General features: G+C 36.6%; 2 protein-coding genes across 2 annotated transcripts; one reads left to right on the forward strand and one right to left on the reverse strand.

Moving 5' to 3' along the window:
* The first annotated feature begins 22,551 nt into the window (after positions 1–22,551).
* On the forward strand, positions 22,552–25,124 carry LOC145031185 (S-adenosyl-L-methionine-dependent methyltransferases superfamily protein). The gene is made up of 4 exons (XM_078979701.1): positions 22,552–22,911; positions 23,270–23,498; positions 23,650–23,799; positions 24,429–25,124. Exons 1-4 carry the CDS (start codon positions 22,693–22,695, stop codon positions 25,085–25,087), a joined length of 1,257 nt encoding a protein of 418 aa, XP_078835827.1. The 5' UTR covers positions 22,552–22,692; the 3' UTR covers positions 25,088–25,124.
* Positions 25,125–51,516: 26,392 nt separating this feature from the next.
* On the reverse strand, positions 51,517–53,095 carry LOC145031186 (plasmodesmata-located protein 2-like). Its single transcript, XM_078979702.1, has 3 exons — positions 52,043–53,095; positions 51,827–51,940; positions 51,517–51,732 (listed from the first exon to the last, which is right to left on the reverse strand). Exons 1-3 carry the CDS (start codon positions 52,896–52,898, stop codon positions 51,725–51,727), a joined length of 978 nt encoding a protein of 325 aa, XP_078835828.1. The 5' UTR covers positions 52,899–53,095; the 3' UTR covers positions 51,517–51,724.
* Positions 53,096–72,089: the final 18,994 nt, after the last annotated feature.

Below are 72,089 nucleotides of genomic sequence, written 5' to 3' on the forward strand. Positions count from 1 at the left end.
CTCAACGAGTTGACCTCTTTGACTTAGGGTTTTCCATTCCATTCTTGGTCTTTCTGATTATGGATGTTACACCATGGTTTCTATAATTGTGGTGAGACTGGAGACTATAAAACGAATTGTCCAAAAAGGAAGAAAAACGAAAGCACCCACGTCCACATAACTCCGACCCGACACATCACTTCCACCACTGATGCTAGTACTAGCTAGACATGTCACCAATGCAGTGAAATAGAGTACCTCAAGAAGGATTGTCCAATAACAAAGAACTCCAGCGCAGACAGTTGACACTAAGGATCATTGCCGCATGAGAGACTACTCCGAACCCACGTTTAAGTAATTAAGGCGTTCGTTGTAACAGACCCATAAACTATATAAAACTAGTGCAACTCGAGTCTTATCTTTTGTGAGATCTCGTCAGTCATAAGGATCCTCGTGCTGCGTATAATTGCCTTTTGTAGTATACCTTGTTCGCAGCAATAGTCTTGTGGTAAATCTAAAGTACTGTAACTCTGTTAAAAGTTGAATTGTTCTGTTTTGTCTGTAACACCCTTATGATCAAATCTAATGCCTTTATTTCCAAGTAAGTCCGATATTATCATACAACTTGAGTTCATTCGATCCTCACAATACCAGTTTCGTGCATAAATCTCTTTCTCTGAAATCGCCTTTCTATCTAAGACATCATTCCAGAACTCCGAAGTACTCATGCATAGAGTACCTCATGTTTCGTAAACTTTCCGAAGAAACCACAGAAAACCTCCCGGGAATACCACTCGTACAGTACGTCAAGTTCAAACCAAGGACCCTGACGGTTGATCTATCGCTGAAGAATGTATACACAAGGGTGGTATATAATCAAGGCTCTACAGGTTTAGAATTGATGATTCGACTTTAATTTCTTTTCCTTGTTTGGATGTGAGCTTAAAGAAGAATCATTTATTCAACTACCTTTTCAATCTTAATTATATATGACTCGTATACACGAGACTGTGATTGATGAACCATGTATGACTTCTGATATCAACATCAAGACGGAGACTGCCCAAGACTATGAGTAATCGCATCATCATGCGAACAAACTTAGAATCCAATCAAAGGATACTCCTGTAACCAAATCGACCTACAGTCTAACACCTACTTAGATGCAAGAACCGTCCGAACAACTTAACAACTACTCAACAATGGAATTGGAACACCAAGCTCCTCACCCTGGAGAGCTCCGGTCTTATTCTTCAAGAAGGTAGACGGATTGTTTCGTAGGTGCTTCAACTAATGGAGATCTCGACAAGATTTCCATTAGAAATCATTACCCTATGCCTCGCATAGATGAATTGGTTGACCTCGACAAGATTTCATCAATGAACCTGAGATCGAAATATCACTAGTTGCAAGTGTTAGAGAGGGATGCCCTGAGGACAATCTTCCAAACTCGATGCAGACTCTATGAGTCCGTAGTGATACCCGTCGGATAAGAGCAATACACACGTAGTATTCATGAACTTAATGAATACGGTACGCCATCCTTACTTGGATCAGTTTGTCATTATCCTTGTAAATGACTTACTTATCTAATCTCATAGTAAAAAGGAAATCATAAAAAGCATCTACAACGAACCATGGAAACATTACGATCATAGAAGCTCTACGCGAAGTTCTCTAAATACGAGTTTTGGAATTGAAGAGTCAAATTCCTAAGGCACACTGTTAGTGATATGGGAATTCTTGAGGACCCCTCCAAAAAATCAAAACAGTCGAGAATTGGTCAGCACCGAACATGCCTATGGGAATTCGCCAAATTCTAGGTCTTGCTAAATCCTGTCGTAAGTTCATTCAAAACTCCTCTCGAATTATGGAACTTCTTATGACTTTGACCCAGAAGGGAGTAGCCCTTGGCTGGGAAGAGAAGCGAGAGGAAGAAACCTTTGGAATTCCAAGTGAGAGACCCAATTCTTTTGGAAGTCTTACCCTGGGAATGCTTAATACGCTTCGGAAAGCGTGGAAAGCTAAAGCCAAGATAGTTAGGACTCCGAGATTCTTGCCAGAATCAGCCCTATAACTCACAAATCCAAACAACCCTGCGAACTCAGTAACGTACATTTTACCCTCCACATCTTAAACATGAAAAAGTACCTTTCCGTCAGGACTCTTGTAATCCAACTCGACAAGATTGATATCAACAAGAACCTCACCTTCGTGGAAGTACTGTAGTGACCAAGGACCAAGAAGTCAAACAGAAAAAGCAAATCCGCTTCCCATTAGTGGAGATTCGCTAGAATGCCAAGCGAGGAACCTAATTCACTTAGGAGCGCGAGAATCAATCGATTAGGAAGTATCCCCACCCCTTTGCTCGAGTATTCATACATATTCCCTTACCTAAATTCTAATTTCGAGAAAAAATTCCCTCTAACGGGTGGATGATGTGACTACCCAAAACTTTCTATCCTGTACAGTCAAACTCTTCATTGAAAGTCAAACTCATTCCTGCTATCATTTAGCACAATTTGGAGTCTGTTTGAGTGTTCTGAGCCTTGTACACTTAAGGGATAAGTGTCGAGGTTTATCTTTTGAATTTATAGCTCAAAGAACAAGCCTATAACACCTTAATCAGGAGTTCACAGCCACCACAAGGGAGTTTATGGTCGTAAACTCCATGTGGGCCATAAACTCCCCCTATATGATGAAGTGTTGTCCATTTTGTTCATTCCCGTGGCTAATTTCCTCCCAAATCCTCTCAACTATCATCCCCGGTCATCAAAATTCGTAAGTTTCTTGCCCTAACTAGTTCATATCTTACTTGATTAGTGATCTTACATGATTTCATCCATGAAATCATTCCATTTGTGCAGATCTTCAAGTTTCACCAAGAACACACACTAGTGTTCTTGGCCAAAACCGACACTTCAAGCTCCTAGATCGTAAGTACTCTTGTTCTAACTTGTTGTACACTAGGTTTAACATGTTTAGGCCTTAGAAACATGATGAATCAAAGTATCAATTATATTTTACGCCCAAGGATCTCCCAAGGCCGTAAACTCCCTTTAAGGGTGCATTGATGCTCTCTTGTCCTCCCTAATGACTAGAACGTATCCTAGAACCAACCACCATTGAACTAGAGACCTCAAACATAGAGCTGCTACTTCAAACCATGACTTTACGGCCGTAAACTCATGGGGAAGTGTTCTCCAGGCCGTAAACACAAGTTGAGGTCAATTCTGGCACCTTAAACTCACCTTGCCTCTTGTTTAGCCTTGGAACACTTAACCACTTAAGAAATCTTACATTTAAGCCTCAAATTGAGACCCTTTAGAGAGTTTACAGCCAGGAGTAAATTCCCCATGGGCCGTAAACTCCATTAAGTATGGTCCATGGGATATAAACTCACTTACAATGCCTTATACTCTTTTGTTTCAACCCAATAGCCTCCTAACACTTTAACCAAAGTGTTTTCCACACATTAGGGTGTCTATACTTGTCTAATTAGTGTTATAATCACTAACTGTATATATATACATATGTATTTATATGTTATTAGGATCATTGTGTGTGTTTAAGTCTTCACTTGACACCAAGCACTTGTCCGACACTTCCATCTGATCCACTCACTACAGGTGATTTCATACCCCATAATTAAACCAGAGGGGAATACAAGTTGAATCATGCTTGTTATCATATATCAATCACATGTGATTAATAACTAGCATACAAATGGATTTACTACACTTTTAACTATTTTACCAAACGTATTACTTCAAATGACTTTCTCTAACGTTTTTACATGTTAAAACTCGTTATCAAACTATCTTACATACTATATGTTTCCTTTCAAACTCTATTACAATTGTGTTTCAAACAAAGGCTTCTTATACTTAAAACTATTCTTATCAAACAAACTACTTTTAAATCGTTTTATAAACTGACATCAAGTCATCACTTCTTATCTACCAAACTTTTCAAAGGTTTTACAAAACTTCTTTTATACTTTTATATTGTCAATTGCATGCATATATATGTATAGTTATATAAGTAATGTTTAATGGACTTAGGACTGCTAGCTTGCTTTAATTCCATTTCCTTGTTTGGATGTGGCCTTAGGGCATCGGTTATTTGTCCGAATGTCGTCTAAATATTAGTTATATATCATGTATACATATATAGACATAAAAGTTCTATCAGTCAGTTCAGTACCTTTGGGTAGCAAAGGTATACCTTTGATTATACGCGTACATTACTAGTAACTATAATAGGTATAGTTAGTAGATACTACTTACTATTCCAAGTACAAGGAATAACACAAGAGTCACTTCATTCATGAGTCTATACTAATACAATACATACTATATAAGATACAATTACAGACATGCTAATACATTACATCCTATATGAAGAGATACAATTACATACAATTACCAGACATACAATTACAAGAGAGACAATTACAGAGATACGACTACATAGATACTATTACATAGATTCTTCTACATACTTATGAACTGGACATCCTACACTTGGTTGCTCGCAACAGAAGGTGTGTTCATCTACGGACGTTTCTTGGTTGTACTTTTCGGAGAGTTCCACGTCGTGTTTATCCTATGAAAAAGGATACGATTTAAATAATTATATTATTTTCCTTATTACCTTTACTTTATGAGACATTCACATAAACGGTGAGGTAGATTATATTATTTTCCTTATTACCTTTACTTTGTGACACATTCACATAAACGATGAGGTAGAATATATTTGATATAGATATAATATTTTCCTTATTACCTTTATTTTCTGACACATGCATATAAACGATGAGGTAGACTATACTTTTATAATAATAGTTATACAGGGGAAAAACCATCATATTTACAGTGATGCATACTTTCAAAACAGTTGGGTCTTGGAAGAAGACTACTTTTTATACAAGTAGGAAATATGGGATTTTCTAGGGTTTCCAAACGTTTACAATTACTTACAATCATTTTCATCAATACAAACTTTTCTACAAACATTTACAAGTCTTTTCTTTACAATTTTACAAATCAAAGACACATAAATACTTATGAATTCACCAGCTTTATTGTTGATACTCGCTTTCAAAATAACTTGTATTCTCAGGTCACAAATAGACAGGTACGATGACTAGGTTTTGTGAAGACGGAGCAGTCAAGACTCGTCTTTTATTTTGAGTATTCATTATGTTGTTTTATACTATGAAAGAACACACTTGTAATTAAAATTATACTATTAATGCAATGGATGATGTTGTTGCCTATTTACTAATTTGCATTGTTGTGATACTTTACACGACGTCCTCTGCCCCAGAACGTTTCCACCGTTCTCTTTTTTGGGGTGTAATAGATTGGTATCAGAGCATTGTTTATAGTGAATTAAGTATATCAACCCATAAAAGATATACTAACTATAATTAGAATGGGAGTAAAAATACCCTGACCAAGAGTTTATATTTTTAAATAATAAAATATTTAACTAAGTATACATACATGCATTCATACTAAAATCTGTGTCACAATGACAAGAACAAAAGTATTACGATTGTTGAATATCACAAGTAAGCTCGGGGATGTATGGTCAGTCTTGGGAGTGGCATAGCCTGATCAACTATCTGGTCCGAAGAGTGATTATCATATGCCCAAGAATGGTTGTGATAGGGCATCAATTCTAAAAACTTACCAACACTACCACAATGAGAACATTAGAACAAAACATAAGTCTAAAATACTATAGGAGGATTTTGTGTTACTATAATTAATTACTTGAGAACTAAAAAGATCTTCATTACTAGGTCAATAGTTGCTAAGTGGATACACTAAGGTTATATGTAACTAGGATGTCATAGACTTAGAATCTGTGAAATTTTGCTTTACCCCTGTTCGTTGTGAATTTGGAGTTAAGGTCACTTATTCGAAGGCCTATCCTGTTTTGATTACATATAACTGGTATGTACTTTACAAATAGTGATGTAACTAATGAAGATTATTTAATAATTATCTAGTTAGTTCATCTAATAACTATTTCCTTACCCTAATGCTCGCGTAGATAACATGCTTGGACTCCATCCCCACGGCAACCCGTACCTTCCGAACGAAGGCAATGCTGGATGGTTTGGAGAAGACCCAGATAATGATCACCCAATCCCTTTGAATGATCACCATGCTAAAGAACTTTCAGATAATGATAACTCTAAGCCCGAGATTGAGAACCTACCCCGGTAGCTCCCATTCCATTCATAACCTTCGTCTGGCTTTTCATGGCCCGAAGCCTCCTTGGGTAAATTGCTTGGAAACATGGGGCGAAGAGAAAGATCAACCTATGTCGTTTAATGGAGACCGAAGCTTCTACAACTTAAGCGAAGGAGGATCAACAGATAGAGTTCTACCAATCCTAGTCCGTAGAGTTGCCCGAAACGAAATTCAGGGCAAGACGAATCTCCATCATATCGAAGAGGTTAACGCCAATGCAAGAATGCATACCACCCGCACCAATCGTCTTGAAAATACTAGTGAGAGATCTGAGAGAGACCATGAGACCCTTCTGCAAGCACTAGCTTAAACTCGAGCCGGAGTTATAGAGCTCCGAGTACGCTAGAGAGTGTACGAAAGACACCTGCTTGATATGGAACGACAACTAGCTAAACTAAGGGTTCACCATAGGGGTGACCGTCGCCAGTAGGAGATGCTTAGTTTTCCTTTGTTGTTTAAAGAATCGTTTTCCTGTCTATGCCCTATGAGGCACTTTTCTATGTAACTAACTTGTACTGTAAGTACTTTTTGTTAGACCTTTATGCTGTCAAAGACTTTTTTACTCCGAAAAGGATGTAAGACCTACTAAAAGGTCAATTTTCCCGAACTTATTACATCTTTAACATCGATGATATTGACAGTCGGCTAACTTCTACGTCACTCTTTTTTCAGATACTTTCATCATGCTTTCATTTGAGTCTATCTGAAACACCATCTTATCAAGTTATTGGACTATAGTAATTAATTCTGGGATCATTTCCAATTCTCCTTAAAAGGTTGGATCATGTTATCCACCAACCAATAATAGCCCGATTTGAACGACAAACGTCTTGAGACCATTCTACGAACTTACTTCTACTATATACTTGGACTGCATCATAGGGATGCAGGTCAAACCCTTGAGAACTCACTTCTTTACATGAATGATCAAAATACATCTAGGTTCAACCACAATAGCTCACGATCTCATTTTCTTTCCGTGTAACAGAATCATGTCGCCGAAGAAAATTAATCAACTCATCAACCAAACACCAACTCTTCGGATTGATGCAACTACCTTTCAAGCTGCAATCTCTACTTCCATGACAGCTGTTCTGACTCACCTTCACACTAACAAAGCAAATGTTAGTGGTATTGTTAGCAATAATTCCGATTGTCGTAACGATCCGAGAAATCAACAAATAGTAACAGTTTCAAACACCCTCACCTTCCTACTAGGCACATACATGCATCACACAGACAACAAGTATACTCTAACATGCAAACCATTCCTTGGGCACCCACCCATCATCGGACCTTGGTCTGGAATATAATACTAGCAAACACTACCTAGGGCTAACCCCCGGGTCCTCCTACTCATAACTACATGGGCCGACATTATGGCCGTAGACCCATTCACACAAAGGGAAACTCACTTGTACTGCTGAACTGGCTGATAACCCTCTGGCTGATGTTCGATAATTCTCTGAACTACTGCTCCACTACCTCCCCGAGCTATCAATATCAATATCAAATAATACTTAGTCCCAAACTGAACTCTTAGAATCCGTATAAGTCCACTCTTGCCAAAGTCAAATTCCTGGTCAAAGTCAACCTTCTTGACTGACTCTACTCGCCGAGTAGCCCCAAGACTCGTCGAGTCCATGCATTCAGAAACTCCCATAAAACGACTCAACTCGTAGAGTCACCCCAAGACTCGTCGAGTTCAACGATCTTTGAGTCCCATCTTGCCCAACTCATTGAGTCTCCACTCAACTCACCAATCTAAGTCTTAACCAGAAAGGGATAATGCTTCGCGACCTGACTCACTGAGACCAAGAACAAACTCACCGAGTCCATGAAAATCTTCAACAGACTCGCTAAGTTGTTCTTCCAACTCGTCTAGTCCATGCCCACCTTCATCCAACTCGCCAAGTCCACCCATGTGACTCGCCGAGTCACTTCATTTCTTAATCCATATAATGGATTTTCGAGCCATGCAGGGGCTCCAACTCATAGATCCACTCTTCTTAAGTCTATTCCTCACGTAAAGTTGCAAACTTTACGTGAAACCAAATAGATATGGGCTTAAAACACTCTAGGGCTAGGGTTTGGGGCAATCATGCTTAACCAACACACCAAAAGCTGATACTTTATGGATCTCTAGGCCAAGACACACCTACATCTGAAGTAGCAACCTCAGATTTGGACTTCTAACTCAAAAAGGCTCCTTATCATCCCAAAATGGCCCTAAAACATCATCCATGAGAAGATCTACAAGTAACAAAGGCAAAGTGACAGATTGTTACCTTCAAACTGATGCTCACAACAAAAGTTTTGGATCCTCCAGCTCCTTAGTGGTCAAATCCTCCAAACCTTCCTCTTGCAAAAGCCCCAAATTCACTTCCTTCCTTCTCTCACTCAACTAGGGTTTGGAATCGTGTATAGCAGCTTCTGGCCGACAAGGGGGACTAAGAGAGGGCTTAAGGTCCTTTAAATAGGGTTCAAACCTTCGGATTAGGGCTTTCCTTGATCAGACCAGACTCACCGAGTCGGTCACTTATTCGATAACCCGGATCCCGCTCCAAATCGTCGAGTTCCACCCTGGACTCGACGAGTTGACCCCTTTGACTTAGGGTTTTCCTTTCCTTTCTTGGTCTTTCTGATTATGGGTGTTACACCAGGGTTGCTATAATTATGGTAAGACTGGACACTATAAAAGGAATTATCCAATAAGGAAGAAAAACGAAAGCACCCACGTCCACATAACTCCAATCCGACACATCACTTCCACCACCGATGCTAGTACTAGTTACAGATGTCACCAATGCAGTGAGATAGAGCACCTCAAGAAGGATGGTCCAATAACAAAGAACCCCGGCGCAGACGGTTGACACTAAGGATGACTGTCGCATGAGGGACTGCTCCGAACCCACGTTTAAGTAATTAAGGTGTTCGTTGTAACAGACCCATAAACTATATAAAACTAGTGCAAATCGATTCTTATCTTTTGCGAGATCCCGTCAGTCAAAGGGACCCTCGTGCTGCATACACTTGCCTTTTTTAGTATACCTTGTTCGCAGCAACAGTCTTGTAGTAAATCTAAAGTAGTGTAACTCTGTTAAAAGTTGCATTGTTGTGTTTTGTCTGTAACACCATTATGATCAAATCTAATGCCTTTATTTCCAAGTAAGTCCAATATTATAATACAACTTGAGTCCATTTGATCCTCACAATACCAGTTTCGTGCATAAATCTCTTTCTCTGAAGTCGCCTTTCTAGCGAAGCCATCATTCCAAAACTGTGAAGTACTCATGCATAGAGTACCTCATCTTTCGTAACCTTTTCGAAGAAACCACAAAAAACCTCCCCGGAATACCACTCGTACAGTACGTCAAGTTCAAACCAAGGACCCTTACGGTTGATCTATCGCTGAAGAATGTATACACAAGGGTGATATACAATCAAGGTTCTACAGGTTTAGAATTGATGATTCCACTTTAACTTCTTTTCCTTGTTTGGATGTGAGCTTAAATAAGAATCATTTATTCAACTACCTGTTCAATCTTAATTATATACGAGTCGTATACACGAGACTGTGATTGATGAACCATGTATGACTTCTGATATGAACTTCTGGACGGAGACTGCCCAAGACTACGAGTAATCGCATCATCATGCGAACAAACCTAGAAGCCAATCAAAGGATACTCATGTAACCAAATCGACCTATAGTCTAACACCTACTGAGATGCAAGAACCGTTCGAACAAATTAACGACTACTCAACAATGGAACTAGAAGACCAAGCTCCTCACCCTGGAGTGCTCCGGTCTTATTCTTCAAGAAGGTAGACAGATTGTTTCGTAGGTGCTTCAACTAATGGAGACCTCGACAAGATTGCCATTAGAAATCATTACCCTCTGCCTCGCATAGATGAATTGGTTCACCAACCACAAGGAACGATTTCCCTTTTATAAATGCACCTAAGATCCGAATATCACCAGTTGCGAGTGTTAGAGAAGTATGTCCCGAGGACAGTCTTCCAAACTCGATGCGGACGCTACGAGTCCGTAGTGATACCCCTCAGATAAGACCAATACACCCGTAGTATTCATGAACTTAATGAATAGGGTACGCCATCCATACTTGGATCAGTTCGTCATTGTCCTTGTAAATGACTTACTTATCTACTCTCGTAGTAAGAAGGAAATCATAAAAAGCATCTACAACGAACCATGGAAACATTACGATCAGAGAAGCTCTACGCGAAGCTCTCTAAATACGAGTTTTGGAATTGAAGAGTCGAATTCCTAAGGCACACTATTAGTGATGTGGGAACTCTTGAGGACCCTTCCAAAAAAATCAAAACCGTGAAGAATTGGTCAGCACCTTAGATGCCTACGAGAATTCGCCAAATTCTAGGTCTCGCTGACTCCTGTTGTAAGTTCATTTAAAACTCCTCTCGAATTACGGAACCTCTTACGAATTTGACCCAGAAGGGAGTGGCCCTTGGCTGGGAAGAGAAGCTAGAGGAAGAAACCTTTGGAATTCCAAGTGAGAGACCAAATTCTTTTGGAAGTCTCACCCTGGGAAGGCTTGATACGCTTCGGAAAGCGTGGAAAGCTAAATCCAAGATAGTTAGGACCTCCGAGATTCTTCACAGATTTGGCCCTGTAACTCACAAATCCAACCTACCCCACGAACTCAGTAACATACATTTTACCCTCCACGTCTCGAACATGAAAAAGTACCTTTCCGTCAGGACTCTTATAATCCCACTCGACAAGATTAAGATCAACTAGAACCTCACCTTCGTGGAAGTACCGTAGTGACCAAGGACCGAGAAGTCAAACAGACGAAGCAAATCCGCTTCCCATTAGTGGAGATTCGTTGGAATGCCAAGTGAGGAACCTAATTCACTTGGAAGCGCGAGAATCAATCGATTAGGAAGTATCCCCACCCCTTTGCTTGATTATTCATACATATTCCCTTACCTAAATTCTAATTTCAGGATGAAATTCCCTCTAACGGGGGGATGATGTGATAACCCAAAATTTTCTATCCTGTACAGTCAAACTCTTCATTGAAAGTCAAACTCATTCCTGCTATCATTTAGCACAATTTGGAGTCTGTTTGAGCGTTCTGAGCCTTGTACACTTAAGGGATAAGTGTCGAGGTTTATCTTTTGAATTTATAGCTCAAAGAACAAGCCTATAACACCTTAATCAGGAGTTCACAGCCACCACAAGGGAGTTTACGGCCGTAAACTCCATGTGGGCCATAAACTCCCCCTATATGATGAAGTGTTGTCCATTTTGTTCATTCCCTTCTTTCCCTTGGCTGATTTCCTCCCAAATCCTCTCAACTATCATCCCAATCTTCATCCCCGATCATCAAAACTCGTAAGTTTCTTGCCCTAACTAGTTGATATCTTACTCGATCTAGTGATCTTACATGATTTTATCCACGAAATCATTCCATTTGTGTAGATCTTCAAGTTTCACCAAGAACACACACTAGTGTTCTTGGCCAAAACCGACCATCCAAGCTCCTAGATCGTAAGTACTCTTGTTCTAACTTGTTGTACACTAGGTTTAGCATGTTTAGGCCTTATAAACTTCAAGAATCAAAGGATGAAAGAGAGTTTACGGCCAAGGATTTCCCAAGTCCGTAAACTCCCTTTAAGGGTGCATTAATGCTCTCTTGTCCTCCCTAACAACTAGAACTTATCCTAGAACCAACCACCATTGAACTAGAGACCTCAAACATCGAAATGCTACTTCATACCATGATATTACGGCCGTAAACTCATGGGGAAGTGGTCTCCAGGCCATAAACACAAGTTGAGGTCAATCTTAGACCTTAAACTCACCTAGCCTCTTGTTTAGCCTTGGAACACTTAACCACTTAAGAAATCTTACCTTTAAGCCTCAAATTGAGACCCTTTAGAGAGTTTACAGCCAGGAGTAAATTCCCCTGGGCCGTAAACTCCATTAAGTATGGTCCATGGGACATCAACTCACTTACAATGCCTTATACTCTTTTGTTGCAACCCAATAGCCTCCTAACACTTTGACCAAAGTGTTTTCCACACATTAGGGTGTTTATACTTGTCTAATTAGTGTTATAATCACTAATTGTATATATATATATATATATACACATATGTCTTTATATGTTATTAGGATCATTGTGTGTGTTTAAGTCTTCACTTGACACCAAGCACTTGTCCGACACTTCCATCTGATCCACTCACTACAGGTGATTTCTTACCCCATAATTAACCTTTTAAATGTTCTTAAATGTTTATAAATGCTTTTACGGGGGGGGGGGGGGGGGGGGGGGGATACAAGTTGAATCATGCTTGTTATCATATATCAATCACATGTGATTAATAACTAGCATACAAATGGATTTACTATACTTTTAACTGTTTTACCAAACATATTACTTCAAAGGAGTTTCTCTAACGTTTTTACATGTTAAAAATCTTTATCAAACTGTCTTACATACTGTATGTTTCCTTTGAAACTCTGTTACAATTGTATTTCAAACAAAGGCTTCTTATACTTAAAACTATTCTTATCAAACAAACTACTTTTAAATCGTTTTATAAACTGACATCAAGTCATCACTTCTTATTTACCAAACTTTTCAAAGGTTTTACAAAACTTCATTTATACTTTTATATTGTCAATTGCATGCATATATATATATATATATATATATATATATATATATATATATGTATAGTTATATAAGTAATGTTTAATGGACTTAGGACTGCTAGCTTGCTTTAATTCCTTTTCCTTTTTTGGATGTGGCCTTAGGGCATCGGTTATTTGTCTGAATGTCATCTAAATATTAGTTATATATCATGTATACATATATAGACATAAAAGTTCTATCAGTCAGTTCAGTACCTTTGGGTATCAAAGGTGTACCTTCGATTATACACGTACATTACTAGTAACCATAATAGGTATAGTTAGCAGATACTACTTACTATTCCAAGTACAAGGAATCACACAAGAGTCAGTTCATTCATGAGTCTATACTAATACAATACATACTATATGAAGAGATACAATTACATACATACTAATACATTACATACTATATGAAGAGATACGATTATATACAATTACAAGATATACAATTACGAGAGAGACAATTACAAAGATACGACTACATAAATACTATTACGTAGATACTATTTCATAGATACTATTACATAAATACTTCTGCATACTTATGAACTGACCATCCTACACTTGGCTGCTCGCAACAGAAGGTGTGTTCATCTACGGATGTTTTTTGGTTGTACTTTCGGCGAGTTCCACGTCGTGTTTGTCCTAGTGCAAAAGGATACGATTTAAATAATTATATAATTTTCCTTATTACCTTTACTTTGTGACACACTCACATAAACGATGAGGTAGATTATATTATTTTCCTTATTACCTTTACTCTGTGACACATTCACATAAACGATGAGGTAGAATATATTTGATATAGATATAATATTTTCCTTATTACCTTTATTTTGTGACACATGCACATAAACGATGAGGTAGACTATACCTTTATAATAATAGTTATACAGGTGAAAAACCATCACATTTATAGTGATGCATACTTTCAAAATAGTTGGGTCTTGGTAGAAGACTACTTTTTATACTAGTAGGAAATATGGGATTTTCTAGGATTTCCAAACGTTTACAATTACTTACAAACATTTTCATCGATACAAACTTTTCTACAAACATTTACAAGTCTTTTCTTTACAAATTTAAAAATCAAAGACACATAAATACTTAATAATTCACCAGCTTTATTGCTGATAGTTTCTTTCAAAATAACTTGTATTCTCAGGTCACAAATAGACAGGTACGACGACTAGGTTTTGTAAAGGCGGAGCAGTCAAGACTCGTCTTTTATTTTGAGTATTCATTATGTTGTTTTATACTATGAAAGATCACACTTGTAATTAAAATTATACTATTAATGCAATGGATGATGTTGTTGCTTGTTTACTATTTTGCATTGTTGTGATACTTTACATGACGTCCTTCGCCCCAGAACGTTTCCGTCGTTCTCGGTTTTAGGGTGTGACATAAATCATCATTTTCTGAACCTGCAATAGAAAGATTATCATTTATTTTGTGAAATTCATCATTTTGATCAAGATTTATCGTATTATTTTCATTATCATTTTGTTGCTCCTCCTTAACTGGATGCTCCCCTCAACATATTCATTCATTCTCCTATTCTCCCCCTCAAAAGAATGCTCCCCCTCAAACAGAGTATTCGAATCCAGGTGCTCCCCCTCCACTAGATTATTGTGAATACTTTCGCCAATTCCTGGAGAATTCAATGTTGAATTACTATCAACAATAATTTTAGTGAGTTCCGAGTCATCAAAATGCTTCGAAGATTTAGATTGGTGATTATCATTTGCATGATCTTCAGAATTCACAGACTTGTCAGGAACAACAAAAATTAAATCTCACAATTTCAGACTCATCATTGGATTCATTAATAATCGAATTTTGTTCGAAAAGTTTGTCAACTTGTTTGACATAATAGTCATCAAAAGTAAAAATGAATGTCTCTTCGACTTATCGTGTGCGCTTATTTAACACTCTGTATGAAACCAATTGTGCGAATATCCCAAAAATATTCATTCTTCAGCCTTAGCTTGAAATTTCGAAAGACTATACTTGAGATTCATGATAAAGCACCTACAACCAAACACATGAAAGAATTTAACATTTGGTTTTAGGTTATTGATAATTTCATATGGAGTGATGTTGGATGTTGATGAATAAAAGAAGGATTTTGAGTAAAATATGTTGTTGACACCGCTTCGGCGCAAAAATATTGAGGAAGATTCGCATACGTCAACATTGTTCTGGCTGCTTCACAAAGTGACATATTCCTTCATTCAACTACACCATTTTGATGTGATGTATATGGTGACAGAAAATTATGCAAAATTCCTTTCTCAATTAAGTACAAATCTAGCATATTGTTTTTGAACTCAAAGCCATTATCATTTTGATTTTTTGAACATTCTTTTTCAAACTCTTCTTAGTTTTCTTGATAAAATCAATCATTGTTTGAGCGACTTCAGATTTTAACCTGAGAAAATATACCCACGTAAATCATGAAAATCATCAACAATAACCAAAATGTACTGTTTCTTGTTGATAATTTCATCATTTGATGGTCCACAAAGGTCAATATGAAGAAGTTCCAACGGTTCCACAATTTTCGAATTTATGACAATTAGATGGCCTTTCCTATGTTATTTCCCTTGTTTGCAAGCTGCACATAAGGTATCATTGTCAAATTTTAAAATCGGTAAACCTCGAACACGATCATCAATTACCAACTTATTTAAATTTCGAAAATTTAAATGTGATAAACACCGATGCCATAACCAGCTAACATCAGATGTAGCTTTCGACAGTAAACAAATTGAAGGTTTCCCAAAAATCGGTTTGATATCAAGAGTAAACATATCGCCATATCGTTTTGATTTTAACAACAATTTGTTCGTTTCAATCTTTGAGATAATACTTCCTGCTTCGTTAAGCACAACTTGATTGCCAGTGCCCACAACATGTTGTGAAATACTTATCAAATTATGTTTAAGACCTTCGACATAAGCAACACAAGTTACAGTGAAGTGTCTATTTGTTACTTTGTAGTATCCTTTGACCTGACATTTGTGATTGTTTCCGAACTTCACAATTCCAACATTTTCCAATTTTTGAAAATCTCTTAAAATTTCCTTTCGACCAGTCATGTGATGTGAGCAACCACTATTGATATACCATTTCTCATCATATTGCTCGTCACAGAGTACCTGCGATCAATGAAAGAATTTAGGTACCCAAGGCTGTTTGGGTCCTTGGAAATTAGTTTTAAAAATAGAATTAAATGCAGAACATTTAACCCAATCACAAACTTTAGTTTTGAGACTATCAATTAAGTCTACATCACTAGGTAAAGGAACCGAAACATAAGTTTTTGTTAGTTTGGGATTGTCACTGACATATGCGTTCGTCTTCTTAGGTTGTGTTTCAACATTCTTTTCTTTCAAAACCGGTTTCCAAGACTTGAGTGAAACATTCGAATCTTTTGAAGATGAGCTTTCAGTTGACAAAGTATTCACATACTTCTCATATTCTTGGATTTTTTGTTGAGAGTAGTTCATTGATTGATACATTCGTCCTTTTCCTTCAAGCGAGTGATCAATGTTTTTCTCTCGAGACAACCCTTTTGTGTAAGAAATTTTTAAGGTTTGTTTCACCGAAGGATTTAGAAAATTCGGTTTTTGTGGAATGAAATCAACATTGGTATTTGGACTAACTGTTTGAGCATATTTTTCATGAACCTTGTTTTCATTATTTGTATTAGGAGAAAATCCAATTTGAAAATGTGTTGATTGATGTGGAAATGATTCTGGTTTTAAGTTCTGAGTTTGAGAAAATCTTTTGTTGTGGATGATACGAAAAACGATTTCCAACATTTTGATTTTGAAATTTCTTTGAAGAATTATTAGCACTTGAAGAAAGTGATGTTTTCTAAACTTTTGAAAACTTGTTTTGTGGATTGAATTCAGACGTTGATTTATTTCTTTGAGCGGGATTTTTCTTTTTGTCTGAATAAGATGATGAATACGAAGACTTGTTCTTAACAAATTCAGTCTTTGTATTTTTAGATGTTTTCGTTGTCAAAACATTTTGTTTCTTTCGAGACTCAACAGTTTGCTAGCAAATCTTCTTTCGTGCTTGTCTTTTTGAAATTTTATTTTCTTTTGAAAAGTTGTCAATTTGTTCTTTATATTCTTTTGAATTTAATTTGACAACTGGTTCAGTCTCCACAATAACCTTTTTTGTAACTTCTTTCACAACTTTTTGTTTCTCAACTCACTTTCGTTGAGGTTTTAGTTTTTGAAAAACATACGAATTCTTTGTTAATGTGTTTTCGATAGTGTTTTGATTGGCAAAGAATCCTTCGTCTGTTGTTTTCTTGTTGTCTTCTTCAACTAATTTCTTGAACTCTGATTATACATTCTAAACATTCCTTGTAGTAACAAAGATTTGATTCGGGAATATGACATCATCAGTGCATTTGAAATTTTGATACACCACAATGTTTGTTTCCAGAAAATGAGCACCTTTTTCTGACAACACTTTGTCGAATTTTTATGTATCCCCATACACTTGATCAACAACTATTCATCGAATTGCAGTTTCTTTCAAATCTTTGTTTGATGAGACCTCTTTGTACGACTCATCTTCATCATTTTCATCATCACTGCTATTCGTTTGACTATCTCGGATATCCACAAAATCAGGAACACAAACTTTCGAAGTTGAAGGTTTGTCAGCATCAATCTTAACACTCGAATCTTGCATATTCCTTTTCCTTTAGATTTTGATGCAACATTAATGACATACAAATGAGAACAATCGACATCATCAATATCACTAATTTCACTAATATTGTCAGAGTTATCTTCAATATCAACAAAATTAGATTGAGAAACATATGTTGAATTCTCAGTCTTTTTCAAAATTTTGATTTGTTCAGATTTAGTCAAAGTATCATTCACAATGTTAACTAATTCAGTTATATCAAGACATTCATCAATTTTGACAATTCCATATGCATTACTATCATTAGGAACTTTGTCAAACTCAGTAATATTTTTCTCACAATCATATGAAATATTATCAACCTTCTCTCTTTCAAATGTTAGAAAAGGCAATAATTTTCTATGTTGCTCCTTGCTAATTTCACATGAATGATGCAATACAGTCAATTCACCGTAAAGTCGTTTAGCAGCATTATAGTAAATATTTCATTGAGCTAACAAAAGTTTTACATCACTAGTAAGAAAATCTCTATCACATATGATATTTGTAACCAACAATTCTAAACTCTCTATTTTGTTTATTTTCGAATCTGACATCTTCTGAATCTCTAACAACTGTGTGCTTAATTTCTTAGCTTCGTTACTAGCAGACACCACAAGTGAATCAAAGTAAGTAACAGTATCATCAAAAACAACAATTTCTGAATTATATGCACTCAAAGGAATATTGAAAGATTCAAGAATAGAACGTACCTTAGTTGTCATTGGAGACATATCAACAGATTTAGACACGAAGCATCGACCCATCACCTCTTTGTCCGAATCTTCCTCCAACTTCGCATACATGGAACCATGCGTAAGATTACACATTTCTTCATCATCTGAGCCTGAAGACCAGATTTGATAAGTTCCGTCATCCTCATGTTCACCTCTATCCACTAAAGACATTCTTCGCCTTAGCTCTCACTTCCTCTAGCCTCTTAGTATAGTACGCAACATCCTTCACTTTGTTCTTTCTTTCATCCTTCTTACGAAGCATGCAATCATTTGCTCCGTTGCAATAATGACAATCCACACCCGAATCTCCTTTCAACTTCCTCTTATTCTTATCCTCAACTACCTTCCCATCCTTCTTCTCAAGCTTCTTTTTCTCCTATCCAGCAGCCTTATTTAGGAAACTTCCTTTTCCCTCACTTTGCTTCACTTTTGGATTGAACGGTTTCTTAAAAAACTTTTTGACTCTGTTGTTCGAATAAAAAGCTATTGCCTCATCATCCGAATTCATCTTCTTCATCATCAAAATCACCTTTTTCGACTACTTCCTTTTCATACATTTTAGAGACAAGTGCTAATGGACCTCCTAGAATGAGCTTCGACTCTTCTACCATTTCATTCACCTCACTTTCATTGTTTTCAGTTGATTGTACAAATCATTTAGAGAAGATGTGTCGAAACTCTGTTAATTTCTCACCATCATGCTAACACTCCTCCACTCCTTACGAAGTCCCATCACAAATGTGAGATTGAACTCCATAGTAGACCTTGTGATTCCATATCAATTGCACCGATAAATCAGCTCATTCAGGAGATCATAGTAAACTTTAATTGTTTCACTCTCCTTTTGTTTGAATTTTTTTAGTTCCACAAGACATTGCTTAACTAAATTAATTTTAGTCTTCTCGTTTTCCCTGATATTTCTCCTTTAAAGTATTTCATATTTCCTTTGCACTCTTACAACCACACATGTAATTGTAAACCATAGGAGGCAGTACACCTCTCAATTCTCTCATTAATGCTTTTCGTTTTTCTTCAACCTTGTGGATTGTTCATCAACAGTAGAAGTAGAATTTGAAGATCCGATGTTTTGAACATTCATTGGAGGTTGAGCAGTTCCTGAGATGCAATTCTAGAGTTCTTCATCCAAACCAATTAGATAATCCTCCATGCGATCAACCCATTGGTCATAATACTCCGAAATCAACATAGGAATCTTAGTGGAAGATCCTCACAAATGAGGGAAATAAGTCATCATGTTCATGTTGAAGTTTGTCATTATCGTAAGGATAAGAATTTTCCAGAAAACTTGAAGAAATTTGAATATGATTGAATGAATTGATCAGAAACTCAAAATCAAACACTTGATTATGCAAATCAAATGCAGAATCAAACCAAAACTGATGATCAAAGATGATTTTCTGAATCTAACAGTGTGGAAACTTTTGAATCAAATTTTACGACTCAAAAACGAAAGATACAACTGAAAATCAGATCGCAGTAATGATTCATGCTCTAATACCAATTGATGAAGTGATAATCAAGTATGAAACAAACCAGAGTAACAAAAATGTAATATGAACACGAGAAGTAATATAATCTGGTTTCGATTCAATTATGCTTTCAACAGTTTTAAAGAGAGAAGAATAGACAAGTTTTGTAAAGACCCTTCTCTAACTCTAAGTAATGTCTCTATTTATAGAAGATGTGAAAGCATACAAAAAATACTAAGGCATAAACATTAGGCTTCGTACAAAAGACAGCTTAGTAAATACATACGAAATTACAATACAAACATTTCGACTCTTTACAATATTTCGAACCTAACACTTTTACCGGGTTCTTCCTGTTAAACCTGTTACATAGTGCATACGTTGTTATTAGGCCATTTCGTGGATGATTAGATGGCATTATTTAGGTGTTGCATGTATATTTATCTCCATAAATTAGGGCAAGACAAATCCTCCATCTCTATCTCTTCACTCTCACTCAATCGTCCAGACTGTTCTTTCTTTGAGCAACCCCAATCAGATGGTTGAAGATGATACATTGGTCGTTGAAGTCCAATACAACGGGAACTTCTTTCGGAGACCATTTACGTATTTTGATCTAGATAAAAAGGAGATAAGGTATGACGATTTATGGGACAAAGGGTATTCTGAATTCATTGCTCACCTAGAGCTGATTACTGGAAGGATGTGCAAAGATGTACTATTGTCCAGACGGCCAAACATTATGTCAAGGATTGGCCACATTGCAAAATGATTGTTATTATCATAAATTTCTTGAGTATCTTCATGACAAAAAGAAAGTAGTTGTTATGTGGACCATATGCATGAACCCTTGTTTGACTGGATTAAAATAGAAGAGCCTGAAGTTGAAGATGATACCAACTCCAGCGAAGATGAAGTTAATGTAATAGATAAATTGAGTTGGGAACACGAGGTGGATGATGAGGAGTTTTCTATGAAAAGGGCAAGAGCAAGTATTCAGAAGAAATACATGTTTTTGAACAAACTTTGCCCAAATGATGAAGAGGAAGAAGATCCTAATGTTAAGCAACTACCTCCTATGTACCCTATGCACAATTATGAGCAACAATGGGATCAAATGGCTCCTGAGTTAGGTATGAAATTCACCAATCCTAGTGAACTCAAACATTGTCTTACCAACTATGCTGTTGAGCATGGTTATGATTTGTGGTATGAAAATAATGATAAAAACAGACTTCTAGTGAAGTGTTGTGGGCTTCTTGGATGCAAGAGGAAAGGACTTTTCAGATTAAGTCACTTAAATCAACTCATAATTGTGGTAGAGTTTTTAAAATAGGCTTAGTGACTTACAAGTGGATAGGGAAACAATATTTCAATGTACTTCTAGAAAACTCCAAACTTAGTTTGAGGAAGATGAAAGCTCACATCTCAAATACATACAACATCGTAGTTAGCATTGGACAATGTAGAAATGCAAAAAGGTTTGCACTGTCTGAGATTGAAGGCACTCTGAAAGAGCATTATAGTAGGTTGTAGGACTATGGCATAGAAATCAAAAGAGCTAATCCAAGATCAACTGTAAGCATGGAAGTGGACCAAATGCCTGATGGAACTACAATGTTCAAACGGTTCTATATATGCTTCAGAGGTGTAAGAGATGATTGGGTAGAGGTGTGTAAAAGAGTCATTGGGATTGATGGATGCTTTCTCAAAGGAATTTGCAAGGGTGAACTCTTAGCTGTAGTGGGTAGGGATTCCAATAACCACATGTTCCCTATTACATTATGTTTAATTTGGTAGTTCATTATAGTTATTGTTGACAATATTAGCCTTTAATATAATTAACTACTTCATTATAATTATTGTTGACAATATTACCCTTTAATGTTGAATCATACACTTTTTAATGGTGTTTGTATTACAATGATAGATTTCATTACCAAAAGCTTCATTAACATTCATACACACCATTTCATTACATTATGAGTACCCTTACAATAAAAAAACAAAATTATGGATACCCTTATATTGAAAAGATGTCTACTGCATCACAATTCCATTCAAAACAACTTAACAAAGAACAAGACAAACAAGACAATCGATGCTACTTTATGGTGATGCATCTTCTTCATTTCATTCAACTCATGCCTAAGATCGAAAATCTTCTCTGTAACCGGATCTTCAGCCTCTACAAAAAATGGGGAAAAAAACAAAGCTTTAGGATAAATGTCATAGCTTACACGCGATTTTGTGGTGTAGTGGAGACTCGAATCCGAGTAGGAATCCCACAGTAGCACATGATTCGGTTGTTTGAGGTGGATGCAAATGAGGCTTGCGACGACGTCTTCTTCTTCAACTCTTCAAATTAGGGCACAAGAAATATGAGATCTTATGCGAATTTGGTGGTTATAATCATACCACCGAACACATAAGATGCCAATTAAGCTAAACATGAAGAAATCGGTAATATATATATATATATATATATATATATATATATATATATATATATATATATATATTTCTAAACGGTTATTATAATACATTTAAAAATAAATAAATAAATAAATAAATTTAAAAAAAAAAAAAAAAAAAAAAAAAACGATAGCACTAATATGGACGTACGAGAAATGTTACTGCTTACTACCCTCTCAAAGTCATTATCCCTAAAATCACAAACCACACTAAACTACCCCTCGTGCCATGATTTCAAAGGATCGCCACCTTCGTCGGGGTTTTAGGGTTTAACATTCGCCCTAAATTCCACCGGTTACTAGACTGTATCCAATGGTGTGGGATGCATGATGGTGATTTTGAAAAGAAGTAGACTGTCCTTAGCATCAAGCCACCTTCGGAGGCTGATTACCACAAATCCGCGTCGTATTGTAGACGAAGGCGATTGGTTTTATGCATCGGAATGGTGGGGCAACGGCGATTCCGACGAAAACACTGTCTTCCGCTCTGTTTCCGACAAGGGAAACGGTGTCGTTTCTGTCGTAGCTTCTCATTCTTCGAGACCAGTATACTCTCACTCTCTTTTCATGTTATAAGCGCCAAATTACATCTGATCATAGCCGTTAAATGAATCAGTTTGTGAATATTACCCCTGCTTAGAGTTATGTTTACTTTGATCCCCAAAAAACGAGCTACTTTTGATTTCGGATTTCAATGCTTACTTTTAAACTCCAAATTTCACATCAAGTATTGCTAATAAAGTGATTTCAGTATTGTTTGCTACAAAACCAACATCTATTGTTAATTTATTAACGAAATACACTGCGTTTTCAATGCAATTCACCCATTAAAATGTCTGCTCATGTGTTACAGTGGTGTCTAATTCTTTTGCTCAAATCTTTCATTTGCTCTAAATTGATACAGTATGAAAGAAACTGGCACAAAACTGAAACTTGGCTTTCACAAAGGTATGCAGAGTTGCATCCAAGAGGTGAACAGAAAGCATCTTTCAAAATTCTTGGGTATCAATGGCGTACCCTTCGGTTTAATGATGATACTCGACAAAGCACAGTTAAAGTAATGGCTGCTTATAATCAACAAGATCCTGGATCTATCTTCTTAAGGCAGGAGCCACATTGTTTAGCTGTTCCATGTAAGTTCATCAAAATCAAAACTACCTTTTAATTCATGTGAATCTTTTTCTTTCCAGTGGAATGAAAAAAAAAAACTTGTTTGATAATACATTCTAAGTTTCTATGGTCATATTTGTAAATTTTCCTTTAATCTTTATGTATCTGTTGCAGATCTAAAGAGTATGGTATCTGCTGGATTGGCTTCCGTCTCATGTAATTATGATTTGGAAAGTGTTGTAAATGGAAAGAATAGTATGAAGATTTTATGCATTGGTCATGGTGGTGGAAGCTTACCATTGTTCTTGGCTTACAAAATTCCAGGTTAGATTATTAGATATGTAAATATCACTTGATACATTTTGCTTTCAGACTTACTAATCAATTCCATTCCGGTGTTTGGTTGCAAATGAGTATGGAATTGAACTCCATTAGCATTCAGAAATTCAACTTTCCACTCATTAAGTTATGGAATTGAATTCCTATCTTCCTAAATGCCTAAATCTTGAAATTTTGTATTACTACCTTGTATGAAATAGTTTTATATCTTGTAAAAACTTGTATTTACAAAAAAAGTTTATAGACAAATTTTATAGAGGTAAGTTACACTTTTTGTCCCTTGCTTTATTGAAAGTTACAAATATCGTCCTCACAAAGAATCCTTTAATATTTTTCGTCCCTAAAAAGTTTCTTTAATCCTTTTCGTCCTTTAAGTGGCTGCCATTTCTTTTTTAGCGTTTAGCCCATTTGAAATGTCCATTTTGCCCTTCGTGTACGCCTTGTAAGTTCGTTTTACTTGTTTTATAATTATATGTATGTCTAAAACAAACAATTTACAAAAAAAATTAATAAAGAGCAATTCTTTGACAAATTTATAAACCAAACAAAAATACACAAAGGAAACCCCAATTCCATTCCGACATATCAATTCCATATACAATTTTTTTTTTCAGGAGCCACAATCCACATAGTAGAAATCGACCCCGTAGTCATATCCGCATCAACCCAAGCAATGGGCTTTCCATCCTACTCCACCATGAACCAATCCGGGGCCCGCACACACTCAAAACCATCTCTTACAGATGAAATACTTTGGAAAGGAATTCACGAGCGGCTACTCCTATTCCATTCCGATGCCGAACACTTCATCACAAACACCGCCAACATTTACGACATGATCTTCATAGATGCCTACGACGGCGACGACATATTCCCGCATAAATTGTGGGACCCGGATTCCGTATTTCTCAAAACCCTAGGGGAACGGCTTCACCCTAAGCATGGGACTTGCGTGGTGAATCTTCATTCCGATGTTGATATGGTGGAGGTATCGGAATCGGAATCGGTGATTCCGATGGGTAAGTATGTGTCTCAAGTGTGTAAGGCGTATAAGAAGATGGTGGTAGATGTTGATGGTGTTGGTGTGGCGTTTACGGTTCATGTTCCGTGGGTTTGTAATGCGTCTCTTGTGGTTACTAAGAGTTTTAAGGATTGTACGCGTGATGTGGTTTTGAATAGTCTTGTGTCGAAATCTTTGGTTGTTGAGAATGTTCTTGATTTGCAGTTTTCTTGTTTACAATATGTGAAGAGAGGTTTAATGTTTGTTGAATAATTCATTTTTATGATTATGTAACATGTTATTCTGATTATGTAACAAGTTATTCTTTCAGCAACCCTGAGATCACATGTGTTGGTTATATTGTTTGTGTTTAATGAGATTTGAATTCTTAGGGGTTAGATAATAGGATATTCTTTGAAAATTTGATAAAGTTTAGCTAAGTTTCCCTTGTACCTATTGAGAAGTTTTTAAGTGTTGATATATGAATTGAAAATATTGTGTGAGTAATTATGAAATTATTTAACATATTTTTCTTTGTGTTAATTTATGCATTGAAAGTATGTGCACACTTAATATTTTTATATAAACCAACCCCTTTTGGGAATTGGGATCCACGCCATATTTTTTACACAAATGATGAAATGACTAAACCCTCGGACTACCCATATTTTTTACACAAATGACTAAACCGATGCTTTTAGAAGGAAAAAAAAAAAGAAAAAAAGAAAAAAAAACGGACAGTATAGGATGTTGTTGTGATAACGGGAAGCAATGGATAGGCTTATAACATGCAAAAGAGGTGAAGGGGGGCGGTGTATGTATCATCATAAAGTGCAAAGACGCACACATATGGGTTGTCACACCTGAAAGCTTTATAAAAACCTAATAATTAAAGTTGATTATAAATAACTATTTTTTTAACACTTTTGTAATCACTTAAAAGCCTATAAATTTGTCAAAATAAATTGTTTTATCTTAAGTATGTTTTTATATCAGGTGTAAGATCCACGTATTACATTGGTTAATTTAAAAAAATTATGTATAAAAGTCTAAATATTTAATAACTTTGAATTTATAAGAAAATAAGAAAAATAATTAATTAATAAAATTGATTTTTTATCTTTTAAATTTAAATAAATAAACAAATAAACTAATAAGTTTTAATTTAAGAATCTTAAAATAAGAAGGTAAGTCCATTAATGAAATTGATATGTATTTATTACTATATTTATTGTAAGTATTAATTTAAAGTATTATGGAGAATTTATTAAAATAAAAAACCCCATAAAATTACATGTGGAAAAAAAATTAATTCAAAATAGCCACAAAATAACATTTGACAAATCGAATGAGAATATAACATGTGACAAAAAAAAACTTTCATTTATTAGAATACATTCATTGATACAAGAATTTTACAATTTTTTTAATTTATTTTTTTTATCTCTTGTAATAGCTTTTCAGGTTACTATGAAATAAAATTCGCAATAAAAACTCTTAAACCTGTGATTTTATTCTAAGCATGTTTTTTTTCCATATTATAATATATGTATTCATGCAAAAAAGACGTATTTATACATAAAAAATGTTTGTTAAATATTGTATTTACGTTCTTTAAAATGGTATTTCGTTATATACTAGACGTAAGCTCCATGTATTACATAGGTGTACTTAAAACATTTATATATATATATATATATATATATATATATATATATATATATATATATATATATATATATATATATATATATATATATATATATAAACATTTGAAAATTTTGAATTTAGAAGAAAAATGAGAAAAATATTGAATTATTAGAATCAAAGTGTTTTTTTCTCTTTTAAATTTATACAAATAATTTAGATAAATAACCAAAGCAAATTCATGAGATTTTATTTTAGTAATTTTGAAATTAAAGGAAAGTCCATTAATGAAATTGATATACATTTATTATTAAATTTAAATATCATATGGAATTTAATAAAATAGGAAAACCATAAAATTATATATGTGGAATAAAATTAATTCAAAATAACTACAAAAATTATATATGACAAAATGAATGAAAATGTGGTTAAAAAAAAAAAAAAAAAAAAAAAAAAAAAAACATTTATTAGAGAGGATGAGATTTTCGTTTGTCTATTTATACGGGTTCTAATATAAAAAATATGCTTTTGGAAGTATAAATATGTATTTAAAGTATAAATATATACTTTTAGAAGTATATAGATACATAATAATATTTCTAAAAAATGTAAAGATATGTATTTATATTTCTAAAACATGTATCTATACTTCTAATTTTTTTTTTTTTTTTTTTTTTTTTATACGTTTTAAATAGGCAAAAATAAACCCAAATATATAGATATAGTATTTGTAAAAACGTAAAGATTTGAAACAAAAAAAATAGGAAACATACTTAGGGTGAAAACATACAAGATTTGTAAGCTTAAATGTATTTATTTAGTTATTTATTTTTTGCTAATTTATTTTATGGTAATCTAAAAACTTGTTATCACATGTAACAAAAGTACAAATAATAAAAAAATATTGCAAAGTTTAGGCATTAATAAACATAAAAACATAGATTTATGTTTCGATTTTTATTGGTTTTTTAGTTTTGGTTTCGATTTTGTTCAGCCCTAACATAAAACTATACACTTTAATATTGCATGGACATTTATATCACCTAAATATATAATTTTAATGCATTAAAATTTTGGACAACCTTTAAATAAAATATCCATAACCAAGGCCAGCGAGGAGAGGGCCCGACAATCATACCACCCCGCGGTCGTCACCTGCTGGAATATTCGACACGCGAGGAATAGCGTGAAAGGACTCTAGTTCGACGAGCAATTCCTCCCACTTTGACTCGAGCTTCGGATATAAGACCTGTAAGAAAGTCTATTACTAGTACCCGGAGTTGGTCTCCCATTAATACTTCACCGTGAATCACCTTCTCTCTGTGATCCTCGCTACTTACTGCTTATGCTTATTTGTTATTTCAATGCATCTGGGAATGAACATCGGGATGATACTAGGAAATATGGTCCGAAGAATCTCGATAGTAGTTCCATGAACAATCCTTTGCGGGATTGGATTTTTTTCTTTTTGGAAATGCCATAAAGCGCGAACCAAGATCCGTGAGACGAAAACCAAAATAAGAAGCCCAGTCAAACATAATTGTTCTAGGCGGGGTGGGCCGCCCACCTTCGAATGGTGTTGGTCCTACGGACTTTTTTTTTTTAATCTTTTAACATAATTATAAAAAATAAAACATTAAATTACATTCAAATTCTATTGATAAAAGACAAGGTGATAATAATAATAACTAATTACATTACTAAGGGTGGATGCTTTTCACAAAATGTTTGGAAGAAATTGAAATCTCTTAACTGAATTAGATCATTTGAATATGAAAGAACTGGAATTGAATATGTGATTATAATTTAATCCTCTATCAAAAGTTGTTATCATGTGAAAACTGTTTACAATAGCGTTTTCAAAAAATTACCAAAAAATTTGATAGTTATTTATTAACAATAAAAATAATAAATAATATTTTTAATAAATAATAACAATAATAAATCATTAAAAATATCATAATCATTTTTTATAAATAAATTATAACAGAATAAAAAAAATAGCAAGTAAAATTAAAATGATAATAATAATAATATGATAATACTTATTTTTATTAATATCAATAGTAATTAAATAATAATAATAATAATAATAATAATAATAATAATAATAATAATAATAATAGTATTCACCGAATCAATAATTTGATTGAGGATGCTATGAGTCAAGGTTTGTTTCATTGTGCTAGGGTGGAAGAAAAAGGTCTTTCTCTATCACATTTATTTTATGCAGATAACACCCTCTTTATGGGGGAATGAGATCATCAAAACATTGCAAATTTGGTTATGATTGTAATTTTATTTATTTATTTTTTTACATTGTTTCGGGGCTTAGACTTAATTTACAAAAGTCCAATCTATATGGTATTAGTATTATCAACGCTTAGGGGAGGTTATGGTTGTGGGTACAAGTTGCATGGCTGTATCGGTTCCTTTTCATTATCTTGGTTTATTAGTTGGGGAGAAAAAGAACCGAAACGATAAATGGGATATAGTGGTTTCAAATTCAAAAAACGAATACTGAATTGGAAAGCTAATCTTCTTTCTGTGGGAGGTAGGTTTGACTCTGATTAAATCTGTGCTTAACATCTTGGGTATTTCCTATATGCTTTATATAAAATGCATGGGTCAGTGTTGGATGCTTTAGAGTCTTTGAGGCGTCGTTTCTTTTTGGGGTGGGAGTGACTCGTATAGAAAAATTGCTTAGGTTAAATGGAAATGGATGGTAAGTTCTAAGGATAAAGGAGGGTTGGGCATTAGTAGTTTAAAGGCTTTTAACATTGCTTTTCTTATAAAATGAAGGTGACATTTTTATAATGAAAATGATGCGATTTAGGTGAGAGTAATACAAAATATCCATAAAGTGCATGGTGGAATGAGATCTACCTATATTAAACCGAAAGGTGGCGGAGTGTGGGTTTCTATGGTTCGGTTGTTTAATAGAATGATTGATATGCAAGTTATTCCTTATGATTTCTTTCAAAAGTGTATTGGTAATGGGGACACTTAGGGTTGTAAACGAATCGAACGTCCAACGAACTGTTCGTGAACCGTTCGGCGGGAAGTTCGTTTATGTTTGTTTATTTAATAAATGAATGAACATGAACACAAATTCTCGTTTATTTAGTTAAACAAACGAATATGAACAATGGTTTCGTTCATTTAATTATGTTCGTGAATGTTCGTTTACGTTTGTTTATGTTCGTTCATATACGTTCTTTTTATATTCATACATGCTTAATTGTATTTGATTACATTACTATATTATATGTTCATTTATGTCAATATATGCTCGAATTATGTTTGTTTATCTTTGTTCATTTATTTTCGTTCGTTTATATGTTCGTTTAGCATGTTCATGAACATAAACGAACAGACATGAACAATGCAATTTATTAAACGAACGAACATGAACAAGAAAATTTGTTTGTTTATCCGTTCGTATTCGTTCATTTGTTCGACTAACTTAAATGAATGAATATGAACAAGCCTCGTTCGTGTTTGTTTGGTTCGTTTACAGCCTTAGGGACACTACAAAGTTTTGGGAAGATTATTCGTTAGGGAGGATAGGTTGGTGGTGGTATCCAAGGTTATATGTAACATCCCAAAAATTAAAACTAAAATTTTTCGTTTTTAAAACTAATAAAACTATTATCCAAAACATCATCATAGAAATCATGGTGAATCAAAGTGTATCAATAACATCCTAATACATCAAAGTGATATAAAATACGGAACGAGATGGTGTGTGCACTACAATCATTATGAGTTCTTCCCTTTCGAACTAGAAGTACCTGAAAAAATAAACTGAAAACCGTAAACACAACGCTTAGTGAGTTCCCTAAAATACCACATACCATACATATAAAACATATAATGGGCCCCGCCCGACACGGGGCTCCGCTCGTTAAACAAATCTGTCGGTCATCAGGCGCCGCATGACATTAGGCCCCACCCGGTACATATATAAACATATAGACGTATAACATATAAACACATGTAATAATCACAAAGATAAAGATCATACAAGATAGTCATCGGGCCCCGCCCGGTAAACATATAAACACATAACACATGCAAGAGTCACGTAACCAACTAGCCTCTTAACATATAAAAACTATGGGCTGACATTAATGCCTTCGACCCGCTAAACATAGTGAGGAAACTCACCTCTAGCTGTTGAATCTCTAAATAAAGCTCGGTTTGCTGGTTTGGAAAATCTCTGTGCTATCATCATCAAATAATATCCAAGTAATAATAGGCTCTCGACCCATATTCAAGAATCTAAGCTTGTAACACCGTAAATTTTCAAACAAAATTTTCATTTTTAAAGTCACGTAAGTCTCATAAACATAGTTCACAAATCACAAAATGACAATGTATCAAAAACACATGTTCGATATTTGTATAAACGAAATCCAGGATCCTCAAAACATAACTCTACCTCGTGTATACAATCAAGTCAGCGCCTTCCCGTGATCCTGAGAAGTACCTGAAACATATAACACATAACACGGTACGCACGAATCTTAGTGAGTTCCCTACAATACCACACACATCTCATTAGCCTCTCATGGCCATACTCAAATAAGACTCGCCGGTCAATAGGTCTCAATGGAGCGCTCCAATCCCACAACTCGGGTGGACCCTCCGGTCCTAACTTAGTAAGCTCAGAATAATACACATTATAAATCACAAAGACATAACGAAGGATATCACAATACTCAATATAAGCAAATAAGACCCTCCAACCACACAAAGATTACCACTCTAGGTAAGTATAGAGAGAAGACTCACCTCGTAAGCAAGCAAATGAACCTCGTACACGAATCACCGATCTAGCCTCCGCCTAACACATATGATAATTATCTCAAATTAACACTCCATTCACAACTCTAAATAACCAAAGGCTATTCTCTCTCTCTCTCTCTCTCTCTCTCTCTCTCTCTAACTCTTGGAATGGGTAAAAGACCATTCTGCCCCTCCATGGTCCATATTGACCGGAATCTATGAGTGCATATATGTTATTCGTCGAGTCCCCTTGTTTCTTTAGAAAAGTCGCGAAAACCAAACTTAACTCGTTGATTTGTCTCATTAATTCGCCGAGTTACTCATGTCCAGAGTCATCGGGGAAAACCCTAACCAACTCATCGAGTCAGCTCATTAACTCATCGAGTCCCTCCAGACCCTTTTCTTATTCAGACGTTTGAAGGCAGATGTACAACCCCAAACTCTAGATCTAGCCTCCCAAGGCTGATATACCACGTAAAGCTGCAAACTTTACATCCATGCATGGCACTTAGGGCTTGAAATGCCAAAACAAGTTCCATTTAGGGTCTTAATCATGAAAGCTCTTCTATTAGTTGGATAAAGATGGAACCTTTAGGCTCTAGGGGCCTCACAAGTTCCAGATCTGAAGTCTCAATCACTTGATAAGCTTAACACATTGAAAGCCTCAAGGAAAGATGGAACAAGCCCTAAAACTCCATAAAATGAGATCTAACAAAACTAATGAGCAAGGTGGAGACTTTTTACCTTTAACAGAAGCTCTAGACAAATTAACACCAGATCCGACAGTCTCTACTCGATCCTTGCTTTGATACTCCACTCTTCTCTTCAAAAAGTGCATTAAAATGCCCAAGGATTAGCTCTCTCTCTCTCTCTCTCTCTCTCTCTCTCTCTCTCTCTCTCTTAGCTCAATATCGGCGATTAGGGTTTCACACAAGGAAGTAAGGTGGCTAGTGAGGCGGAAATGAGGGCTTAAGGTCCTTCAAATAGGACCCAAACCTGGAGAATTAGGGTTTCCTCTCACAATGCCAACTAGCCAAGTTGGTCTCTCCGACTCGTTGAGTTGGTCATAAAACCCACGTGGTCAATTCGCCTCTACACAATGAGTTAGGGCATCCAACTCGTCGAGTTGTTCAAACAACTCAAAAATAAATGTATAAATATTATACCTGGGAGTCAGGATGTTACAATTCTCCCCCACTAGAATCAGACTTCGTCCTCAAAGTCATGCTCCAAAAACAACTATGGGTACTACTCGTGCATCTCGGACTCCAGCTCCCAAGTCTACTCGGATTCCATGCGGTGCTCCCACTTCACCTTAACCAGTCACACCTCCTTGTTCCTTAGGTTCTTAACTTTACTATCCAAAATTGCTATCGGTTTCTCAAAGTAATTCAGGCTAGCATCAACCTGAATATACTCTAAGGGTACCACCGATGTCTTATCGGCTACACACTTCCTCAACTTAGACACGTGGATGGTGTTATGAATCTGGCTCAACTCTGCAGGTAGCTCCAACCGATAGGCTACCTGATGGGTTTTATACAAACAATCCTATGTGTGCATGCAACCCTAGAATTGGATCTATGTTTTCACTATTAGATACACAACATTATGAACACATAATAAAACCCTATTGATGATTATTATTTTCGAAATTAACCAAGATGGTTAGATTACATACCTTTTGTTGTTATATTGTAATAACAACTTAAATCTTCAAACCCTAAGTCTTGAAAGTAAGCACCACAAGTGTAGTGCCTCTAATGGCTCACAAACACCACAAGCAATTGGAGAGGCTATAGATAGAGAAGGAAGGAGGTAGAAATCATTCTTAGATTCTCTAGGGATCAAGCGGATGAAATCCTAAATCCTTAGGGGTCTTTATATAGGGTTGGGATTAGCCTTTCAGTCCTTATCCTTATCCAGTTACTTGCCCATCAAGCAACCATAAGATAAGCCTTGAAAAACCCTTATCTCTTGGACCTTGGATGATTTTAAGGGTATCCTTATCCTTGAATTCATCCATCCTTTAACAAGGATAACCATTGCCCTATTTTCAACCTATCACATAATTACAATTCAACCCCTCTAGTTTAATTAATTACACTCGATCACAAAATTAATTCCTAATTAATTATTGACCAATATTAATTAAACAAATATGATTTCTCCTTTAATATATTAATCTTATAACATATTAATAAATCATAATAACCTCTCTCTCTCTCTCTCTATTATTTCTCCAGTCAAGTTGCTTTGGTGAAGGCAACCCAAAAGGACCATGCACAATCGGGTCAAGTACTTACCAGATATGGTTACGGGCTTAGACATTAATCCAACAGTCTCCCACTTGGATAAATCTAGTAACCACAAATGCAAGTACAACTCAATTAGCAATCGTAGCTCTCAAAGACACTGTCGAACTCTGATCTCATCAGTAACCTGTCCTTTAGATAAGGGATCATATGTTCCTCCATTCTAGATATCGCATAGAAACAAGACATGGATTGAAATCATTCTCTCAGTCTATGTATTATTTCTCGATTTCCGATTTACGATGACTGGCTAATTGAACAAATCAAATTTTCCCTAGCCCGGCTAAGCATTTACGTTTGTCATCACTAAATCATCGAGGGGCCCACAGATATCGCTTTTATCCCACTTTGGGTAAAAGGAACGAATAAACTTCGACTCAATGTTTTCTTGCACTCACTCACCAAATCACACACAACAATATGTTTTATAAAACCAAGTTACTGGTGCATTTACATATTATCAATGTGTAACTGATTCGCAAGATACAACTCACACATCTCGGTTTCAAGAATACAAGATATTATCGTCTCACCAATCACTCGTGATAAAATCCATGAAGCGATCCAAGTGAGCGTGGGTTTAATCCAATGCTTAAAATCATATTCATAAGCACTCATGAATGTTGCAGCAAACCTTTGCTATGTTTAATACGCTTTAGACAATCTACAAACCAATTCATGACAATCTTCATTCATACCTACTTCCAACATATGAATGATCGCGGACCGTTTGAATAATTCGATTATTCTTAATAAACTTAATTATTCTGGAAGTCAAGACATGCAAAGAGAAACACAATGATAATACTTAATCTTATATGATCCCAAACTTGTGAGTATAAATAAAACTCCTTTATTTAGTCACCATATTGATGACTTATTATCCATTGTTTAATGTTTCAGATAATCAACTTTATAACTCGAATCATAACCACAATTGTCCCATACTCAAGGCATGCACACTTTGGTTTCCTATGGTCCATACTTTGTGAAATAGATCAATTGAAAAACTTTTCAAATGAAACTCATTTCACAATCCCCAATCCTTATAATTAGTATAAGAATACCAAATTTTTGCCATCTTTTAGTATATGTCAAATTCTAATATTTTATGCAATGATCCTCTTGTGAAGTCACGGGACAAAAATACAAGGTACTCTATCAAAATTGTTACAGAACAATTCTAAATATGTGATGTCTCTTACTCAAAGTACATTCCTTTGAACATCCTTTTGCATAAAATTTTCTAATCTAGACATAAATTGTTAATTTTCAACTCCCAATTATGGAAACATTTCCATATTTACCATATGACAAATCATCCTTAATAAAATCTTATCTATTCATAATAATGTTAATATGGTCCATTCAATACCATACTTCCAACTACTCACAAGCGACCAATCCTCAGCGAACTTTAGATCGTCCTTTAATAGTTGTTTAATTATCTTAGTCAATACCGATTCTTGTCATTTTTCTCTCTTAATGCACAAGACATTCGGAAAAAATTTAGAATGGTCAAATATTATAACACTTGCAATCGATCCTTTACCCGAAGCGTATGGGACACGATGCATAATGTCTTACATAAAGATACGATACTCTATCAATCTTCTGCCATAATATTTTATGCATCTCGTTCTTACAATTCGAACTATGAAGAGGGATACCGTAATCATAATCGAAATTTAAGAACACACAATGTATGCTTTGACTAAATTTATTAAAATTTCTCAATCTAAGCTTTAGATTTTGAATGAAGTACAATATTCTCTCCCTTAATTATAGAAAAACAACTTTTCAACTCTTACAACTTTGCAAAGTATAACTCTTGTTTTCTATAATTAATATTGCTAACTTGCAATACTTACCATAATAATCATGCTCCCACTTACATGATGATTATTTCTTTACCAGCATAACACTTATGCTCCCACTAGCTTCGACATGTATTCAGAAATCAGCTGAACTTCTAGGAAACAATTTCTTAAGTTCATATTTCTAATACCAGATGCTTTGATAAGACTTTATCTAAGCTTCTCAAACTCATACATTTTTCCTTGGATAGCTCATATGTATATGTCTAAACGATTTTAGGACTCATATCAATAAGTCTAAGATGTTCAGACCTATTTGTCATTTCCCACAATTCGAACTATGAAGAGGTATGCCGTAATCATAGTTGAATTTGAGAAACCCAAATCACATAATGCTATCTTCAAAATCTCTCTTAGTGAAAGAGTTTCCTCACAACCATTTTTATGAAGGAGAAAAACCTTATGACACTTAGATTTTATGGTGTATATATTCTCATCCATATGAATTCGTCATTACCATAATCTCAAGATAATGTTAGTGACAAGTCCAAACTCTTATGGATAGAACTTGTTCTTCTTAATTTCTTTTCATCAAGGGTCCCGCCATTGCTTCCAAGTTATTTAGTAGCTCACCCCTTCATTTCAATATACTTTCCATTGAACAGGGTGCCTTGCCCCTATACAGTCCATTGAGAACTCGTAGAACTCACTTGCATAATTAACTCAATTCGGAATGGCACGGAAACAAAATAGTGTCAACACGATAGGTCGTAAACCTCAAGTCGTGTGCTAGTGATGAATGATAAGGTCTATTCTTGATTTGTTCTTGAAACCTTTCAAGACTATCAAGACTCCCACTGACTCCTTGACATATAAGATTCCCTTGTTAAGAAACATTTCTTGACAAACAAATATTCAAGAGTTAGTGTAACTTTTATCAAGACAAAACTCTTCACATAATTGGTCCTAGTTGGTCTTTGTCTTATCCAAGACATCACAATTTACCAATTTCAAATGTGCAAGAATAAGAAAAGCCCTTTTTCCAAATTTCACATTTGACGAAAGTTATAAACATTCTTAAGACTTATCACTTAATTTACAATCTTGGAGTATAACTCTAAGACTTGAAATTGGAACGAAGTATGATTGACTTCTTGATTTAACCATTTCCACAATACTCGTCTCCTCTTCTTAGACATACAAATTGTACTAAGAATCACTTATAGGATCAATTGAGATATAGTTCTTAATCATTAAGTCCTATCATAAAACATAATAAAAGGTACTCTCCCTTCTTCTTAGAATAGAGAAACCTTTTATCTTTCTGCCTACCTGATTCTTCTTATTCGTTTTGCTATTGATTGAAACTCTTTTAACCAATCCATAATTATACTCAATCTTATAAGTGTAACCATATTCACTAAAATTTAGTAAATCATGACCAATATCTTAATCACTCTTGTGGTGGGCTTGATCAACACACAACTTTGTGTACTTGATCTCATAGTCCTTCATTTGACGCTTTCAAAGACTAGTATAAATTTCCCAAATGTGATAGTTTCATTCATCATGCAATACTTGTTGCATCCAAGTTCCTATCCACTTGAAACTCGGGCGATGAGAAACTCTCCCTATTTGGTAAACTTTTGACACTTCCACAAGTAACCTAATTAAGAATCAAATCCATATTTCTAATAGTAGAAGTACACAAACATCAATTTTTTATATATATGCCATTGCAAGGATAATATAATAAGATAAAATCCAAAATTTATTTTATTCATCAAAAACAGCGGAAAACATGTCCTTACAACGCAAACTTCAAATGAAAAACTATGTATTCATATACTCCTAACAAATCTATCATAACTTCCTAAGTTCAAAATCTGATCTTCGAATCCATGCGATCGTAATCCATTTCTTCGTGATCAGCCTCATCTTGCTGTTCCATCAACCTTCCTTTCTTTTCTTTGATCCTGCAAAACATGCAAATGTAATCTTATCACATTATGTAAAAAGAATAGGAATTTAATGGAGTTAGATAGTGGATTTTGTACCTGAAGCAGAGCCACACTTCTTGACTCTTCCATCTCTTAGACTCTTCAGTTCCTTTGGGCAGCTTCTTATCCATTTCCCTTTCCCTTGGCAGCAGAAACATGTGGCTTCTCCTAGAACGTCCACGGAAGCATGGTTGGTTGATTCACTAGACAAATATGCTCCATTACTTCTCCAAATCATTTCTGATTCAACAGCAATAAGCATGTAAGTTAAGTCAATGAGGGTCGCGTCAATGTTCATCATATGATACTCTCTTACGAACTTATCATATGATTCAGGGAGTGACTGAAGAACCTAGTCCACAAACATCTTATTGGGGAAAGACACACCCAACATAATCAACCTATCGATGTGTGATTTCATCCCTAGGATGTGAGCACACACGGGTTTACCATCTTCATGTTGCATTGCTAATAGGGTCTTAGTGATCTTGAACCTTTCAAATCTTCGATCTTGTGGATCGGGGAGAACAACGGGAGGAGGAGGAGGGAGTAAGATCAAGCTAGTGCACATTGATCCTTCACATTGGAACAAGCTATCACTTTCAATAGGAACACCTTTTCCTTGGGATCCGGGAAGACCACGGTTAGAGTCAGACATCTACAAAACGGGAGAAAATTCAAGTTACTTGATTGAATCCTTAATGAAACACCCAAATGAGACATTACGGCTAGGATCCAACAACATTATTTACACATTAGAAGAGGGATGCGGTAATCCAACATGCAAATAATTTGGAGGTAAGTGAATGACGATTCACTAATTCTTCATCATGAAAAACATAAAGGCTTAAGTTTTAAATGTATTAAGAATTCCTAGATTTCCTTTGAGATTCATTGAACTTTTTAATGGAATGTTTAAATCTCGATATGCCCCTCTTGTTTGTGACTGGGATACCGAGGATCACAAAGTGGGTGTGAATAACCATGCAAATCTACATGGTGCCCTCATTATCACAGTCACCTTTTCGATGTGCCGGTAAACCACACACGCTCCATCGAACTATGACTAACATTGAGTCAACCTTTGCCACCATTGCTTAGAACCAATTTGTGTGCCGGTTAACCACACACGCTCCACTAACTTCTTAGCAAGGGTGCAAAGTGTAATTTCATGGGATTGCATCAATTTCACTTTTGCCTAAAGTAACTAGGATTGGGAATTTGTAAAAGCGTTTAGTTACTTTACATAGATTCATTATACTTATTAATGAAGAGAGGATTGCCCTATCCTACCCGTTCGGCTAACGACCCTCCACCAATCAAGGAAGTGGTGGGTAAGAGTGGATACCCATTAAACGGCCATTTTATAGGCCATAACCTTATACCTCCCTTCTAGACTGGCTTCGTGAATGAGGCCTACTAACGGTAAGACTAGCATTTTAGTTATACATATATAATATTAAACTTTTAATGTTATACATAGTATAAGGGTGTATTTTACACTTTTTAAAATACTAGGTGGTTTAAGTTACACTTTTAATTAACGAATATTATTATGGATTTATTAACTCTCTTTTAATTATACACTTAATTAATTTAATAAAACCATAAGGGTTTAATTTGAACTTTTCAAAATTAGGGTTTTAGAATTTAGACTTTCAAAATTAAATTTTTAATCAACAATTTAAATTCCAAAACTTGAGGGCAAGTTTTGAAACTTTTCAAAACAATTAGGTTTTAATCTCACTTAAAATTTTCGAATTTAAGACATTTAAATTAAAATTTTAAATATTAAAACTCTTGATTTAATAATTATCTTGAATTAGACTATTAATTTAATTATTAAATCATAAGGGATTATCTAAGTCATGAGGATAATTACCATTTATACATTTAAGATATCCTAATCCCTTAAATATCTCTATAGATTTCGAAAATAAGGTTAAGATAATCCAAAATCTTTAATTACCATATAAAACAATTAAAGGATAATTACAAGATATGGGATAATCCAAATCCATAAAATTTTGGATCTTATCTTGGGAAGGAGGCCAATTTCGAAAATCAAGGGATTAAGACAAACCCTAGATTTTGAAATTTAAAGGTTTAAGGAAAGGGTTTGAAAATCTTATTCCAACTTTTGCAAATTAGGGTTTGCAAACCCTAATCTCGAAAAACTTAGCCTCCTAGGGTTTATTGGCAATAAACCCTAATATATCAAGTTCATACAATTGAATAATACTAATTGAAAACAACTTAACAAAAGGCTCTGATACCACTGATGGGTTTTATACAAACAATCTTATGTGTGCATGCAACCCTAGAATAGGATCTATGTTTTCACTATTAGATACACAACATTATGAACACATAATAAAACCCTATTGATGATTATTATTTTCGAAATTAACCAAGAAGGTTAGATTACATACCTCTTGTTGTTATATTGTAATAACAACCTAAATCTCCAAACCCTAAGTCTTGAAAGCAAGCACCACAAGTGTAGTGCCTCTAATGGCTCACAAACACCACAAGCAATTGGAGAGGCTATAGAGAGAGAAGGAAGGAGGTAGAAATCGTTCTTAGATGCTCTAGGGATCAAGTGGACGAAATCCTAAGGCCTTAGGGGTCTTTATATAGGGTTGGGATTAGGGTTTCAGTCCTTATCCTTATCTAGTTACTTGCCTATCAAGCAACCATAAGATAAGCCTTGAAAAACCCTTATCTCTTGGACCTTGGACGATTTTAAGGATATCTTTATCCTTGAATTCGTCCATCCTTTAACAAGGATAACCATTGCCCTATTTTCCAACTATCACATAATTACAATTCATCCTTATCCTTGAATTCGTCCATCCTTTAACAAGGATAACCATTGCCCTATTTTCTAATTATCACATAATTACAATTCAGACCCTCTAGTTTAATTAGTTACACTCGATCACAAAATTAAAGTTGCTTTGGTGAAGGCAACCCAAAAGGACCATGCACAATCGGGTCAAGTACTTACCAAATATGGTTACGGGCTTGGACACTAATCAAACACTACCTTCCTCACTTTGGCTTTCACTCTGAAAGGACCGATATATCGAAGTCCCAACTTTCCTCGCTTCCAGAATCGGATCACCCCTTTCCACGGGGATACCTTCAAGATGACAAAATCTCCAACTTGGAACTCTAGCTCAAATCGTCGCTGATCTATGTAACTCTTCTGGCGAATCTGAGCTGTCAGTAACCTCTATTTGACATGCTAAATCTGCTCAGTAGTCTTGAGCACTATCTCAGTGCTACCCATCATTCTCTGCCCTACCTCTCCCCAACACATGTGAGTCTAACACCTCCTCCCATATAAGAGCTCAAAGGGAGGCATACCAATATTGGAATGGTGACTTTTGTTATAAGAAAACTCAACCAAGGGAAAATAGATGTCCCAACTTCCTTCGAAGTCCATAACACATGCTCACAACATTGCCTTAAGCGTCTGAATCGTCTTTTCACTCTACCCGTCAATTTGTGGGTGGTATACGGTACTGAAGTGAAATCGGGTACCCAACTCCTCATGAAACCTCTTCGAGATCTGGAAGTAAAACGCACATCCTGATCTGACACTATCGATGTCGGCACTCCATGCCGTGCCACCACCTCTCTCACATAAATCTCGGTCAATCTCTTTGCAGAAGAGCTCTCACTAATAGTAAGGAAGTGAGCACTCTTCGTCAACCAGTCCATAATCACCCATATTGTGTCGACACCTCGCGCGGTTCTTAGTAATTTGGTGATAAAATCCATTGAAATCTCCTCCTACTTCCACTAGGGAACCTCTAGAGGCTGTAACCGGTCATGTGGACACTGGTGCTCCGCCTTAACCTGGAGACAGGTCAAGTACCTCTCAACTACCCATGCCACATCCCTCTTCATACATGGCCACCAGTAATCTCTCGTCAGATCCAAATACATCTTAGTGGCTCCTGGGTGGATTAAGAATCTCGATCTATGTGCCTCCTTCATCAGTATGCATCAAGATCTACCTGTATAGGTCACCCAAATCTGCCCACGAAAAGTCATAAGCCTCCGACTATCTGTCTCAAACTAGGAAACCTGTCCGTTCACTCGCTCCCTCTTGAGGTTCTATAGCCTCACAACCTCTACTTGAGCCTCTCGGATGGTATCTAGGATTGGAGTCATCACTGTCATCATCATATACATGTCTCGAATCGGAACACTCTCTGGTCTACTGCTTAAGGCATCGACTACCACATTAGCCTTGCCTTGGTGATATAAGATCGCACAGTCGTAGTCTTTCACTACATCCAACCACCTCCTCTGTCTCATATTCAGGTTGGGATAATCCATGAGGTACTTCAGACTCTGATGGTCTGTGTATATGGTGCACCGAACTCCATACCAATAGTGACGCCAGATCTTGAGGGCGAACACCACCACCCCCAACTCCAAATCGTGGGTGGGATACCTCATCTCATAAGGCTTCAATTGCCTCGATGCATATGCTATCACATGCCCCTCTGCATAAACACCGCACCCAACCCTGATATAGATACATCACAGTAAACTACAAAGTCCTCCACTCCCTCGTAAAGGGCTAACACTAGAGCTTCACACAATCTCTGGCGAAGAGTCTCAAATGAGGCCTGTTGCTTTGGCTCCCAAGAAAAAGTAACACCCTTTCGGGTCAATATGGTAAGAAGAACATCAATCTTGGAGAAATCTATGATAAATCTCCGATAGTAGCCGGCTAGACCCAGAAAACTCCTGATCTCGGCACCTCCCATCTCATAACTACCTCAATCTTGGCTGGGTCGACCAATATCCCATTCCGATTAACGAGATGTCCCAGGAACTGGACCTCTCGTAACCAAAAATCACACTTGGAGAATTTGGCATAAAGCCTTTCAACCCTCAATACTCTAAGAATCTCTCATAGATGCTCCTCGTGCTGCTCTCTGGACCTCGAGTACACCAGAATATCATTGATGAACACGATCACCGATCAATCCAACATGAGCCTGCACACCCAGTTCATGAGATCCATGAATGTTGCTGGTGCGTTGGTGAGCCCAAAAGGCATCACCAAAAACTTGTGATGCCCATAACGAGTTCTGAAAGCTGTCTTTTGGATATCCTCCTTGCAAAATCTCATTTGATGATATCCAGATCTCAAATCAATCTTGGAGAACCAAGATGCTCCCTGCAACTGATCAAATAAATCGTTGATCCTCGGGAGCGGATAACGGTTCTTGACTATCAGCTTGTTCAACTCCCGGTAATCGATGCACATCTGGTGTGAACCATCCTTCTTCTTAACAAAAATGATAGGTGCTCCCTACGGCGAGCTACTCAGTCTGATGAAACCCTTCCCCATCAGTTCCTGGAGCTGTGAGGATAACTCATGTATCTCTAGTGGTGCGAGGCGATAAGGTGCCTTGGCAATAGGTGCTGCACCCGCAACCAAATCAATCCGGAACTCCACCTGCCTCTCGGAAGGCACAGCCGATAACTCCTCGAGAAAAACATCAGGAAACTCACACATTATTGGAACCTCAGAGATAGAACTCGACCTCTCTGTAGCAACCCGCGTATCCATCACGTACACCAAAAAACCCATACATCCCTACTGTAGACTCTGTCTTGCCTTGGCAGTAGAGCATAAAGCTGATCTAGATCTGGTACCCTCGCCATACACCGTAAGCACTCCCCCACTAGGGTCTCGTATGGTCACCATATGTGCTCACAGTCGATCACAGCTCCAAACCGACTCAACCAATCCATGCCCACTATGACACAGACATCACCCATCGCGATCGATACCAGGTCTATTGAGAACTCAACTCCAACAATCTCTGGTAAGCAACCCTATAATACATCAGTAGCGAAGACCGAATGCTCGTTGGCTATAGAAACCCTCAGAGGTTGACTCAACGCCTCACATCGGATACTGATGTGACGACTAAAAGCTAAAGACTCAAAGCATCAACTCGCACCCGAGTCAAATAACACCAAATCTGGTACAGAACTCACAAGAAAAGTACCTATATACAGCACAAAATAAGCACAACAAATATCAAAATAATATAAATAAGGAAATACATACCGGCCACGACATCAACTGTTGCGCGGACCTCCTCTACTTTCAGCTGAAAATCTCTCCTACGAGCTCTCGGAGCCTCGACCTGTACCAGCTGACTATCAGTAGCACGCAAAGCAGTAGGAGTGGAATCCTACGCTGATCCCTGAACGAGCTGAGGGCACTCGGCCTTCCGATGGCCAGTCTAGTTGCAGTGAAAGCAGATGCAAACCCCTTGGGACAATCCTTCGCTGTGTGCCCCGCTTTTCCACATTTGTAGCAAATCCCTTCCCGACATGATCCCTCGTGACTCTTGCCGCACTTGCCACAAGCGCGGACCTTTTGGCCCCTAGCTCTCTCATCAACGGGCTTTTCCTACTTCGTCGCTGGCTGCAATTGTATCAGTCTCCTGTCTCTACCCCGAGACTCCTCCTCCTTTCTGGTTTGCAACTCAAGCTCAATCTCCCTCCTCCTGGAATTGGTCTGAAGCTCAATCAATGTCCGATAATACGAGTTTGCCATGAACTCCCTTATATCCCTACTCAGTATACTCAAATAAAGACTCATATGTGCCTGCTCGGTAGACACGTGCTCAGGGTAAAACAACGTCCTCTCATGGAACATCCTCGAAATCTTATTCACATTTTCTGTCTTCTACTTGAGAGACAAACTCGTAGTCCAATCATTCCCTCTCCACCTGGGGAACATACTCATCTCGGAACAACTGTGTGAACCTCTCCCAAGTCACTACTGCCTGATCTGCAGGAGTAAAGCTGGCTGTCACAAACTTCCACCAGTCCTTCGCTCCCAAGAAAAGTTGGTTCAATGCAAAACAAACTCTCAAGTGCTTGGGGACATGAAAATGTGTAAAAACACCCCTCGATATTAGAGATCGATCTCATAGCAGAAATTAGATCATGTATCCCATCAAACTCTGGTGGCTTCGTGTTTCTGAACTCCCGGAACAACAACGAGTCACCTCCCTATGGCCTAGCAGCGGCTACGGCTGCGGTGGCTGCAACGGAAGCAGCCTCAGTAACAGCAGCATAATGCTCATCAAATGTCTCAATCAGTGTGGTCTTAATAGACCCAAACATCTCTGGTATCGCCTCTCGAATAGATACGGTCACCTCCTCATGAATGATCCGACAGATCTCCTAGTCACTAGCACTACCGCCCTCGGGGTTGTGGCGCGTACGCACCATGATGTCTCTAAAACACAACACAAAAATCATTAGAGACTCACTCGAGCGTACTCCCAGGCTAAGGCATCACAAATCAGGCAACTCTATCCCTAAATATGAAATACATATCCTATCGTCTAGCATGCATCTCTAACATCTCATAAATATCTCATAACACACATAAGTAAGGGTATTTTGGGAAATCACCGTTCGGGCTCTGGCTGATTGTTGACACTGCTCCAACTCGTTTCTCTTTTAAACTCTTTCTCATTTTGTAAAAATCATTTCTTTTGAAATTTTTTCTCAAATCCTCAGTTTGAATCCAGTAACACCCGAAGGTACATTTGAATCCCTCAAACAAAGGCATTGATACCAACTTGTAGCACCGTAAATTTTCAATTTTAAAATCACATAATTCTCATAAACATAGTTCACAAATCCCAAAATGACAATGTATCAAAAACACATGTTCGATAATTGTTTAAACGAAATCCAGGATCCTCAAAACATAACTCTGCCTCGTGTGTACAATCAAGTCAGCGCCTTCCCGTGATCCTGAGAAGTACCTGAAACATATAACACATAACACGGTAAGTACGAATCTTAGTGAGTTCCTTACAATACCACACAACTCTCATTAGCCTCTCATAGCCATACTCAAATAAGACCCTCCGGTCAATGGGTCTCAATGGAGCGCTCCAGTCCCACAACTAGGGTGGACCTCCGGTCCTAACTCGGTAAGCTCAGAATAATACACATTATAAATCACAAAGACATAATGAAGGATATCACAATACTCAATATACGCACATAAGACCCTCCGATCACACAAAGATTACAACTTTAGGTAAGTATAGTGAGAAGACTCACCTCGTAAGCAAGCAAATGAACCTCATACACGAATCACCGATCTGGCCTCCGCCTAACACATATGATAATTATCTCAAATTAACACTCCATTCACAAATCTAATAACCAAAGGTTATTCTTTCTCTCTAACTCTTGGATTGGGTAAAAGACCATTCTACCCTTCCACGGTCTACGTACACATTGTCTTGACCAAACCCTAAAGTCAACTAAAGTCAACACTCGATTCATAGTCCATGTTGACCCGAATCGTCGAGTGTATCTATGTTACTCGTCGAGTCCCCTCGTTCTTTCATAAAAGTCGTGAAAACCCAACTTAACTCATCGAGTTGTCTCATTAACTTGCCTAGTTACTCAGGGAAAACCATAACCGACTCGTCGAGTCAGTTCATCGAATCACCGAGTCCCTCCAGACCCTTTTCTCATTCAGATGTTTTAAGGAAAATTTACAACCCCAAACTCTAGATCTAGTCTCCAAGGATGATATACTACGTAAAGTTGCAAGCTTTACATCCATGCATGGCACTTAGGGATTGAAATGCCAAACAAGTTCCATTTAGGGTCTTAATCATGAAAGCTCTTCTATTAGTGGGATAAAGCTGGAACCTTTGGGCTCTAGGGACCTCACAAGGTCTAGATCTGAAGTCTCAATCACTAGATAAGCTCAACACACTGAAAGCCTCAAGGAAAGATGGAACAAGCCCTAAAACTCCATAAAATGAGATCTAACCAAACAAATGAGCAAGGTGGATACTTTTTACCTTTAGCAGAAGCTCTAGAAAAATTAACACCAGATCCAACAGTCTCTACTCGATCCTTGCTTTGATACTCCACTCTTCTCTTCAAAAAGTGCATTAAAATGCACAAGGACTAACTCTCTTTCTCTCTCTCTCTCTCTCTCTCTCTCTCTCTCTCTCTTTCTCTCTCTCTCTCTATCTCTCTCTTTCTTTTAGCTCAATATAGGCGATTAGGGTTTCACACAGGGGAGTAAGGTGGCTGGTAAGGTGGAAATGTAGGCTTATGGTCCTTTAAATACGACCTAACCCCGGAGAATTAGGGTTTCCTCTCATAGCGCCAACTCGCCGAGTTGGTTTTTCTGACTCGTCGAGTTGGTTATAAAACCTAAGTGATCAATTCGCCTCTACTCGATGAGTTGGGGAATCCAACTCGTCGAGATGATCAAACAACTCAAAATAAATTTATAAATATTATACCTGGGAGTCGGGATGTTACAAAGCTACTTAACCAATTTCTAGGATAAAACCCTATTTTACCCTTTTCTTTACTTGGCCAAAAACCAAGGCCCAACCCAACTACTTAAAAGGCCTAAATTCCTTAAATGGCATCATAAGGCCCATTAAAGTCCAACTTCCAAATTGGGCCTAAAAATCATCATGGACCTAATTCCAATGAATGCCCAATATCCATCTATGACCCACAGTCGGAGGTCCAATAGCCTAACAAGGTCCACACCCTAATAGTCCAAAATAGCCCCGAGTCTAATGGCCCAAACAGAGAAGCCCACTGCACCGAGTACGCTTGGCATACTCCGCGTATGCACGGCATACAAGTGTTGACTCGAAATCGGGCAGCTGACCTAGTACGCGCAACGTACTAGGGGTTACGCCCCGCATACTGGCCAGAGTCTCATTTTGCCAACTTTATCTTAACCACTTAAGCTCTTAATGTTAAAAGCTCAAATCTACTTCATTTCAAGGCATCAATGGATAAAGTTAGCAACTTTATCATCTTGCATGACTTAATGGAACCCTAAAACTGGATTTTGTCCATTAAGACCCATAATAAGGGCTCAAACTCATGCAGGGACCAAATATGCTTCATCAAGATGAGACCTTTTTACACAAGGAACATCATAGGGGCTAAGATCTAGCATCCTATCCCATGGAGAGACTCAAACTCCCAAAGAGAACCATAAGACAATAATAAACTTAAAAACAATCCCTAATCTCAAACTAACACAAAGAGGTTCTAAGATAATTACTTTATAGCTAGCAAACTTGATGAAGATTCTGGATCTACAACTTCAAGTCCAACCAAAGCTTGGTTGCTAAGCACCACCTTCTTCAATATACACCAAAACAACACAAAAACCACTTCCAAAGCTCAAAAACACACTAAGGGAGGCTAGGATTTCGATCTTAAGGTATTAGGGAGTAGATACTGACCAAATGATACAACCAAGGCAACATAAGTTGCTTAAATAGGGCACATACCCTAAAAATTAGGGTTTGCCCATGCTTAGCATACGCCTAACGTACTCCCACGTACGCCCAACGTACGTGGGTGGATCCCGCGTCCAGACATGAGCTAGTACGCTAAGTGTACTAATAGAGTACGCCCCACGCACTAGCTAGGGACCAAAAAGATAGACATTTTGCAATAAGGGGCTAAAAGGAAACTTACCAAATTACGAATGTTACATTATATGCCTTAGATTTGAATAAGGAGTGTTGTATTGATGATAAGTGGGTATATGAGAGGTGGTTTTTTCTTGGCATCATCCTTTTCGTGAAGGAGAAGGTACGGCTTCTCAATTGGTGGATCTTATGGATTTATTGAACCAAGTACATCTTAGTAATTTGTCCATATAAATGGGAATGGGAAATTGGTGGTCATTGGAGTTTTGATGTAAGTAATATCAGAAGACATATTGACTATTTTATTTTGTAGGAAGATAATGTCCAAATTAGATGGTGCATATTGTTTCTTATAAAGCCCAGTGTTCTTATTTGGCAAATTCTTCGTGATAGGTTACCGACTAAAGAGAACTTGGTGATCAGAGGCATAATATTCATTCTATGTTATGTCTTATGTGCTCTCTTCAAAGTGAAGATTGTAGTCATGTGTTTGTGAAATATGAAGTAGCTAATTAGATATGGAATAAGGTTCTTAAGTGGCGGGATCTTTCGTTTTTGTTGTTCAATAATGTGTTGGAGTCATTACTTTGGATTGAGGTGATGAAGTTAAAGAAGAAAAAGAAAAAGTGGTAGAGATTATTTGTATCATGGTTATCTAGGCGTTGTAGCAGTATCAGAATAGTGTCGTGTTTCAAACTTTAAAAATGCAAAAGAGTAATAGTTTCTAAAGTATTGTTATACATGTTTTCAATTGGTTTTCTGATAGGAATAAAATATATGAAATTTTTTGGTTAATGGATGAAAAATATCTAGCTCTATGTAATTGTTTTTTCTTGCTAGCTTTTTGCTAGTGGTGTTTTTTTATAAAATTTAGGTGTTAAAAAATAGTATTAATATCAAAATCAATAATAATAATAATAATAATAATAATAATAATAATAATAATAATAATAATAAAACAAAAGTAAAATACACTTAATTAGTTTTCCAACATATGTTTGAGCGTATTTACTTTTTGGAAAAGCACATCCCGCAAAACGTGACTCCGTGGTTTCTTTACGTATTCATTCTTGTGAGATGTGAGATTCTCATGACACGGTGAAAAGTTTTGTAATAATTATTAATTTATTATGATATGTCACAAAACATGATCCAACCTATTTTACCTAAAACATTTTTTCCCATTAAGTAAAAAGAAACCTATATTGTTGAAACAATACGAATTATTATCTGAGATTGGAGTCGACATACTTTATTCGCATGTGATAGTCGTTGTCACCTGCTACAAGTCAAAAGATGAGATTGAACATAACCATAAAAAGGTATTCCCAAAGTAAAACTTGGTATTTATATAAATAAGAACTTAACTTCATTATTTTATATAGCTTTGATACTTTCATCCGAACTTTTTGCATTTATCATCTTGAAAGTGGTTTGAGAAAATTCTATAACCGGTTTAAGAACCGAAACTAGAATAATTGAAGACCGATTAAAGAGTAAACAATGAACTGATAACCGGTTAAAGTTTCGATTCATTTTTTCAGGACAAAATTACAAAAATGGTCCCTATGGTTTTCCAAAAGTTACAAAGTTAGCTCCTGTTAATTTTTTTTTATGCAAATGGTCCTTGTGGTTGGCAAAACTTGCAAAGATGGTCCTTTTTACTAACACCGTTAGTATTGAGCTGTTAGGAACTGAATTTGTAAGGGCATTTTCGTCTTTTCAAGTATAAAAAGACTGAATTCGTGATATTGGATAAACCACAGGGATCATTTTCGAAGTTTGTTTGAAAAAGTAAAATAATTAGCTTAAGGATGAAGGGGGCAAGGCTCAAACTTGAGACCTCCCCCTTATATCACAAAGGCCCTTACCAATTGAGCCAAAAACTTTTTTAGTTATATCTTTCGAAAGCTATTTTACATAATAACGAAAATGTTAATTCATAAATAATAAATAAATTACAAAAAACAATTTTTTTATATTATTTTTTTAAATAAAGCAAAATGTATTTTAGCTGTATTATAAAAAAATAGTTTTTTACAAACAATTTGTATGTATTTTTATGTATTTATTTTATGTAAAATATATTATTTTATGTCTCTAAAAAATACGTTTTCGTATAAAAAAAATATGTTTCCGTATAAAAAATATGTTTTCGTAAAAAAAATTATTGTCTTTGAAATAATAATAATTAACACTACTCATGACATAAAAAATGTATAAATTCTTTGGGTTTGCTAGTTCTAAAACTGTTTTTTCGGTTATATGTATTAAAAACAACATAATAACGATTTTGTTATGTATTAAAACAATTTATACAATTTTTTATGTCAAGAGTAGTATTAATTATCATTATTTCAAAAAGATATATCATTATTTCTTTTCTTTTTTCATTTTATCAATACGATTTTGAACTTGCGATTAAGATGAAATGCGTATTTTAAATAATATATATAACCAATTAAATTTTTTATGCTTTTTTAGATACATATAACTGAAAAACGGTTTTCAGAAAAATGATTGGACCAATTCGGTTATCTATCTTATTTAAAATACGTATTTCATCTTAATCGCAAGTTTTAAATCGTATTATTAAAATAAAGATGAAAAAAATAATGATATATCTTTTTGAAATAAAGATAATTAATACTACTCTTAACATTTAAAAAAACCGTATAAATTTTTTAGATATATAACAAAAATCGTTATTATGTTGTTTTTAATACATATAACCGTAAAAAAATGTTTAAAAACTAGCGACCCAAAAAATTTATACAAATTTTTTGTGTCATGAGTAGTGTTAATTATTATTATTTCAAAGATATGAAAAAATATATTTTACGAAAACATATTTTTTATACGAAAACGTATTTTTTAGCGACAAAAAAATATATTTTACGTAAAATAAATACATAAAAATACATACAAATTGTTTGTAAAAAACTATTTTTTTTATAATATAGCTAAAATACATTTTGCTTTATTTAAAAAAATATAAAAAAATTGCTTTTTGTAATTTATTTATTATTTATGTATTAACGTTTTCGTTATTATATAAAATAGTTTTCGGATATATAACTAAATGAGCTTATAGCTCAATTGGTAAGGGCTCTTGTGATATAAGGGTAGGAGGTCTCGGGTTCTAGCTTTCCCCCATATTCTTTATGCTAATTATTTCACTTTTTCAAATAAACTTCGAAAATGGTCCTGTGGTTTATCAAATGTTACGAATTCAGTCCCTTTATACTTAAAAAAAACGAAAATGCCCTTATAGATTCAGTCCCTAACGGTTCAATACGTTAGTAAAAAGGACCATCTTTGCAAGTTTTGCAAATCACAAGGACCATTTACATCAAAAAAAAATAGTAGAGACTAACTTTGTGACTTTTAGCAAATCATAGGGACCATTTTTGTAATTTTATCTTTTTTCGGTTAAAAAGACCGTCCTAATATTCACCACCGAAATAATGTTTTTCTTTCTTTCTTTCTTATATTCAAAATGAATATGGTTTTATAATAAAAAGGTTAATTTGGGTCTCAAACATGTGCATACTGCATAAACCATATTTTTCCACGTAATATTCTGATAGGTATGATTTAATTATCCAAGAAAGAGTAGGAAAGAATAAACAAACATATGACAACATAAATTAAATATTACATCTTTCTTTCATCTTTTTCACAATTCACAAACCTTAATTTTTTTTTTTTTCCAAATATTACACCTCCAAAAACCCCTTTGCCACATGGATTTGAAAACGACCAAAGAAAGAAACCCACCTCAAAATTTTGATCTTTGTTCTTTGAACAACTCTATATCCTCCTTTCAATAATCTGATCCAAAATCATATATTTTCATTAAAAACTAGAATAAATAAAAAGTAAATAAATAAAAATAAATTCTTTAATTCAAGTTTACTTCACTCACCATCATGTTTCTTCGCTAGATTTTTAGCAAACAATAAACATATCACCAAGAATCCAACTCCTGCTGCCCCTCCCAAGAATATCGCTACAGTTTTCCCTGTATTTGATCCAGTATCTACAAACCCAAATCAAAAAATTCACCAAATTTCAATCAAAATCATTAGATTTAAAAGACGATGGTAATAAGTTAATCAGTTAATCACATAATCAACCATACCTGATGACGATGAAGAAGAAGAATATGGTGAAGAATATGAAGAAGACGAAGATGATGATGAAGAAGGCGATGAAGATGATGAAGAATACGAAGAAGACGATGAAGATGAAGATGATGATTTCTTGGGATTCGGGATTCCATTAGGGTAATAACTGTAACTAACGAAGCATTTATGAAGATAAACTTGTCCAGAAATGGAGCTTCCACATTCAACTTGAGATCTCTGAACAGCACTTTTAACACAATCTCCACAATCAGAGCTTCCTAAATCACCTTCACATTGCCCCAAAACATAAATCGATTCATAATTCGTCGTATAAAATCCACCCTTTCCACTCCCAATCCCACTTTCCAAATTTCCCAAAGCAGAATCCCTCTTCTCTTCAAACCCAACTCCACCAACGTTAGTTTCCCCACACGTCTTGTAAAGCAATTCGATTCCAGAGATTTGAGAGAATCCAGCGACTTCATAAAGCATATAACAACCCAAAAGCTGGAGTCTTGCAGCGACTGTCTTCCCACAGAGCTTGTCCATCAAGATTGGGAGTCTGCTCACACAGTTATAGCAATCGAGATTCGTTAGATCGCCTCTACATTGAAAAAGACCGGTGATTGATGCTTGACCACTGCCACTTGTCGTTTTGAAGAACATCGCTTTTGACGACTGTTGAATCAGAGTCCCGAAAATGGCGGAAAGGGCAGAGGAGTAAACTCCATTGGGATCTTGTAAAGATTGTTTTGCACATCCTTTGTATACTAAATTGGTGTTATCTGGTGCAGATTTAACCACTTGAATGATGATGGGAAATAAGAACAAGAACAAGGAGAAGGGTATTATGGGTAAGTGAGAACACATATTTGAGATGGTTTTTGGATGGACTAAATCGTCATGTGTAGGGGAATTTGGGAGAGATTTGAGAGGGGGATGTTTGAAAAAGTGATGGTTTTTTTATTCTTGAAGTAAAATTTTAGGTTTTGGGGTTGGCATAAATTTGAACTTTACGAGGATATTGGATACGCACAGGGTATGAGTATCAACTTTAACTAGGGTAGCACTATTTCAGAAAAAACAAGTGCATGTCATGTGATATATATATATATATATATATATATATATATATATATATATATATATATATATATATATATATATATATATATATATATATATATATATATATATATATGGCTAGGTTCAAATGTTCTTGACATCTATTGTGTGCCCATATGCACAAATCTGGATCAACGGATGAAATAGAATCAATGATCTTGATCTGAGGATCTATGATATTAAAATAGGGTAACATGTACCATATAATAACATAAATTTCACCATAAGGGTATTTTGGTTAATTAACCTATATTAAAAAAAGAAATTTTCAGATTTTAAGGGATAATTAATACCCTTATTTTTAAAAATATGAATTTTTTAAATTTAATTCGAATATAATTTTTAATAATATCCGATTTCATTCTGTTAGAATGACATGAAAATCAACCATAAACTAGTAAATATATTTTTGATTTTATTCTTGTAGAATATGATTATATTCAATATTTATATATATTAACATGCTTAAAGAATTATATTACATATTATCAACACTAACATTTTATAAAGAATACATGTCTTCTTGCACTAATAATATATCAAATAATTACATTGTATGATTGTGATACAAAGAACATTCTTGAATAACAACAAATATCTGAAAGAATGACAAGTGTAATTGTTTAAAACATAACAAGATTCTTAAAATGTGAGTGTGATCAATCTTTGATTCATTCTTCAAACATTTCCTATCATGTCTTCAAACCATTCTTCAATCAATTCCTATAAAAAAATGCAACAAAAACTAAGAATGGTTAAAAAAAATATCGTATTCTTTAAGAATGACTTTACTGAACATGTTCATTCTGTGGAAAAATATCATAGCAAATCTATTACAAAAAAGGCAAACACAAATTCTAAAAGAATCATTAACTCTAAAGTGCAATTACCATTACTGCACTACCATTATTCTGACAGAATATATATATATATATATATATATATATATATATATATATATATATATATATATATATATATATATATATATATGCCATTTTAAATTTTGGCAGAATGCATATAATATTTTAAATTGACATTATGGGTTGTAATTCTGATAGAATATAGCAAATATTAAAAAAATTGTAACTTATTCTAATAGAATGTAATCTTCAAAGTATAAATTTTGATAAAATTCAACACGTTCATTCTGTGATCAATCGGAAGACATGAATAAAAAAAATACCTAGATTTCACCGGAGAAGAAGAATCGGCGACCACCACCACATCCTCTCCACCTCCTGACCTGCTTCGATCGGAGCAACAGCCCCACCCCGTTGCTTCTCCTTTTGTTCTTCGGTCTAATCACTCATCGGAGATCGATACCTCCTCCCCTCGCTTTCTTTCTCTTCTGTTCCCATCGATCAAGGCCTATGAATATTCGACTTCATCGTTGATTTCTTTGCCCCATCGGAACCCCTCCTGCCCTCTGATCAAACCTCTAGCACATCTTCCCTTCTACAGTAGCCCAAAACCTCTGAAACCCCACTGAATAGTATGGACCAATGCTAAGAAAACGAGAGGGAGGATAAATCGATGTATACGTGATCGGCTAGGGTTTTTTTCAACAGATTTTGACTACATCTCATATTTAAAGGGATAATAAAGAACATATTAATTATCTACCATATTTAAATATGTCAAAATTACTATAATACCCTTAAATGATTTATTTAATAATTAATTATTTCCTGAATTCTTATTGGTGCACACAGTCACACAATAGTTGTCAAAAACATTTGAACCTATCTATATATATATATATATATATATATATATATAGGGTTAGGTTCATTTGAGACCACCTATATTTTGTGAGACCGTGAGACGCATTTTTTGATTTTTTTGATTTTTTTTTTAGTTAATTCATGTTCCGAAAATAATATTTAAAAAAAGAATTTTTTGATTTTTCCATTTATTTTGCATTTTAAAATTATTTTTAGAATATGTACAGTGTAATATTCTATTTAGAATATTTCACGTATTTTTCAAAAAAAAAATAAAATTTTTTTTATTTTTTTTTATTTTTTTTAGTTAATTCAAGTTCCGAAAATAATATTTAAAAAAAGAATTTTTAAATTTTTCCATTTATTTGCATTTTAAAATTATTTTTTAGAATATGTCAGTGTAATATTCTATTTAGAATATTTCACGTATTTTTTCAAAAAAAAAACGGAATTTTTTTTATTTTTTTTTATATTTTTTTTAGTTAAATCAAGTTCCGAAAATAATATTTAAAAAAAGAATTTTTGGATTTTTCCATTTATTTTGCATTTTAAAATTATTTTTAGATTTGGTCTCACGGTCTCACAAAATTAGAATGGTCTCAAATGAACCTACACCTATATATATATATATATATATATATATATATATATATATATATATATATATATATATATATATATATATATATATATATGTGTGTGTGTGTGTGTGTGTGAGAGAGAGAGAGAGAGAGACGTCTTAATTTTGTGAAACTGTGAGATGCATTTTTTTATTTTTTTTATTTATTTTTTTTTATAATTTTTTTAGTTAATTCAAGTTTCGAAAATAATATTAAATTTTTTTTTTTTGGATTTTTCCCTTTATTTTGCATTTTAAAATTATTTTTTAGAATATGTCAGTGTAATATTCTATTATAATATTTCACGTATTTTTAAAAAAAAATGGAATTTATTTTTATTTTTTTTAGTTAATTCAAGTTCCGAAAATAATATTTTAAAAAAGAATTATTAGATTTTTCCATTTATTCTACATTTTAAAATTATTTTTTAGAATATGTCAGTGTAATATTCTATTAGAATATTTCACTTATTTTTCAAAAAAAACGGATTTTTTTTATTTTTTTATATATTTTTTAGTTAATTCAATAAAAATAAAAAATAAAAATTTAAGATTTTTTATGATATTTTGGAACACATTATTTATTGTACATTATTAATCTTGCAACACTTCTTTATACACCACATTTGATATTGCACATTGAGTGATTTTCTAGATTTATCAGAATCTTAAACCATGAGTCAATTGTTTTCCATCCGGATGAAACAGTTGCAAGTTTCCATTCAATGATTAGTTTCACAGCGAGTTGTGATTAGTTATTCAGTGGGTTGTGATTATTTCTAATACATATCATATTTCAAAGAAGGCACAAGATATCCACAAAAGAAAACATTGGTTGTCTGTTTCGGCTTCAAATATATTTAACCGAATAATAACAATAAAAATGACATTTAACTTTTTGCAAAATCTTTACGTATAAGAGTTTGACTTTAAAAATATACAAATAATCAAATTATAAACCAAAGCCATATATATAAAATATGGCTAAAATGTTAAAAACCTTGATTTATGTATGTTTAGTCCTTTATATGTAATTTATCAATAAACTTATATTAATATAAAATTTAATAAAATTTAGCCAACTGACTATATAAATTGTTTTTTACACACTTATTTACACATTTATATTAAAGCCTAATACACCATCAAAATTTGACCAAAATTTCTTTAAAAAGTTTGCTAACTTTCTTTTATAATTAGTGTTTTTTTTATAAATTTATTTATTAAAAAAGTGTACAAAATAATGAATTTTTTATACTTTGTGTAATAAAAGTAGTGTAGGAAAAAAATCCATGATTTACACGTCAAATTAAATATTTTTGAGATATTATCCTAAATAGTAATTATTTTAATTATAAAACTGATTTCTCAAACTTTTAACGGAAAATACAATTTAATTAACAAATTTAAACAAACAGATACGTCTTACTCTATGTAGGTAAACAACAATTTCGTAACATAATTTTAACTAAATCGAACTTTCTAAAGAGAAATAGAATGTATGAGGTTCATATAATATTCTAGCAAGATTAGTATATACCAGTTTTGAAAAGTTTTTAATAAATATTTGAATGACTAATTTTAAATGAAATTAATAACTTGTTAAAACATATTTTCAACTAAAAGATATATTTAAACATTAATGTGATGCACCATATAATTCTACAGAAAGCAATTCAAATAATATTACAACGACATAAGCATGCCAAATGACATAAAACGATGTCACTTGCTCCTCTAAACAGTCTACAATAGAATGTAACACAAATAACACATTTAACAATCCTAATTTAACCTGTAAAAATAATCATGCTCCTCAAATTCGGCTCCTAAACACATTATAATTTTTTATTGAGCGACACATGTAGTCACTTTTTGTCCTTGTGAACTTAGCTCTATAAAAAGTGCAAGTGATGATATGGTAAACTTATTAGGGATTGAAACATTTAAGCTTTTGAAATAAGCATTTTGAATAATGTTTAAGCAAAGATTTCAAATACAATGAACTTTTTTTTGACACCACTTATAGTCACATTTTTATTCAGTTTGCCTTTTTTCCTTCAAAATAAAGCTTGGTAATGGGAGAGGGTATGCTAGTTTTTATTTTTTGAACAACATGTGCTGCATTCAAAATGAATACCACATTACTAAAAGAGAAACAACTTTACCCATGGGGTTTTTTAGTAATCTTCTTGGTTAGGTAATAAATGCATACAAAAAGAATTTACATATGTAAGATAATTAAGCAATAGAAATGGACAATAAATGAGAAACCCATAAAAAAACAAAAGGGCCATAAATCAACAAATATGAGAGTTGAGTGGTAACATGTGTTACCTTATCAATATTTCAACCATCTATGTAGTTTATCAACATGTCCTTAGATGAATATACAGATACCGACTCTATTACATGGTCACAAAAACCTAAATCGAAAAAAAAGCATACAACTATGCCGTATTATGATATGTATAGTAATGGGGGAACATGGGACAAAAAATAAATCCAATTGGTTTCAGACTTGGTACAACCCAAGGTCATCATTCCCTTTGGTTCGCACAACCAAAAAATTATTCTGAGGGTCTGCAAGAAGATAAAAAAAATAAGAACTTATTGCCATTGATAGTTCTCTTGCATCCACTTTCAATCCAGCAGAGTAAGGGGCAAAAGGATCTGACGCATTTTTGGTTGTCTGATCACACTCGAAATTATGTATCTACTTATCATCTTTCTACCTTCTTTTTCAGTATATGGTGGTGACTCCACTTTAGTAGAAGGTCTACCTCCGGATATGTTATTGTCCATGCCCTAGCCGTTGCTTCCGCTGGATCAATGGGATCCCAATCTCGATTTCCTAGGTATACTTGCCCTGTTCAGTAACTGAAGCTACTTGTTCTGTTTCACTACACCAAACCCACGAACTTTCACCCAAATGCATACAGTTGATTCCACAGGTACCATGGGCATGCCTGTTGGGGCTTTGAAAAACTTATTGCCGTACTTTATTATTAGAAAAAAAGGGGAGCACTTTGATGGTTTTTTGTTGACAATCGGAACATGAGAATATTCAGTTACCCGGCAGGGTCAACGAGACAGCCTTCTTTCTTCTAAACTAAATAAAATAGGATTCTGCTTTCACTGTTCTCAAGGTATCTCCTGACTCGAAGATTAGGGCTTCTTCCCGCATCCGAAACTGGAGAATCAACCCTCGAGAGACGACTAAACTATACGCGGCAGGTTGGTCTAAAAGGGAAAGAAAAAAGGTGACATACATTCCATTCGGGGACATAATAGTGATGACTATCGAGCACACTCTGTTATATCGATCCCAATCAATGGTTTTTTGGGGAAGCCGATGTAGCTGAACCAAAGAGAAAGTAAGCCCCGTCGCTCTCACTACAGCCTTTCACTTTAACCGGGCATAGGCCTTTCCCTCCAAAAAAACCATTATACTCTTGCATGTTCAACTGGTTGCTGAGCAAAATAAAATTCAAATGTCCACAAAGCTTACTAATGATGATTTTACCCTTGGTGGGTCAACCAAATAAAATGAAGATTTGGGTTACATATTTTTATGATAAAAACCCAGAAAAAAGGTAAGTGCTAGAAATTCCAACACATTTCCGTGTGTTTATGAAAGGTTCCTCTTCTGCTTTGTCTCATCAAATTCAATAAAAAAAAGTACCTACTCCAGAACAAACCAGTGGTCTGGACGGTTTACAGACTCTTTTGGCCATGACCACCTCTACCAAACATGGTCTATCACATTTGCAACCGCTCAAATTGAAAATTACATAAACTGGAAAACACACACACACACACACAATTTGACAAAATGGAAGATGGGCTGCCATTATATCTCATTAGTAGTACGTTAAAGATTACAAAAACTGAAAAAAAAAAAAAAAAACAAAAAAACAAAAAAAACAAATTATTATCATTATAAAAGTAGAATTCTGTAATAAACAATTTAATGGAAGTACATTAATTGCTATAAATAGCAACTTACTTTCATGGAAATGTACTTTGAGGGAGCACTTGTTATGATCTCACCTGGATGGGCTGCTGTTTTTGCATCTTCACCTGCTACATAGGCACCAACAATGAGTCGACACCATATTTAATAGAACATGTTTATTTTCTATGCATTACCAAATTAAAATATGGGATAAGATGCACCGAAACAGGTAAAGATGCAAGCCAATTTCACAACATCTCCAACATACATACTCTCTTGTTCATCCACATACTCTGAAAAGGAAAGGTCAAGTATGACGATTGACATAATATAAAGATTAATAAATCAATTGAAGTTAATCTATGAACAAAAAATGATGGGAAAAACTCACTAACTGAGGTGATCAAGAGAAAATGGAAGGGAAGACTATAAAAGAAGAATAAAACACCAAGTGCTCATAAGTAATGCAAGGGAGAGTACACATACACAAAGAGAAACTGCATAAAAAGATAAATGTGGAAATCTACCTACAAAAAAGGAGAGCTTGTATACAGGAGAATATTTTCATCATTGAAATAAGGATATGAAGTGTCAATATTGATTTTCACAATTAGAGGGAGCACATGTACTTGAAACATGAAACATACCAATAGTTTCACAAATTTGATTTCGGAAGCTCATGCAACTTGGCCGGAAAATAAGAAATAATGAGACTGGTATTTTCTTATATTTATGTTCTTTCTCCTCTGCCTTTTCTCATTGATTAACTAACAATGACAACAAAGTATAAAAATAATTTCATGCTTGAATTAAATCCTTCTCATCAGTTTCCTATCCTACCAATTACAACCTATCATGATATATATATATATATATATATATATATATATATATATATATATATATATATATATATATATATATAACAATACATATTCTATAACTATTTTTCATTCCATTCTAGATCACTACAGAACCAAAAGCACATTTAGCTATCTATAAGACTTAGATGTTTATAGATTGCTAGTATAAAGTGACCTTCCAGATGATGGGTTTTATACAAACAATCCTATGTGTGCATGCAACCTTAATTTGGATCTATGTTTTCACTATTAGACATACAAGCATTGAACACAAAAACTAGAAACCGTAGGAGGCACATGTAATTTTCGAAATTAACATATAATTAGGGTGATACATACCTTTATTGTTATATTGTAATAACAATCAAATCCTTGAAGATGTTGAACTTTGGTAGCAAGCGCAACAAGCGTCGCGCCTCTAATGGCGCACAAACAAACCTAGCAACCAATGATTACCATGGAGAGAGAGAGAAGTAGAGTAGAATTTCGACCCTCAGCCTTTCTTGGAGTGCTTAAGACAAAATCCAACCCTATGAGAGTTTATATAGGTGATAAGGAAGGTTTAGGATAAGGCAGGTGTGTCTTAGATAACCCTAATCCCTTAACTTCCTCCCTAAGGATTCCAAGGCACCCTTAGAGCCCAAGGAAACCCTAGGACACTCTAGATTTCGTTCCCCGTCTGTAAGGGAGGTTATAGAATGCTCAATGCCCAAATTTTGAACATTATCACCTTTAGTCCCTGCAGTTTCAATTAATCGCTTTAATCCTAAAATTGATTCCAAATTAATTTCTGATTAAATAATAATTATGATTTCTAATTAATATATTATATCCATAATACATTAATAAATCATTTATCTTGATTTCAAATTAATTTATTAACCAAGTAATAAATTAATAATCATTATTCTCTCTCCAACGGTTATCCTATTCAATTGCTAGGTTTGAAGGCAACCCAAAAGGACATTGCTACTATCAATTCAAGTACATAACAATTATAGTTATGGGCTTAGACACCTAATCCAACAGTCTCCCACTTGGATAAATCTAATAACTATATTTGCAAGTATAACTTCAAAATTTGACTAGCAAATTTTAGCTACCAAAAGCCACTGTCAAACTTTGACCTAGTCAGTGACGTGTCCTTAGATAAAGGATTAATATTCCTCCATTCTACAAGATATCCTATGGACATGGGACATGGATTATAATCAATCTTTATCCAATAGTTGTTTACCGATTTCCAATTTATGACGACTAACTAATTGAACAAATCAAATCAGTCCAGGCTTGGCCAAGCGATTAAGGGTGTCATCACTAAATCATCGAGGGGCCCACATATATCGATTTTATCCGAGGGTAAAAGGAACGGATAAAATTCGACTCATATGCTTGCTATATTTACTCATCAAATCACACATAACAATATGTTTTATAACACAAAGTTACTAGTGCGTTTACATATTATCAATGAGAAACCGACTCGTAAACTACAACTATGTGTATCCGTTTCAAGAATATAAGATATTATCGTCTCATAATCACTCGTGATAAAATCCATGAAGTGATTCACGTGAGCGTGGGTTTAATCTAATACTCAAATCTTATTTCAGGAGCACTCATGAACACCGCATCATACTTTTGCTATATCTAAACGTGCTAGACAATCTACAGTCAGATTCATGACCTTAGCTCATTACCTACTTCTAAAGTATGATTGATTGTGGCTGTTTAAAGTTATTCTAGAAGTCAAAACATGCGAAGTGAAACACAAGAATAATCGAATCCAATATGGCCTCAAAACTTACGAGTATAAATAAAACACCTTTTATTTAATCACCATATTGATTACACATTTTTCATTGTATAATGTTTAGAGTAATCAACTTACTATTTGAATTTTAACAATAGTCATCCCATGCTGCAAGCATGCACACTATGTTTACATGTGGTCCTTACTTTATGAAATAAATCAATTGAACACATTTCAATGATGCTTATTTCAAAATTTCCAATCCTTATCACAAGTGTAACAATACCAAATTCTTGTTATGTGTTAGATTCTAACATTTTATACAATGATCCTTTTGTAATGACTTAGCACCAAAGTCACAAAGAATTTGCCAATGAAATTACAAAGTGCTTGAAACATCCCAAAATACGACCTAAAATATTTTGTTTAATAATTACTAAAAACACCATGATAACATCATAAGGTAAAACTCGTACGTCAATATCTCAAAAACAATAGCAAAGTGTTATGAGTAAACTATATCAATACTGTATCAAATCCCATCTATAAAAAAAACTAAGAACAACTCCCAGGACAACTGAAGTTGTGGCGTGTGCGATGCCATCAACCCGAGCTCTTCCCTTTGCTTGCGGAAGTACCTGAAACCAAAACTGAAATTGTAAGCACGAAGCTTAGTGAGCTCCCCCAAACTACCACATACCATATAATAACATATAAACACATATTGGGCCTTGCCCACTGCATCGGGCCGAAGCCCGGAAACTGCATCGGACTGAAGTCCGGAACTGACTGGGACCTTGTCCCCTGCATCGGACCGAGGTCCGGAACTAACTGCATCGGACCGAAGTCCGGGACTAACTGCATCGGACCGATATCCGGAACTGATTGGGACCTTGTCCCCTGCATCGGACCGAAGTCCGGAACTAACTGCATCGGACCGAAATCCGGAACCGACTGGGCATAGCATAGCATAGCAAAACACATATCAAATAGCATAACACACATGATCATAAACTCATATACTGCATACTACGTCAGGCCATAGCCCATAACACTTAACACATAAATCCTGTCTGAGCCACAAAGGCATCAAACAACTAATAACTGCATCAGACCAAAGTCCGGAAACTACTGCTACTAAACGGGCCGGCATTGTGGCCTTAGACCTGTTCCTACTGGAAGGAAACTCACATCGTGATCTGGCTGCTGAGTGTGTGGCTCCGGGAACTATCTGCTGCTGCTCCGGTATCTCCCCGGCTACAAATCCACAATTACACTCAATCAAATTATTAATAACTGTATTGTGGTAAATGAATCCTTTACCCCTGGCTAAAGTCAACTCTCCTAGTCAAAGTCAACTTTACAGTTGACCTGACTCGCCGAGTCCTTACTCTCATTTCTCACCCTACTCGCTGCTACTCGTCGAGTATGGCATCAACTCGACGAGTTCCCTTTCGAATCTAAAACTTCAGGCAATCTGCATTAGACTCGCCGAGCCGTATGAACAACTCGACGAGTTGTTCTTCGAGCTAAGAAGATTGCCTTGGACTCGCCGAGTTGTATGAACAACTCGCCGAGTCCCTCCATTACTGAGTCTAACCACAACTCACTGAGTCCACTCCATCACTCACTGGTCTCACTCGGCGTCACTCAAAAAGGGAAAAAAATCGGGGACTCGCGGCTCGACTCGCCGAGTCGTTCTTCCGACTCGCCGAGTCGCTTGCATGCAGCAACTCAAAACTTGATTCTGCTTGAATCCAGTGCATAAAACTTATAGATCTGGACTCCCTTAACTCGATTAGCACGTAAAGATTCTATCTTTACGTGCCCATATGCATTCATGAAGATAAAATAGCTCAAAAAGCATAATAAAGGCTAGATCTAGGGTTTCCATGCAAAGTATCTTCATAAAGGCAATAGATCTGGGCTCTGAAACTTCTCAATGAATAGATCTAAGGATATCTCGACTTATTAGAGCATTCATACAATCATAAGGTTTGGGAAAAGCATCAACTAGATCTAGAAGAGTTCTAATGGAGGTTTAAAGCATAAAACAAGAGGGAAATCCGAAGAATACTTCAAATAACTCTGATTTGCCCTTGGATCTTTGCACTACTCCTCTTCTCCTTGCTCCTTTCTTCTTCTCCTTCTTCAAGCCTTCACAAATCACACAAGAACACTTATATCACTCAAGGATGGATTAGGGTTTTCTCACAGCGTTCTGAGGGTGAAGGAGGCGAGAATGGGGGCTATAAGGTGGATTAAATAGTGAGCAACCCGAAGATTTAGGGTTTCAACCTGGAAGGCCAACTCGTCGAGTCCCGAATATGGACTCGCCGAGTCGCCAATCTATACGCTGATCAACAACGCGACCCTACTCGACGAGTCGGGACATAGACTCGCCGAGTTCCTCCGTTAACTTCAAAAATAAATACTAAAAACCACATACCAGGGACGGGTTATTACAATTCTCCCCCACTTGACTCAGACTTCGTCCTCGAAGTCTGCTACTGCATCTGCAAATAACCCGAGATAATGTTCTCTCATTTCGTCTTCAGCCTCCCATGTCCACTCAGAGCCCTTCCGGTGCTCCCACTGCACCTTCACTAGCTGAATTACCTTGTTCCTCAAGGTCTTTGTTTTCCAGTCCAGAATCGCAACCGACCTCTCAATATAATTCAAGCTGCTATCCACCTGGATATCCTCTAAAGGAACAACTGCTGACTCGTCCACCAAACACTTCCTTAACTGAGACACATGGAAAGTGTTGTGGATCTAGCTAAGCTCTGCCGGAAGATCTAACCGATAAGCAACCCGACCCACCCGGGCCAAAACCCTGAAAGGACCAATAAACCTGGGACCCAACTTGCCCCTCTTCTGGAACCTGATAACACCCTTCCAAGGTGAGACCTTCAGAAGAACCATGTCACCCACCCAGAACTCCAAGTCTGAATGCCTCCTATCGGCGTAACTCTTCTGCCGACTCTGTGCAGTCTGCAGTCTACTACGGACCTGCTGGATCAACTCGGTCATCTTGAGCACCACCTCTGTGCTCCCAATGACTCGCTGACCCACCTCACCCCAACAAATCGGGGTCCTGCACTTCCTCCCATAAAGCATCTCAAAGGGAGGTCGATCGATGCTCGCATGATAACTGTTGTTATATGAAAATTCCGCTAACGGAAGATACGTATCCTAACTGCCACCAAAATCCAAAACGCATGCCCTGAGCATGTCCTCGAGAGTTTGAATCGTCCTCTCACTCTGCCCGTCCGTCTGAGGGTGGAAAGCAGTGCTGAAGTGGAGACGAGTACCCATCTCGTCATGGAACCGCTTCCAGAATCGGGAGGTAAAACGGACATCTCGGTCTGACACCACCGATACCGGCACTCCATGACGTGCCACAATCTCACGCACATAGATATCGGCTAACTTTTCTGCCGATATACTCTCCTGGATCGGGATAAAATGGGCACTCTTCGTCAACCGATCCACTACTACCCATATCGAATCTACTCCTCGTGCGGTCCTGGGAAGCTTGGTGATAAAATCCATAGTGATATCCTCCCATTTCCACACGGGAATGTCTAACAGCTGCATCTTGTCGTGAGGCCTCTGATGTTCTGCCTTGACCTTCCTGCAGGTCAGACACCTCTCCACATACCAAGCAACATCCCGCTTCATGCAGGGCCACCAATAATCGGGTCGAAGATCTCTATACATCTTCGTTGCCCCTGGATGGATAGAAAATCGAGACTTATGAGCCTCGTCCATCAACACCTGTCGTACCCCGCCTCCGTACGGTACCCACACTCTCCCATGAAGAGTTAACAACCCCCGGCTATCATAATCGAACACATCTACTCGACCTACAATCCTCTCGCATTTCTGCTTCTCTTCCTTGAGGCCCTCAACCTGAGCCTCCCTGATCCGTTCCAACAACGGAGTAATCACAGTCATTCTCAAACACAAATCTCTGATAAGGGCTGCTGTCACCTTCCGACTTAAGGCATCGGCCACTACGTTGGCCTTCCCTGGGTGATAAAGGATTTCACAATCATAATCCTTCAGCACATCCAACCATCTCCTCTGCCTCATGTTTAGACTCGGTTGATCCATAAGGTATCTTAAGCTCTTGTGATCCGTGTAGATGGTACAACGGACCCCATAAAGATAATGTCTCCAAATCTTGAGGGCAAACACCACTGCCCCCAGCTCCAAGTCGTGCGTAGGATAATTAGCCTCGTGAGGCTTCAACTGTCTCGAGGCGTAGGCTATCACATGCCCCCGCTGCATCAACACTGCTCCCATACCTGTGATTGAGGCATCACAGTAGACTACAAAATCCTCTATCCCCTCGGGCAGGGAAAGAATCGGAGCCTCGCATAACCTTTGCCTAAGGGTCTCGAATGCCGTCTACTGCTCAGGACCCCAACGAAACACCACCGACTTCCTAGTCAGTCAGGTGAGCAGTACTGCAATCTTGGAGAAATCCTGAATGAACCTCCGGTAATACTCTGCCAACTCCAGGAAACTCCGAATCTCGGTTGGAGACCTCGGGACTTCCCACTGCATCACGGCCTTTATCTTGGCCGGATCTACCAATATACCCTTCTGGTTGATGAGGTGACCAAGGAACTGCACCTCACGCAACCAAAACTCGCACTTGGAGAACTTCGCGAAAAGCCTCTCCCTTCTCAACATTTCTAGCACTTCCCTCAGGTGCTCCTCATACTGCTCCTGAGTCTTGGAGTACACCAAGATATCATCTATGAATACTATCACAGACCGATCCAGCATCGGTCTGCATACGCGATTCATGAGGTCCATGAATGCGGCTAGAGCATTAGTGAGCCCAAAGGGCATCACTACAAACTCATAATGACCATATCGGGTCCTGAAAGTAGTCTTCTGCACATCTTCGCCTCTAACTCGCATCTGGTGATATCCGGAGCGTAAATCGATCTTGGAGAACCAAGACGCTCCCTGCAGCTGATCAAACAAATCATCTATCCTCGGGAGAGGGTAACGGTTCTTCACCGTTACCTTATTCAGCTCCCGGTAGTCGATGCACATACGGTGCGACCCATCCTTCTTCTTCACAAATAAGATCGCCCCCCCCCAGGGTGAACTACTCGGCCGAATAAAACCCTTGTCCAGCAACTCCTGCAGCTGCATAGATAACTCCTGTATCTCAGGGGAGCTAGCCGATACGGTGCCTTGGCTATGGGAGCCGCACCAGGAATTAGGTCAATCCCAAACTCGACCTGTCTCTCGGGAGGTATTCCAGGTAAATCCTCCGGGAATACATCTGGAAAGTCTCGCACTACCGGAACATCGTCCACTGTTGACTTGCCCTCCTCCCAGGCATCCATAACGTAGGCTACATAGCCTGCGCAACCCTGCTGAAAATAGTGTCTCGCCCTCGCCGCTGAACAAAGAACTGGTCCACGTTGTGGCCTCTCGCCCTGAATCACTAACTCACCACCACTGGGAGTGCGAATCCTCATTAGCTGTAACTCGCAATCAATCACGGCCCCGTTGGGACTCAACCAATCCATGCCTACTATAACCTTATTTCCGCACAGGGGAATAGGGATCAAATCCACCAAAAACTGCTCGTCAAACAACTGAAGAGAACATCCTCGATGTACTCTGGCAACCCTCATGGTCCTATCATCTGCTATCTCAACCTCTAGTGGACAATCCAGCTCCCCAGGAGCTCTACTAAATCTCTTGCTAAGCGCTAGCGATACAAACAATCGGGTAGCCCCCGAATCAAATAATACTGTAGCAGAGATGCCGTTCACAGAGAACGACCCTATACAAAACATATAACCATAACCAATACTCAATAGTAATAACAATAATGTAGAGATGAAGGAAAAAATACATACCCGTCACCACATCTGGAGTCGCTCGCGCCTCCTCTGCTGTCAACTGAAAAGCTCGACTCCTAGCCGCTGGTGTCTCTGCTCGGCCCTGACGGCCATCTGTAATCCTCAAAGTAGCAGGGGCAGGTGCAACCACCTTCCCTGCTGCAGCTAAACTTGGACACTGGGACTTTTTATGTCCCCTCTGATTGCACTGAAAGCAAATCAGATCTGATGCTGCAACAGCAGTAGCAAGGGCCGTACAATCCCTGCTCAAATGCCCAGTCCGACCGCACTTGTAGCAGCCGGAACTCCCTGCCTTGCACGTTCCCTCGTGCAATCTCTCACACTTGCCACATCGACCATGGCTCTGCTGACTCCTGGACCTGTGATCAGATACCTTGGGTTTTTTTCCCGAAGCTCCTGAACCCGAAACCGCCTCCAATTTCCTCTTCTTCTCCATCTCTAGGTCAATCTCCCTCTCCCGAGCTCTAGCAATCATGTCATCTAGCGTTTTACAGCTGGACCGGCTCACAAACATGCGGATATCACTCCGCAACATCTCATGATAACGGGCCTTCTTCATCTCCTCATCGGTTGCATACTGAGGAACAAGAAGAGCCCTCTCCCTGAACTTGGCGGTGATCTCCGCCACGGTCTTTGTAGTCTGGGTGAGGTCGTGAAACTCTCGGGCTAACTATTGTACCTCAATAACTGGTGCAAACTCTGCCCTGAACCTGGTAGAGAAATCGGCCCAGGTCATGGCATCTAACGCTGCATCATCTCCAATGGTATGACCGACCTCCTCCCACCAATCCCGTGCCCTGTCCTTCAGAAGACAGGATGCCAATCTAACCTTGTCCCCCTCGGGACACATGCTAGTGCGGAATGCGTTGGCCACATCCGCCAACCATCTTGTGCTCGCTATGGGGTCCCGCGCCCCATGGTAGTCTGGAGCTCCACATGCCCTGAACTCCCTGAACGTAAGTGTGCGCGACCCCATCATGGCCGCCATCTCGGCACGGAAAATGCCCAATCTCTCATCCATCAGCTCTAAAATACCCTCCTTGATTGAACCAAAGATCACAGGAGTCTGCTCCAGTATGATGCGGGTAACCTCAAAAGAAAGGAACTCTCTGGTCTGCTCATCCATCTGCCCGGCCTCCAGGCCTGATCCTGATCCTGATCCCCCTCCGGCATCTGAACTGCCGACTGCTGGTCTCGAACGCAAAACTACCATTCTGAAACATATCATAACAACATCAGAAAACTGAAATATCTCAAGGGATCATGATACTACTACTAGCTTCCTGGTCTTGTCTTGGCCTTCCTTGATTCGAGTACGGATCCTCTGCTTTCAGTAGTACGGGCCCATACTACCTTCCACATCTATCCGTACTTTCCTCAAGAACTGCCTCAACTCCACCAAGTCACTTCTACTACTGCTGCTCTCTGCTACTCTCATCCTAGGCTTGCCCTAGGGAAATCTCTGACTCTATTCAAAACAGTCCTCAGCTGCTAAAGGCCTCCTTGTGACAATAATTAGTCATCACCTGAATACCATCACATGTGATGAGGCTCAGATAATCCTTTGAGTAAAGGACTTGTCCCTACAACGGTTAGACTCAAACAAGAGCTGCACAATAGAGCCAAATCCAACACTCTGAGATTATTCAACCCTGGTCACATCTGATGTGTCGTATTCACCTAATGACTAACTCCCGTCACTCAGAGTCCCACAAAGCACGAAGCAAGCAGCATTCGGATATAGGAAATTACTAAAGCAAATCTATTCTCATAATGAAATATTGTTCTAGCATACAATGCTAAACTCATACTATCAGGCATAACCTAAACAGGCTGTCCTACTACTGTCTACTTCAATACTAGCATGCAGATCTCGTAAAGCTGAAACACATAAAGCAGGCACATAAGGCATCCTCCTAGATCCTTAGTCCTATTCTAGCATGCTGTTCTACTGAAACTAAAACTGATAAACATAAAGTAACATGTATGGGTAATTTGGGAGTACTTACTTGAGCTCGGTTGATCGCATACGCCACACCATTTTCCTTTTATCAAACCTCTTATTTTTTTCTAAGTTCTTTTTCAAAATCATTTTCAAAAACATTTTTCCCTTGAAGGTCTTTACCGTTTCCTTAGTTTGAGTTCAGACACACCCGAAAGTATATCCGAATCCCTCAAACCAAGGCTCTGATACCAACTTGAAACATCCCAAAATACGACCCAAAAATTTTTGTTTAATAATTACTAAAAACACCATGATAACATCATAAGGTAAAACTCGTACGTCAATATCTCAAAAACAATAGTAAAGTGTTATGAGTAAACTGTATCAAATCCCATCTATAAAAAAAAACTAAGAACAACTCCCAGGACAACTGAAGTTGTGGTGTGTGCGATGCCATCAACCCGAGCTCTTCCCTTTGCTTGCGGAAGTACCTGAAACCAAAACTGAAATTGTAAGCACGAAGCTTAGTGAGCTCCCCCAAACTACCACATACCATATAATAACATATAAACACATATTAGGCCTTGCCCACTACATCGGGCCGAAGCCCGGAAACTGCATCGGACCGAAGTCCGGAACTGCCTGGGACCTTGTCCCTTGCATCAGACCGAGGTCCGGAACTAGCTGCATCGGACCGAGGTCCGGGACTAACTGCATCGGACCGATGTCCGGAACTGATTGGGACCTTGTCCCCTGCATCGGACCGAAGTCCGGAACTAACTGCATCGGACCGAAATCCGGAACCGACTGGGCATAGCATAGCATAGCAAAACACATATCAAATAGCATAACACACATGATCATAAACTCATATACTGCATACTACGTCAGGCCATAGCCCATAACACTTAACACATAAATCCTGTCTGAGCCACAAAGGCATCAAACAACTAATAACTGCATCAGACCAAAGTCCGGAAACTACTGCTACTAAACGGGCCGGCATTGTGGCCTTAGACCCGTTCCTACTGGAAGGAAACTCACCTCGTGATCTGGCTGCTGAGTGTGTGGCTCCGGGAACTATCTGCTGCTGCTCCGGTATCTCCCCGGCTACAAATCCACAATTACACTCAATCAAATTATTAATAACTGTATTGGGGTAAATGACTCCTTTACCCCTGGCTAAAGTCAACTCTCCTGGTCAAAGTCAACTTTACAGTTGACCTGACTTGCCGAGTCCTTACTCTCATTTCTCACCCTACTCGCTGCTACTCGTCGAGTATGGCATCAACTCGACGAGTTCCCTTTCGAATCTAAAACTTCAGGCAATCTGCATCAGACTCGCCGAGCCGTATGAACAACTCGACGAGTTGTTCTTCGAGCTAAGAAGATTGCCTTGGACTCGCCGAGTTGTATGAACAACTCGCCGAGTCCCTCCATTACTGAGTCTAACCACAACTCACTGAGTCCACTCCATCACTCACTGGTCTCACTCGGCATCACTCAAAAAGGGAAAAAAATCGGGGACTCGCGGCTCGACTCGCCGAGTCGTTCTTCCGACTCGCCGAGTCGCTTGCATGCAGCAACTCAAAACTTGATTCTGCTTGAATCCAGTGCATAAAACTTATAGATCTGGACTCCCTTAACTCGATTAGCACGTAAAGATTCTATCTTTACGTGCCTATATGCATTCATGAAGATAAAATAGCTCAAAAAGCATAATAAAGGCTAGATCTAGGGTTTCCATGCAAAGTATCTTCATAAAGGCAATAGATCTGGGCTCTGAAACTTCTTAATGAATAGATCTAAGGATATCTCGACTTATTAGAGCATTCATACAATCATAAGGTTTGGGAAAAGCATCAACTAGATCTAGAAGAGTTCTAATGGAGGTTTAAAGCATAAAACAAGAGGGAAATCCGAAGAATACTTCAAATAACTCTGATTTGCCCTTGGATCTTTGCACTACTCCTCTTCTCCTTGCTCCTTTCTTCTTCTCCTTCTTCAAGCCTTCACAAATCACACAAGAACACTTATATCACTCAAGGATGGATTAGGGTTTTCTCACAGCGTTCTGAGGGTGAAGGAGGCGAGAATGGGGGCTATAAGGTGGATTAAATAGTGAGCAACCCGAAGATTTAGGGTTTCAACCTGGCAGGCCAACTCGTCGA

The sequence above is a fragment of the Lactuca saligna genome, chromosome 2, assembly GCF_052625555.1.
Source record: "Lactuca saligna cultivar CGN05327 chromosome 2, ASM5262555v1, whole genome shotgun sequence".
Taxonomy (NCBI): domain Eukaryota; kingdom Viridiplantae; phylum Streptophyta; class Magnoliopsida; order Asterales; family Asteraceae; genus Lactuca; species Lactuca saligna.

Bases quoted from the DNA above. Each gene is read 5' to 3' on its own strand.
- LOC145031185 (XM_078979701.1), top strand. From the start codon at position 22,693: ATGATGGTGATTTTGAAAAGAAGTAGACTGTCCTTAGCATCAAGCCAC. The intron at 22,912-23,269 runs GTATACTCTCAC...AAATTGATACAG, and splicing joins CTTCTCATTCTTCGAGACCA to TATGAAAGAAACTGGCACAA. The intron at 23,800-24,428 runs GTTAGATTATTA...TTTTTTTTTCAG, and splicing joins CTTGGCTTACAAAATTCCAG to GAGCCACAATCCACATAGTA.
- LOC145031186 (XM_078979702.1), bottom strand. From the start codon at position 52,898: ATGTGTTCTCACTTACCCATAATACCCTTCTCCTTGTTCTTGTTCTTA. The intron at 51,941-52,042 runs GTATGGTTGATT...TTGGGTTTGTAG, and splicing joins TTCTTCTTCATCGTCATCAG to ATACTGGATCAAATACAGGG.